Source organism: Macaca nemestrina, chromosome 1, assembly GCF_043159975.1.
Source record: "Macaca nemestrina isolate mMacNem1 chromosome 1, mMacNem.hap1, whole genome shotgun sequence".
Lineage (NCBI taxonomy): Eukaryota > Metazoa > Chordata > Mammalia > Primates > Cercopithecidae > Macaca > Macaca nemestrina.
Genome location: NC_092125.1, coordinates 195,321,556 through 195,393,644, shown reverse-complemented (window position 1 = coordinate 195,393,644; position 72,089 = coordinate 195,321,556). Strand labels below are relative to the sequence as shown.

Here is a 72,089-nt window from a genome sequence, read left to right as displayed (position 1 = left end):
CTGTAAGCCATGGGCAATGCTGAAGGGTTGTAGGTGGGAGAGAAATTGTCAGATAGATGATTTCAGGAGATCCCTCTGTGGGCCCTAGGGTGGGCGATTGTAGGGGGACAACACTAAGGATGCTGCAGCTCTAGGCTAGGAAGTAGTTGCTAGGAGGAAAAAATGAACTTGAGAGTTACCTAGCAGGTAGAATCAACAGGCTATGGAACCTAATCTAATTTGGGTGGTGGATGTAAGATAAAAGGAGATGAGACTGACCTCCAGTTACCTGAGTAGCTGAAGGAAGAATAGTGCCCCTTACTTGATAGGGTCTAGAAAAGGAGATTTGGGTTTGTGGGAGAAATGTAGTTTCTTGTGGCCTTGGTAAATCTGAGGCACCCATGGGTCTTGTTTAGAATGCAGTTAGTTCTGGAGTAAGATGAGAAGTACAGAGAAAAAGCCTTTCAGGCCATTAGAGGTTAAAAATCACAGGTGTGGATGAGGTGGCCAGGACAATGTGTTGTTCAAAGATAAACTGTATAGAGGCCATTTTCAAAAAATGTTTATTAAATGCTCACTGTGAACAGGACATTGAGCTAAGTTCCTTATATTCATTGTACCATTTAATTCTTATAGCAATTATTGTTACCCTTATTTTCGTGATCAAGAAACTGAACCTTTAAAAGTTTAAATAACTTTTCCAAAGTCTCGCCATTGATAAGAACTGGGTCTGGGCTGGGAATGGTGGCTCACACCTGTAATCCCAGCACTTTGGGAGGTTGAGGTTGGTGGATCACTTAAGTCCAAGAGTTCGAGATCAGCCTGGGTAACATGGCAAAACCTGATCTCTGCAAAAAATACAAAAATTAGCCATGCATGTTGGCACATGCCTGTAGTCCCAGCTACTTGGGAGGCTGGGGCAGGAGAATCATTTGAGCCCAGGATGCAGAGGTTGCAGTGAGCCAAGACCATACCATTGCACTCCAGCCTGGGTGACAGAACAAGAGCCTGTCTCAAAAAAAAAAAAAAAAAAAGAAAAAAAAAAGAAAAAGAAAGAAAGAAAAGTGGGTCTGTTTCAACACAATGTTCACACTCTTAACCCCTAGACTCCATTCTGCCAAAGACCGTATCCTCAAAGACCTACTCTGAACCCTGTTCCTGGCCTCCAGGTTCTATTTGTCTTGGCCCCCAGCAATGGATTAATTTCATACATTCATAGGTGAACTTCCAGCCCAGGGGAAGCGACTGTGCACACACACATACTTTTTAAAAACAACTAGAGACTCACAGTCTCAAAATGCCCCAAAAGTTCCTGTATCATCCTAATTAACTTCAGGAAGTTCTTATCAGCTCTCTGCCTCCTCAGCCTGAAGCAAGTCAAGCCTCCGAGGGCGTGCAGGCCACAACAGCTGGACGCTGGTGGGAAGGGAACAGATACTCCACTGGGTAACCCTTCTCTCCCAGTGACTTGCAGCTGCCTGCCTCAGAAATTTTACAAAATCACCCAAGAGCATGCAACCTACTCTCTTCTGCATAATAGTTAATAGATGCAAATCCATGATTAATATTTTCCTCCACTGATTCTGATTTCATTCTGTTAGTGATTATACTGATGGCAACAGTTGAGGGGATTAAAAATCCTGTTTAATTCGTGTTAGTTTTTTTTTTTTAACTTTGCTGATAAATGTTAAATGTCAAGTGCTTTGGTATCTTCCACAAGATGCAGAGGCCAAATGAGGAGGCCAACAGAAGTAGCAGGAGCTCAGAAACAGCTCAGAGAAAGTTGTAACTTAACCGGATGACCCATATTCCACACAGCTAATGAAAACGGAGCACATAGCTTGCCCAGTGGCTCCCGAAGTCCTAATATCAACTGCATCTTTTCCACTTAATGATCTTCAATAATGAAGGCACTGGGGAAACCTTGCAATTTAAAGAAACCCCTTAGGGAGCCCTGTTGTAAGGCAAATACTTGGTCCTTGGTTGATCTCTTTGTGAGTCTAGTGTGCATTTTTAAGCCTGAAAAAAGCAATGCAGATATATAGCATTCACAGTTTTCTCACTTCTATACCCCTTCCTTCCCACCCCAAGTCCTATTTTCTGTCCCTCAACACACAATGAAAGCTCCTTGAGAAGCCAGGTCAGCCGAATCCCGTATACACTTTCAAATTCCCCACTCTGGGGGTGGTGCTACTGAGGGTGGAAATGGCAAATGGGAACCTGAGAAATTAGGATTTTTGTTTGTGGTTTTTAGTTTGACCACGAATCCAGGGCACTGCTCCTATCAATCTCCCAGAGAAAAGATGAGTTAGCAGGAACGCATGCTCAGAAATTCAGCCTTGGTGGGAGTGGGAGTGGGGAGAGTAGATCTGAATGAGTGAAATCCCAATTCACTTTCCCTGTCTCCTGCCTGGTCCCCTCCTCCTGCCTCTGGCCCAGCCCTGCTAGTTTGCCAACTCTTTCTCTGTATCCATGGCTGGGGGAACACAGGCAGCCAGTCACTAATGACACAGCCAGTTGAGGGGTGAAGTGATTCCACCAGTTGTCATTAACAAAGCTCTGAGACTAAAATCCTGGTCATCAGGTCTTCACTCTTCCCAAGGTTGAGGATCTCCCCCTTCCCCGCACACCAGGAGCCCTTTGTCTGTAGCTCTCTCTCCCCCACCCCAGTATTAGCATGGATTTCTTTTCTTCGTATTTAGTATCACAATTAATTGTATACAACGTCTGGTCTGTACAGAGTCCCTAAAGCAAAAGAGTGTGCTTGCTCCTCTTGTCCCTCATTTCTTTTTCTTTTTCTTTTTCTTTTCTTTTCTTTTTTTTTTTTTTTTTTTTTGTGTAGAGGTCTTGCTCTGTCACCAGGCTGGAGTGCAGTGATGTGATCTCTGCTCACTGAAACTTCTGCCTCCTGGGTTCAGGCAATTCTCCTGCCTCAGCCTCCCAAGTAGCTGGGATTACAGGCACCCGCCACCACACCCAGCTAATTTTTGTATTTTTAGTAGAGACGGGGCTTCACCATGTTGGACAGGATGGTCTCGATCTACTGACCTCCCAAAGTGCTGGGATTACAGGCGTGAGCCACTGGGCCCTGCCTTTTGTCTCTAATTTCTATGCAACCCCATCATCACCTTTTGCCATTTGGACTGTTTGCAGTGCACAACACAATCACCTGAATAGATTAAACAAACAAACAAATATGATCGGACTTTATCCCAAGCAAGAATCTCCCCTGGTCAGACTAGGCACCATTCTTGCAGACACCTCCCAAGGTGATTCTGATGTAACCTCTAGATTAAGAACTTCTGCCATAGGAGTTTGTTGTGCTCAGAAACGGGGAGAGAAAAGGGAGCACAGAGATAAAAAAGAAGATGCATACAATTAACCAGACTGGCGTTACTCCATCTCCGCTTGCTCCTGACTTTAACTCATGTAGCTGTCCTTGATCAGGTACAAGATCTGCTTCCTCTCTTGCCCCTTGACCACTCGTCCTCTACAAAGCTCAGAGAATGCCTTTTAAAAGACACAAATTGGAATATGTCATTGCCCTGCTTAAACTCACGCAGTGGTTTCCATTGTATTTAGAATAAAATATTCCTGACCACAGCATGCAGTGCTCCTCTTAGCTCAAGCCTGCCTGTGTCTTCAACTTCTTTGCACACCTCTCTCTCCCTTTTCCTACTATGCTCCAGCCACACCAGCCTTGTGGTTGTGGAATCTGCTGTTCCTTATGATCCTAGAGCATTTGTCTTAGAAGGTTCTGCCCCAGTTATTCCCAGCATTGGTTCCTTCTTTTTTTTTTTTTTAAATTTGAGACAGGGTCTCTCTCTATTCCCTAGGCTGGAGTGCAGTGGTGCAATCTCGGCTCACTGCAACCTCCACTTCCTGGGTTCAGGCAATTTTCATGCCTCAGCCTCCCAAGTAACTGGGATTACAGGTGTGTGCCACCACACCTGGCTAATTTTTGTATTTTTAGTAGAGACGGGGTTTCACCATGTTGTCCAGGCTGCTCTCCAACTTCTGACCTCAGGTGATCCACCCACCTCGGCCTTCCAAAGTTCTAGGATTACAGATGTGAGCCACCACACCCAGCCGGTTCCTTCTTGTATTTCCCATATCAGGCCAAGTGTCACCTTCTCAAATAGACCCTCCTTGACCTACTAAGCTAAAGTAGCAAGCTCCTCATTCACACTGTCACATGACCCTGCTTTACCGCCTCCGCAGTACTTCTCACTATCTGAAATTATCTTATTCATTTACCTGTTACTTGTCTATTACTATCTCCCATCTGCTAAAAGGCAAGCTCTGGAGATCAGAGATCTTACTTGTCATGCCATTGTTCTATTGTATTTGGTGATTTGCAATGCCTGGCACATGGTAGGGGCTCAATAAAATATTTGGTAAATGAATGATTTATGTCATTCTTATTGGTGAATGTGCTTTACTTTCTAATAATTCATTCAATAATAGTTCTAGGAACTGGTAGCCAAAAGTAGACATTTTTCATATTTAAATTGCAAAAGAGAAGAAATGTAATTTTACTAATTTCAAGGATATGCTTTGTTAACCAAAATTTCTAAGTAGTTCTAACTATGTTACTTTAATTAGCAGACAAACCTATCTATAATTAGTACATCAATTATATGCAAATGAAACTACCAATATCCTTGAATGTGTTTTGTCCCCTTAAGTAGTTGCAACATTCTCCACCTTCATCATGTAATTTTGTTTACAAGACTATTTTGTTTACTAGTCTCTTAATTCATAAACAGTGTAAAAAATAAATATCAGTCTTGCACCAGCTGAATTATCACACATCTCAAATCACTGGAAACCCAGTTATTAAGTGGTGGAATCATCTCTGAATATATGACAAGTGTGGATAGATTAGTCACACGCCTGAACTACACTTGGGAAACATAAAGCTTTTGGGGGCCATTACTTTATTCTTGAAAATGTCCAGTACCTTCTTTATTTATTTTTATTCATTTATTTATTTATTTTTGAGACGGAGTCTCACTCTGTTGCCCAGGCTGGAGTGCAATGGTATAATCTTGGCTCACTGCAACCTCTGCCTCCCAGATTCAAGCGATTCTCCTGCCTCAGCTTCCCAAGTAGCTGGGATTTTAGGCGCGCACCACCACACCCAGCTAATTTTAGTATTTTTAGTAGAGATGGATTTTTGCCATGTTAGCCAGGCTGGTCTTGAACTTATGACCTCAGGTGATCCACCCGTCTCAGCCTCCCAAAGTGCTGGGATTACAGGCATGAGCCACCATGCCCGGCCCTAATTTTTGTATTTTTATTAGAGACAGAGTTTTACCATGTTGGCCAGACTGGTCTCGATCTCCTGACCTCAAGTAATCCACCTCCCTGGCCTCCCAAATGTGCTGGGATTACAGTTGTAAGCCACCGTGCCTGGCCCCAGCACCTTCTTTAGACATTGGTGATATCACTGAGAATGACTTCTTAAGCCACAGTCACTATAAAGGGTCAATCACCAAAGAGGAGATAACCTTTTGTCATTGTAGTTGAAGATCAGCTCTCACCAACTGGTACAAGGCTCCCAGCCCTTGAGAGCCAGGGATTAACTAAAGATAATCCTCAGAGCTTGCAGACTTTCCGACATACTGGAGTGAGCAGTGGACAATAGAAGAATATGATTTCCCAAAGAGGATCCAAATCACGGGGGTCATCAAAACATAAATATATCAAAGAGATATTTGTACACCCTCAGCAGCATTATTCACAATAGTCAAGAGGTGGAAGCAACTGAGGTGTCCATCCATGGATGAATGGATAAAAAAAAGTACGGTCTATGCATACAATTGAACATTATGCAGCCTTAAAAAGGGAAGAAATTCTGACACATGCTACATCATGGATGAACCCTGATGACATTATGTGAAGTGAAATAAGGCAGTCACATAAAGGCAAATGCTGTATAATTCCATTTATATGAGGTAGCTAAAGTAGTCAAATTCATGGCAACAGAAAGTAAAATGGTGGTTGCCAAGAGCTGGGTAAAAAGGGAAATGAGTTGTTTAAGAGTTTTAGTCTTATAAGATGAAAAATTTCTGGAGATCCACTGCCCAACAAGGTGAATATACTGAACACTACTAAACTTTGCACTTAGAAATGCACTTGTGTATACACACATAAATTTTATGTTATTAGAAATTTAAAATATTGAAAATAACTACGTGAGGAATAATTTTAAATATAAAGAAAGCCAACTGTAACCAAAATTAATAGGATTAGTACTACTGTGTCCTGTCATAAAACTATTCAGACTTTCCAACCCTCAAAAGAAATATTCACATATTTGATTCCTACCAATATTCTAGTTATGACAACTTTTCCCAACTTACTGGTTTGGTCACATAATTAATAGTGATTTTTCCCATTAGGGGTTCCAAAATGCTACTGGTTAAGCTTAGAAATATGCTGGTATTTAGTCTTTTGTCTCCAAGAAAATTCTTAATTTTAAAAAGCTCAACACTTTTAAATAAAAAGATAAAATGGAATAACATTAAAACTTATGAAAAGAAAAACTTACATGTCCATCATCTCTCTTATGATTTCCCATTTATATATTTACCATTCCAGTTCATTATTGTAGTCATTATATACATACAATTTTGCCTGTGTTTCTTTTTTCATTTGCTATTATACTACAGGTATTTTTCCACATTTTATGTTTTTGTCAAAATTATTATTTTTAATGGCTATATAATATTCCATTGAGTTGATGACCACGATGAGCTTAGCCATTGGCTTATTTTTGAAGAGCCATTTCTGTTCTTCTAATACAGATAAAATAGTTTTGGATATTTAAACCACTCCTGATATACTCAGTGTTTTTAATGATTACTATTAGAGACACTCATAGAGCTGAAAGGACTATGGGATCAATTACCCTTGTTCCTTAGTTGAGGAAGACTCTGAACCTATACACTGAACAGCACTCATCAGCCTAGTCAGATTTTCCTTGTGGCAAGTTTATGACCCCACGCAATGCTAAGTAGGCTATCGAAACGTGGATAGTTTTGCCTAAACCTTTTTGTGACAGTCATTCAAATGGCAGCAATGACATGTTTCTGTTGAAATCTCACATATAACAACATTTGAGTGCTTCAGTGAATAAATTCCTCAACTTTCCTGAGTTCTAGGTAATTTTTGGAACCAGAGGATGGATTTGAAGACCAATGCTTACTTGGCTATTTATTTGGTTTAACATTAAAATTAGATTTCATTCATCCGTTTTGAGGTTTTAGCTGTTGCTCTTCCTCTCTGCCTGGTACGCTTCCCTGCAGCCCCTTCACCAAGCCTGCTCCTACTCATCTTTTCCATCTTAGCTCAAATGTCACTCCTTTAGAAAAGCTGTCCCTGACACTTCCTCTCCAGCTAAGTCAGTTCCCTCATGATATGTTCTGATAGTTTCCTGAACTTTGCCTTCATTGCATGTATCAGTCCTTAATTATATATACTCATACAAGTATCTGACGTTTGTCTCTCCCTCTAGGTGTAACCTCCATGAGCCAGAGGCTGGGTCTGTTTTGCTCACTGTATCCCAGTCAGTATCTAGCAGATAGTATGTAATAATACCTGTTGACTGAATTAAATGTTATTAGGGACAGTCAGGAGCCAATAGGTTAAGAAAGGGGGAGAGGCAGAGCGCAGTGGCTCATACCTATAATCATAGCACTTCGGGAGGCTGAAGCGGGTGGATCACCTGAGGTCAGGAATTGGAGCCCAGCCTAGCAAACATGGTACACACACACATACACAAAAACGGGGCATGGTGGTGCGTGCCTGTAGTCCCAGCTACTTGGGAGGCTGAGGCAGGAGAATTGCTTGAACCTGGGAGGTAGAGGTTGCAGTGAGCCAAGATCGCACCACTGCACTCCAGCCTGGGTGACAGAGTGAGACTCTGTCTCAAAAAAAAAAAAAAAGGAAAAAATGATAGAAAAAAGAAAGGATGAGAAAAGAGCAACCAAAAGACAGAGATTGGCTATCTTAGCATAGTTCGCTTCTCCACATTCAGGAAAAACATTGTGACAGCTTTAACAATCCATAAATCAAAGATTCCACCATAACTTTTCTTTCTAAAAGTTGTCTCAAACTGTCTCCAGTTTCTCCTCCCTTCCCTTCTTTCATAATATGTAGGTGCATAAAGCACCTGTTCACTTCTGCTTTACATGTATTTGTTATGTCTTATCTTTTCTTATAAGATTGTACTTTTAGAAAACAAGGCTTACTTCTTCCTTACATCCTATTTGCATGGCCAGCACTTAGGAGATCATATATAGTCAGTAAATGTTAGTTCTTCTTTCCTAAAATTCTTGTGGAATGTCAAGAGACCCCAAATAACGAAAACAATCTTGGAAAAGAAGAACAAACTTGGAGATCTCACACTTCCTGACTTCAAAACTTACTGCAGAGCTACAGTTCAAAATAATGTGGTACTGGCATAAAGTTAGACATATTAGCCCAGGGAATAGACAGCCCAAAAATAAACCCTCACATATATTGTCAAATGATTTTCAACAAGGGCATCAAGACCATTCAATGGGAAAAGAACAGTTTTTTCAACAAATGATTATGAGTATCTTGCATTGGATATCTGCATACAAGAAAATGAGGTTGGACCCTTTACATCATATACAAAAATTAACTCAGAATGGACCCAAAACCTAAATGTAAAAGCTAAAACTATGAAACTCTTAGAAAGAAACACAAGGGAAAAGCGTTATGACATAAGCTATGGCAATTATTTCTTCACTATGATGCCAAAGCACAGGCAACAAAAGAAACATAAATAAATTGAACTTCATCAAAATGTAAAACTCCTGTGCATCAAAGGACACAACCAATAGAGTAAAAAGATAGCACACAGAATGAGAAAAAATACTTGCACATTATATCTCTAAGGAGTTAATATCCAGAATATATAACTAAACCACAACAAAAAACCCAACCTGATTAAAAAATGGGCAAAGGACTTGACTAAACATTTTCTAAAGAAGATACACAAATGGCCAATAAGCACATGAAAGGATGCTCAACATCACTAGTCATTGGAGAGATGCAAATCAAAATCACACTAAGATACCACCTCACACACATTAGAATAGTGACTGTCGCCGGGCGCGGTGGCTCAAGCCTGTAATCCCAGCACTTTGGGAGGCCGAGACGGGCGGATCACGAGGTCAGGAGATCGAGACCATCCTGGCTAACACAATGAAACCCCGTCTCCACTAAAAATACAAAAAAATTAGCCGGGCGTGGTGGCGGCGCCTGTAGTCCCAGCTACTCCGGAGGCTGAGGCAGGAGAATGGCGGGAACCCGGGAGGCGGAGCTTGCAGTGAACCGAGATCGCGCCACTGCACTCCAGCCTGGGCGACAGAGCGAGACTCCGCCTCAAAAAAAAAAAAAAAAAAAGAATAGTGACTGTCAAAAAATTCCAGAAAATAACAAGTGTTGGTGAGAATGTAGAGAGAATTTGCACTGTTGGTGGAAATGTAAAATGATGAAGCTCCTATAGAAAACAATATACTGGTTCCTCAGAAAATTTAACAGGAATTATCATGTGATCAGTAATTCCACTTCTGGGTACATACACAAAAGAACAGAAAGCAGGGTCTTGCCCATATATATCTGCACATCCATATTCACAACAGCCTGATTCTCGGTAGCCAAAAAGTAGAAGCAACGCAAGTGTCCATTGACAGATGAGTGGATAAGCAACATGTAGTATATATACATACAATGGAACAAGAATTAGTCTTAAAAAGGAAGGCAATTCTACATGCTACAACATGGATGAACCTTGAGGGCATTTACTAAGTCAAATAAGGCAGTCACAGAAGGACAAATACTGTATAATTCCTCATATTCCACTTATATGAGGCACCTAGAGTAGTCAAATTTATAGACAGAAAATAGAATGGTAGTTGCCAGGAGCTGAGGATGGGGAGAAATGGGAAGGTGTTTAATGGATACAGAGTTTCAGTTTTGCAAGATGAAAGGAGTTCTATGGGTAGTGGTGATGTTTGCACAACAATGTGAACATAATACCACTGAACTGTATATTTAAAATGGTTAAGATGATAAATTTTGTTATGTGTATTTTATCCCAATCTAAAAAAAAATTAGTTCCTTCTCTATTAATTTCTATGATGAAACCTCTCAGAGCCTGGAACGGCACCTTGTATCTAGCATGCATCAATAAATGTGTAAGCAAATAGATGACCACATCCAGAGTTGCAAGCTACCTTTGGTGAAACCCTCCACCCAGCCTGAATCCTTCCAGGTTGTAGGACACTCACTATCTCTTAAAGCATGTCATTTCTTCTTCGTTAGAAAATTCTTCTTCACGCCACCTTTAAGCTGAAATATGACTTCCCTATAATATTTCCCTTTCCTCAGTGATCATAACTCTGCCTTCCCGGCCCAGAGAGAACAGGTCAAATTTCTACCTCATCTGACCACCTTCGTGCAATAAAAGACAGAGCTCTGTGCACTGGGAGGGTTAAAGCCTCACCCCAAATGCATCTTCTCCTGCAGAGAGACAGTCCTTTTGCAGTTAAATCACACTAAAAATCCTCAAGAGGAATATCTGTTCCTGGTTTATTCCAAAGATGCACTAAATGGCAAGAACATGGAGGCAACACATGGACCCGAAGGAGTCTCCTTGTGGGAGGGGACTCCATCTCTGAAGAACAAGAACTATTTATCTTGGAGTAGAGAAATCTCTGAATGAGACACCACCTGTCTTGAAGACGATTCTGTGGCAGAGGAAGCCTTATTCTGGGTCTAAGTCCATAGGATATAAGTTACAGCAAAGCAGATTTCAACTCAATTATTTAAAAAAGACTCTAAAACTGCAAGTACCTAAAAACTCACAGAACAGTAGTAACTGTAGGAATCATTACTATTAGGCCCCAGCTTGAACTTCATTGCCCTTTTGAATTCAGAAAATAAATACACACATGTACACATACACACACCCCATATGTCACACCAGACATTGTGGCACCGTCCATGCCTGACGTAAAACATTCTAGAAGTATTTCTGTTTTAATGCAGATACACATAGCACAGCTAGTTTCAAAATTAAACAACAATGAAAACTGTCACTACTGACAAGGAACTATGCAAAGACCTTCGGTCTCAGGCCCTTGCTCACTCAGGAGTACCTTGAGACCTGTTTCTTCCTGCTCAGCTGCAGTCACGGTTCTAACCTGGTTCTTCTCACGGCTGGTATCCTCTGACCTTTTATGTCCTGGCAATGACTTCTATGTATTTTGGCAGTAACTGTCTGAATCTCTGATTCAACCCTGATCGCAGCCTCTCGGTCTTTCTCTCTCCTTTAATTCTTTCCTCGGATGGCCGTGGCTTCTGCCGCCTCTACCCTTCCTGGAGCAACCCGTGCTTTTGAAAAATGGCCATGCCGAAGGGGAACTAACACTCCCAGCCTGGAGCAGGTCTTGTCAATCTGATTTTTAAATGATGGAGGAGGAGATTTGAGGACAAAGCTCATGGTGGCATTACCGCTATCAGGGACGCTGCAAAGACCAAGTGAAAAGGGGGAAAGGCTCTTCTGAATGTGAGCACATTCACAGACTCTGAGGACAGAGAGGTATTTAAAGTGAACTGGAACAAACCTGCAACATCCGGTGCGTTCTGCCTTCAAAAATAGCTGCCAGTTAGAAAGGGTTATTTACATATTGATTTCATGCTAACTTTGTAATGGAATGTGCTGCCTGCCTGCCTGCCTGAGACCTAACAACTGTCATCATAATTTTTTCTAAAAATACAGTCAGAGAAAAACACTCATTGAACCCTCCACTGGAAAGTGACTGCAAAAGACCCCCATCCCAAACCTGCTTGACAGACCACCGCCAAGGGCAGGGACACTCAACCACTGTAACCGAGAAACATCTCACAGCGGCAGCTGGCCCCTCCCTTCTTCCCACCAGCCAATATTTTTTGTCTTTCTAGAAAACCTGTCTTGTTCAAAGGTAAGAGTGCTGGGGAGTGGGGGGATGCCTCCCTGGAGCAGAGCAGCCTTTGTAGAAACTCCAGCCGGCCTCTCTTCAGAAATAATGAATGAGAAAGGGGCCCGAGTGGCCTACCAGCCCCAGCGCTCCATCCTGGGAGCATTTCTGCCACGGTTTCTCTTGGCATCTCTCTACCAAGGATCCCCACTTCTCGCGCCTCCTAATAGCCAGTTTCTAGAGATTCTCACTTGGGCTGTTTCCGAACCCCTCCCCAACTCACCCCACCCCCACCCCAGGTTTGTCTCTGTGGATCCTACAGAGCTGAGCCCAGGCAGTTCTGTCGTCGCTTCCGAGTGCAATATTAGCAATTTAAATGCATCTTTGCCAGGCCTGATGGAGCTGATTCGGTTGTGATCCTGGGCATATGGATGGCATATTTGCTGCGAGCTAGGTGAGACGCGTCCCAGAAGGACCGCTGCCAGCCCCCGCAGCCGCCTTCTCCTGCTCCCGGGCGGCTGGGGCTGGCCGCGGAGCCGAGAAACCGGCCGGATCCAGGCTAACTGCGGCCCACTTTGTTTCCAGCCGGCCCCCGCTGCTGGGGACAAATCTTTCTTTCATGAACAGGGGCTTGTTAGGCCAACTCCGGACTCTAAAGCCACTTAATTAAATTGTGGAAAGTTGCTTGGTCTTGGTGGGAAATTTGCACACAAAGACCCGGGGTCCTCGCTCCCTCCAACCGGGAGCGCCGCCACAAAACCCGGCCCGGCCTCCCCCCGGGCCCGCGCCCCTGCCCCGCCGCTCCCCGCGCCCCCTCCACCGCCGCCGCGGCAGCGAAAGCGGCGCCCCCTCATTAGAGGGCGTTTGTTAGGGAATGTTTTCCCAGCGATTCACTGACGGGCCTTTCATTCCTCCCTCCGCAATCAAGGGCGGCAAGTGCAGCCTGAGAGCCCTCCACGGCCTGATTGCTGAAAGAATTTCCAAAAGGAAAGAGTGTAAATAGGTACATTGAAAAAGCCTCTTTTCAACAATTATGTAAACATTCCAAACACTATTTGAAAACTTTCACAGTGGAACTGTCAAGTCGGAGCATTCTTGTTTAATTGCACGGGCACAATGGTGGCTCTGGGGCTACCCCAGCTTCCCCCAGACCCTGCAGAGCTTAGCGGGACGTAGGGGGCTTGAAGATAAAGAAGTCACAGGGAGACAAGTGCGCTTCACTCTCCGGCCCACGGCATCTTCCCTGTGTGTTCTTGCTCCCTTGGCCTCCAGAAGAACACCCTGGAAACAGGGAGGCGCCTTCTTTCTCTTGGCTGGATTTCTCCAGGACCTGGGCCCCTGGTCTGCACAGAGGGTCGGTTGATAATCAGGATGCAACTAGATGGAAACTTCTGTGTCATGTAAGCGTTTCTCCAAAGCACCAAATGACCATTCTGACATACCAGGCAAAATTGTTGGCAACGTTTTCCCTCCCGGTTAGAATGTTACTCACTGGCCTCTCCGGCCTCTCCTTTTCTGACTCTAGTTTGCTACTGGCCAAAAGTTTCCTCCTTTTCTATGCAGCTCAGAGTCTCCTGATTCACTAACTTAACTACCAATGACCCTGATTACTTTACTAGGAGTTGGAAGAGTTTAGGCCACACATGCAAACCGCTTAATCTCGTATTTCATGGAGACACCGAGGTCTCAGTTCACTTTTATACATATTTTTCTCAGAATCTGTTTAGCCAGTCTCCAGTCATTTGGGGTCTGGTCAGCCTGTAACCACCAAGGCTTGCAGGTTGTATCTGAATAGGAACCGTGGTTGCGACAAGTGGGATGTGATTTGTTTCCATTTTTGTTTTTTAAAAACTCTCTTAAAAGCTGGGGAGGGGGCAGTCTAAATATTCAACAGGAAGGGATTGGCATATCAACACAATGAAGTCTTACAAATGTGTAATATGAAGGCCATGTAAAGATATGGAAAATATTTATAAAACAATGTAAAAAAGGAAGCCACAAAATCATATTTGCACTGTACTGGCAAATGCAAGAAAACATGTCTGTATGTGGCAAAGGACTAGAAAGGACATGCCAGAATGAAAACACGTGTTCTGGGGAATGGAAGTACCAGCACGTTTTACTTCCCAAGCATATATCTTTAATGTTGTCACATTGTTTTGTCAAGGCAAGGTCTGGGAATGCTGGAAAGCACCCATGTACATACAGGGTTGCACATAAAAGGCCACCCCAGTAGCCCGCAGGGAGAAATACACACCAGCCCACAGCACTCTGCATCCCTACCAAGGATGTAGATCAGAGCTTCCAGGTAAATTCCTCAGGTCTAAAGAGGAGCTAAGGCTTGCTTGCTTGCTGAGTCCCCAGGAGGCAGACACAGAATCAAAACTACAAGATAAATCAGATATATGTTTTGTAGAAATGGTTATGCTCAACAGGGTTACTGGCAGAGCAGGGGCCAGAGAGAAAATAATTTATCTCCATCCCAGGGGGTCCGCTGAACACAGCAGAGGCTCAAAGAGTGAATGTGTCTATTTCCTAGGCTTATTCCATTTGACTAAAGTCAGCACTTATTATGCATCTACTCTGTGCCAGAGTCTGTTCTACATGCTGGCCCTGTGAAGCCATAGAGTAATTTTAATCCCAAAAAGTTAATTCATAATGAAGTGTAGAACCAACATCTTTAAAAATGTGTGTGAGTTAACTGAATTTTTACAAGGGTGCCGAGACAACTCAATGGGGGAAAGAATAGACTTTTTAACAAATGACACTGGGATAACTGGATAGCCATATAGAAAGGAATGCTTTGGACCCCTACCTCACACCATATACAAAATTGCCTCAAAATGGATCAAAGGCATAAATGTAAGAGCTAAAACTACAAAACTCTAAGAAGAAAACAGACACAAACCTTTATGACCTTAGAGTAGGGAATGGTTTATTAGATAAGACACCACAAAGCATAAACAACAAAAGAAAAAATAGGTAAATCAGACTTGATCAAAATTTGAAATTTTGTACTTCAAAGGACACTATCAAGAAAGTAAAAAGACAACTCATGGAATAGGCAAAACTATTTGCAAATCATACATCTGATAAGATTATTCAGGATATATAAAGAACTCTTACAATGCAACAATAAAAGACAAATAACCCAATTAAATAATGAGCAAATAATCTGAATAGGTATTTATTCAATGGAGATAACAAATTAAACAAATGCACAATAATCAAATAAAGGGATGCTCAACATAATTAGTTATTAAAGAAAGGCAACTAAAAACCACAGTGAGATACTACTTCACACCCACCAGTATAGCTATAATCAAAAAGATAGACAATGAGAAATGTTGGTGAGGATATGGAGAAACTGGAACTCTCATTGCTGATGGAGATGTAAAATGATATAGCCATTATGGAAAACTGTTCAACAGTTTCTCAAAAAGTTAAACACACAGTTAGCCTATGACCTGGCAATTGCAACCAAGATAATTGAAAACATATGTCCACACAAAAACTTGTACATAAATGTTCACAGTGGCATTATTCATAATAGCCAAGAATTATAAACAACCTAAATGTTCATCAACTAATCAACTGACAAACAAATTGTGTCATGTCCATACAATGGAACATTATTCAGCCATTAAAAGGAGTGAAGTACTGATTCATGCTGTAAGCAGGACACACAAAAAAAGCCACACATTGTAGCATTTTATTTCTATGAAATATCCAGAATGCAAATCCATACAGACAAAGTAGATTAGTGGTTGCCAGGGGCTGAGGAGAAGTGGAAAAGGAAAGTGACTACAAAAGGGTACAGGGTTCCTTTTGTGAGTGGGAAGAATACTCTGAAATTAGATAGTAGTGATGGTTGTACAACCCTGTGACTACACCTAAAACCACTCAATTGTACATTTCAAAAGGTACATTAGTCTGTTTTTACACTGCTGATAAAGACATACCTGAGACTGGGAAATTGACAAAAGAAAGAGGTTTAACTGACTTACAGTTTCACGTGGCTGAGGAGGGCTCACAATCAGAAAGTAAGGAGGAGCAAGTTACATCTTACATGGATGGCAGCAGGCAAAGAGAGAGCTTGTGCAGATAAACTCCCATTTCTAAAACCATCAGATCTCATGAGACTCATTCACTATCATGAAGACAGCATGGGAAAGACCTGCCCCCAAGATTCAGTGATTCATTCATCTCCCACCAGGTCCCTCCCACAACATGTGGGAGTTATGGGAGCTACAAGATGAGATTTGGATAAGGACACAGAGCCAAACCATATCAAAAGGATACATTTTATGGTATGGGATATACCTCAGTTTTGTTTTGAAAGGTCTGCAAACTATAAAGCACCACCCACAACAAAATTTCTGTAGCAGAGCAAGGGGTATTACACGAAGTCCAGAATGCTCATCTGCCTAATTAATTCCCGAGACCCTTCTCAGTCTTCATGGCAGTAGGTCACCAGGATAAGCTGGCCATGGTGGGTGGTCTGTGCCAGGCCTCGGGAGCCTAACTGGGGCTTCTGTGTGCCCCTGGTCCTCCAGAAGGAATTGGGGCACATGTATTCTGGATCTGCTGAGCCCTACTAGGACGGGAGAATGAAGACATTACAAATAATCCTGCCTGGAAAAGCCCACACAGACTGGAAGGCTGAAGACATGGAGTCCAAAGCAGAGGGCTTGGGCTAGAATTCCAGGAACAGAGACTCAGCAAGTGATCCTGAGCAGACACCACCCCTCCTTTAGTTCCCCTAATTTCTTTCATCAGGTTAGGCCAGATTGTGTCATGAGACTCTTTTTTTTTTTTTTTTTTTTTTGAAACAGAGCCTTGCTCTGTTACCCAGGCTGGAGTGCAGTGGCACAGTCTTGGCTCACTGCAACCTCTGCCTCCTGGATTCAAACGATTCTCAGTGCCTCAGCCTCTCGCGTAACTGGGATTACAGGCACCCGCCCCCACATCTGGTTGATTTCTGTATTTTCAATAGAGACGGGGTTTCACCATATTGCCCGGCTGGTCTTGAAGCCTGACCTCAAGTGATTCACCTGCCTCAGCCTCCCAAAGTGCTGGGATTACAGGCGTGAGCCACTGTGCCTGGCCTGTGCCTTGAGGTTCTAATGAGAGGCTCTTCCTCTCATTCTGTGGCTCTGCAATAGCAACCAAAGCGGGTAGGGTCCCTAGACTCCAAGCACAGCCCTGCTAGAGGAGAGGCCCTTTGCTTCCCTGGGACAGGCCTGCTGCAGTGACTGGTTTGGGGCCCCAGGAGCTGCCCTGGTTTCAGACTGCTTCCAGGCCGTGGGTCCACCCACACCCTACTGGCTTCCCGAGCCACATCCTTGGATTCTACCTCAGGTTTTGAACCTGGTTCTCTACATGAGCCTGATTTTGAACCTCTGGTTCTCTGTATGAACTGCTTACTGTGGCTGCAACCAGAATCCAGCCTACACTTCAGATCACCGCAGAAGTCCCATCTGTTTTTGGCCATAGTCTTCTGAACTCTGACCTAGCCTGACCAGAGTGGCTGGTACTTAGTGCTCAGAAGGAGCCTGGGCTCCAGCTCATCCGTACATGAAGGTAACCTGAGCTAGCATCTATGTCAACTGACCTCAGGCTATGTCTCTGACCTCCTTCCCGGTATTCCCACCTTCCTTCATTCCACTCTGACCACACTGGCCTCCTTGTGTGTTCTTGAATAGGTCAAGCGGGTCCCATTTCAGGGCTGGAACAGTTCCCTCTCTAGTCCCATGGCTTCCTCACTTCATTCAGTTCTCTGCTCACATATAACCTTCTTGCAGTAGTTGTCTCTGACCACCCTTATAAAATAACGCCCCTGTCACATTCTGTCCCTGTATCCTGCTTTACTTTTCCTTCTTTACGTGCTTTTGGTCTGTAACCCTCCCAGAACGGAAGCTCCATAAGGACTGGACTTTGTTTTGTCCACTGCTGTATCCTGAGCACCTAAGAGTGCCTGGCACCTAGCTGACACTGGATACATATCTGCTAATAAATGAATGAATGATTGAGTAAATGAATGAACAAATGAATATTTTGTCCCACTGGAAGCTAACAACTAACAGTGAGAATAGCATATTATGGCCTTTCTCTGACTCTGAGAAATTGAAAGCACAAGAACAATAAATGACTTTTCTGTTTGCAAAGAGTTGGGGTGAAAAAAGAACTTGGAGAGGGTGGGCCTTGGTGCCCACTCCATGACTGGAAAGCCATCCTTTCTACTCTGTGTGAAATACCCTGTTTGGAGACATCCTGTATGAGTTACAGAAGAACAGCAGAGCCCATGAAGCCAGCCCAGGGCTGGAGCAGGAGCAGGATCTAAAGAGCTAACAGAGCTTCTACAGGGAGGAGCTCAGAAGTGTCTCAGCACCTGCTGTGCAAACGGCCCAGGGTATGCCTTCCATCAAGCAAGCCCTCAGAGAGAGACTGCTATGAATACACCTGGGACCATGCTCTACCTTGCTGGTCCTTGAGCAGGTCAAAGAGTCTTTGGAAATTCCAGAGCATGAATCCAGAATGCCTATGTCCTAGGTCTAGCCCCCACCACCCCTCACACTTAGGACAATAGGACAAGGATGTCTGTGCTGACTACCTTAGAAAGGGAACTAAAACACCTATGTAACGTGTTTCAAACAATAGGTCACACGGATGGGCCCCTGCCTTCATTTGGAGAGGTGAGGTGGGGCTGTGGAAATGTCACTGGGTTCGGAGATTTTTGTTGAAGTTCTGGTTCTCATTACTTACAAGCTCTGTGAGGGACAAGCCTCCTAACTCTTCTGAACCTTTATTTTCTCAACCATTATATTCTCAACTAATAAACCTCACCTCACAGGGATGCTGTGAGGATTTCAGGAACTGAAATTTCATAGTCAGCTGAAGGTCAATGTGATCTGTTGGAGTGTGATATGTTTTGTGCACCTGACGAGCTTAGGAATTCACATGAATAATAAAAGAAGAAGGAAACTAACCAATCAAAACTGAGAACACTCTCTGTGCCTCAATCTTCTCATCTGCAAAGTGGGAGTAATAGAGCCTATCACACAGGATAGTTGTAAAATGCAATATATATAAAGTGCATTATATATATATATGTGTATATATATGGTGCATGGTAAGCTCTTAGTAGAGGTTAACTATTACTGTTGTTGCTATTATTAGGACTGTCATGTACCAGCATTCTATTCTATAAACAATAAAATATCAACAATGAGATATTGACATATGAGTCTCTGCTCGGGCAATGTCGATTATCCATTCCCCATTTACTCTCCATCCCAGGGGGCCTGTCAGGAAGGAATGACTAATTCGACATTTTAGCTCCTTCCCTGAACATCTCAACCAAAAACTGGTTTCGGTTTCTATATGTAAAAAGCATTTAAGGACTAAAACATTATATTGCCTTTCCATGACAAGAAAAGTTTGCTGATTTACATCTCTGTGTGAATCAGTAAGGAAATAGGAAGCCGTGAAATAACTCGTTTAATAAAAGTTAACTGCTCATGAGGTGTCCAGCCTAGTAATGCCAATAATCTTTGGAGGAAAGGACAAATGCCTGCACCCACAGGTTGCTTTTAACTATAGAAGAAGGACAGATGCATTCTCTGTGCATCAGAAGACAAAGCTAGGGTCAGGCCTGCAGATTAAAAAAAAAAAAAAAAAAGCAGATTGCCATTCAATATTAAAAAGTACTTTCTACCAAAATAGCTGCCTGGAAATGTAATGGCCTGACTCAGGAGGCAGGGTGTTCCCTGTCACTGGATGTGATGAAGTGGAGACTTGTGCTGCGGAGGAGATGAATACATTGGATAAAGGTCTGAGTAACATTACTTTTAAGGTACCTTCCAATCCTAAGATTCTGTGGCTCTCTACATACATAAATTACCTACATAGGAGAGAAGAAAGCCACCCTGGTCCGAATCTCAGACCATGTTTATATGCACAGAAAACTAAAGGTGTTCATGGTTACTTTTGCCTACTTCCATTGCACCAGCCAAAGGAATATAAGGACCTCTTTCCTTCCCCCTCCAATTGAGGGATCAGAGTTTTGTCTCTCCCCTACAGGAGGCCTTCTGTCACCACATCCTCCCTGCAGGTGAGGAATACTTAGAAGGCCATGGTTCTGCTGCTCAGCCCAGCCCAGCTGGGTACCACTTCATTCATTCCACAAATGCTTCTTGAGCATCTATTTTTGTTTTTGTTTTTGGTTGTCATTGTTGTTGTTTTTCCAGAAACTATGCTGGGTGCTGGGGATACTGAGTCAAATAAGATATGATCCCTGCCCTCAGAAAACCTATAGAATGATGGGACATCCATGAAAGTCAATTGGATGTCATAGTACAGTGTAATTGAGGCAGATAAAAGGTGCTCTGAGGAGGGATGTCTAACCTGGACTGGAAAGGCTTCCTGGATGAGGTGACTCAGGCTGAATTTCAGAGGTACCATAAGAGTTAGCTAGACGAGTGCTGTCCAGTAGAATCTTCTGTAGTGATGGCAATGTTCTATGATCTACTTTTACAGTACCTACTAGCCAGGTGAGGTAACTGAGCACTTGAAATGTGGCTCATGCAACTGGGGAACTGAACTGTTCATTTTATTAAAGTTAAAATGTGTCTATATTGGCCAGAATAGATAGGCAAAGGGTGAGCGAAGGCTGTTACAGATAAAGGACAGAGAATGGAAGTGTGCAAGGGCACAGCACCTGGAAGGCATGAGGAGGCAGCCAGTGAGGGGCCAGAGGAAGGGGCCTGTGGGCCTGTGGTGGGGGATGGGATAGAGACGGGTCAGCAGCCAGCTCCTGAAAGTCCTGGTGTGTGAAGCTAAAGACTTTGAACTTCCCATTTTTCCTGAACTTCTTTTTTTTTTTTTCTTTAGTGATGGAGTCTTGCTCTGTCATCCAGGCTGGAGTATAGTGGTGCAATCACAGCTCACTGCAGCCTCAAACTCCTGGGCTCATGAAACCTGCCCGCCTCAGCCTCCCAAAGTGCTGGGATTACAGGTGTGAGCCACCAAGCCTGGCCCTAAGGTTTTAAGTAGAGAATTATAAAGTTACATTTGTGTTTTAGAAATATCACTGCAACAACAGTGTGGAGAATGGATTGTGGGAGAGACCGCGGGCCAGGGGAACAGCTTGAGGAGGCTGCTGAGAGCCGGAGCTGCTGAATGGCTGACAACAGAGCTAAGCAGGGGCAGTGGGAAAGAAAAGGTTGAGGGTCCCACTCTGATCTGACTCAGGACTTCTATTGCTGATCAGACCTACTGATGGGGGGAGAACACAGCTGGGACGAGACCCCACCCAGGTTCCTGGCCTAGAGGGCAGGTGGATGCCATGGCATGGAACTCCCAGGGAGGGGGATTGTGGGCAGAGTCACTAAGGGCATGTGTATTGAGTCATCAGAAGAGAGCACAGAATGGAGCCCTGGAGAAGGGAGACATTTAAAAGGTGGACCAAGAAAACAAGTCCACAAAGGATACAGAAAAAAAAAAAATCAGAGAGGCAAAAAGAAATCCAGAAGATGAGTGTCAGAGAGACAGGGTAGAGAGAGTTTCTAGGGAGGAGTAGTCAAGAGTGTCAAATGCCATATAAGCTTTAAAAGGGTGACAGTGAACTTAGCAATGAGGAGGCGAGGGTGGGGTGGGAACAAATTTAGTGGAGCACTGGGGGTCTTAACACGGATCTGGATTTGACAAATGAGACCTGTTTCTTCCTGAGATCATCTGCTCCCTGGAGACACAGGGCCCAGTGGCTTTGAAACATTTTTGAGTCACAAATGCCTATGACAGTCTAATGAAAGCTATGTCTCCTGTCTCCAGGAAACTTCACCCACAAATAAAATGTTGTGTTTCATTTCAAGGACCCCCTAAAGCTCATCCACGAACCCCCTGGTTTTAAAAAAGTCAAAATTACTTAGCTCCTACTTGCTGAGTTCTGGCTGCAGAGATCTGAATTCTAACCAAATCATCTGCTTCCTGGGAATCTAAATCTAGACAGAAATCTTCAATTCCTCCATCTCCTGGGGCCCTCTAGCCTCAGCTCCAGCCTGGTTCATTCACATTTCCAGGCTTATTGTCCTGCTTCCTGTCAATCAACTCTAAATCATTACACAAATTAACATCTCTAAAGCCCACCTCAGCAGCCTCTGCCTGGAGATGTGTAACTAGTGTTTCCCAGGGTCCTCAGCCTGGGGTACAAAGGGGTCACTACAGCAGTTATAGAACTGGGAGAACCACCTGCCACCCCTGCACAATGCCAGTGGGTGGAGCAGGGCTTTCCTCTGACATCTGAGGGCTTGTAGCCCAGGACCACGTGTCACTGTCCCTTCCCACCAAACATCTTGGTTCACAGACCTCTTTTGGCTCTTTCTTCTAGTTTTCGAACATACCTAGGTATAAATGAATTCGCTGAAGTTTCAAAGCTTGTTCCCATTTTAGGGGATACCCCCAGAAGAAAGGTAAAATCAATGTGTTTTTTCAGAAGAAAAGAGGGAGAATGGGTGGAGATACAGAAAGAAGGGAGGCAGACAGGCAGGCAGGAGGAAGGAAGGAAGGAAGGAAGGGAGGAAGGAAGGAAGGAAGGAAGGGAGGAAGGAAGGAAGGGAGGAAGGAAGGAAGGAAGGAAGGGAGGAAGGAAGGAAGGAAGGGAGGAAGGAAGGAAGGGAGGGAGGGAGGGAGGGAGGGAGGGAGGAGGGGTCATCTTGTTGCTAAATCTTGGATCTTAAATCAACCTTAGTTGTAAAACCTTTACAGAGTAAAGTTGCCAAAATCCCACTCACAATTCTGCTATTACCACAACTAATAATAATAATAACAGCCACAACCTCACATGTTACTGTTGTTTTTTTTTAAATAAAAAAAGCATACAGTTAAGGTGTACAATGAGATGTTTGATATACATACACATAGTGGAATGATTACTGCAGTCAAGCAAATTAACATATCCATCTCCTCACATAGTTATGGTGTGTGTGCATGCACACGCACATATGTGTGTGTGTGAGAGCACCTGAAATCTACTCTCAGCGAATTTCCAGTATCCAGCACAGTATTATTAAGTACAGTCATCATGCTGTGCATTAGCTCTCTAGACATTCGTCCTACATAACTACAACTTTGCACCCTTTGACCAATCTCTCCCCATTTCCCCACCTCCCTGCCCCTGGTAACCATGGTTCTCCTGCCTCCTGGACAGAGGAGAGTCCCCTAGCAGAACTAAAGTGAATGGCAATTCTAGCAAGCTTACACTTGGCTACTTTTCCTGAAAGCTTGGGAAAGCCAGCAAACTCCCCCATAAATCCACCCTAAACAAATTCACACATGAATTCCAGAATGCTATCTGTTACAACTTACAGTTGCGTCAATACAGGATGGAGCTCCCCAGACGGTGCTGGCTGTTGAGTGCTGCAGCGAGTGCGATATTGGCCCTTTAGATTTCACAGACACCCTCTCCAAGTACAAACACACACTCACACACACACAGACACATGCGCGCCTACTCCATCGCGGGCTGTGTGGTGTGTGCAGTCAGCAGCCGTGTGGAGAATGTGAAATCACACCTCGCTCTCCTTCCGAGGCAGTGAGATCTTTATTGGTTTGGGAACTGCAACAGTTTGCGTGCTGAGAGGGTGCAGGAGGTTTCCAAGCACCCCATGTGGAGTTTGGTGCTCTGGCACCGTTCACATGGTTCCCATTTTGCCAGATCCTTTCTAGAGGCTCCTTCCGCACAGCCTGGGGAAGGCCCTCAACAGAACATAATGTAAATCTGTGGCTCTTGTTAGTGTTCTTAAAGATAATACATAGGTTCGTTCAACATTTGACAGTTCACACAGATTATTTCTATTTCTTACCCTGTTTGCTACTCAAGAGGCACTAGGAGGGATCCCACACGGGAATTATTGACCCTGGTTTGTAGGGGAGGAAAGTAAAGTGCAGAGAAGTCAAATAACTTGCTCAAGGTCAAGTGCAAAGAAGTCAAATGACTTGCCCAAGGTATTAAGTGGCAAAGCTGAAACCAGAATCCGGGCTTCGAGATCAGGGGCCTTTCCCCTGACTCGCCCTTATCATAATCATAATCTTAAGCTATCTTTACATTTATTGGTAACTTTACAGCACAAAAAGTCACCTACAGAATTCCATATGGTGTTTCATTCTGCTCCTTGAATTAACACTAAGACTATGTAACATTTTCTATTTATTGCACACAGATCTTTATTGTCCTCTCAAGCCTAAGAATTAGGGAACTGTTAGCTAGAAATGAATTTGTGCTTTATGGCAACACTGATTGATAAAATACTGTTGGAGAGCAAGTGATGATGTCATCATGTGGCCTCAGGTTTCAGCTTCACTATTCTATTTGCATGACCTTGAGCAATTCTCTTTATATAAACAAGGGAAAAGTTACAATCAGTGGGCTCCAGAGACATGATCTTAGGTTAGAATTCCAGCTCCAACACTTACTAGCTGTGCCACCTTGGAGAAGATCCCCAACCACTCCTAGCCTCTATTTCCTCATTTGCGGAATGGGGATAATAGTAGTACTTTGTCATGGGGGGTGTGTATTAGTCTGCCAGGGTTGCCGTAACAAATACCATAACCTGGGCAACTTGAACAACAGGAATTGTCTCATAGTTCTGGAGGCTGGAAGACTAAGATCAAGGTGTCAGCAGGGTTGGTTCCTTCCAGGGACCTTCTCCTTGGCTTGCAGATGACCATGTTCTCACCATGTCCTTGTGGGGGCTTTCCAATGCATGCACATCCTCGGTGCCTGTGTGTGTGCAAATTTCCTCTTATAAACACCAGTTGGATTGGATTAGGACCCACCCTAAAGGCCTCAACTTAACTCAGTTACCTCCTTAAGGGCTCCCATCTCCAAATACAGCCACATTCTGGGGGTGCTGGGGGTTAGGGCTTCAACATATGAGTTTCCAGGGGCAGGGGAACATAATTTTGTCCATAGTAGACTATGAGAATTAAATGAAATATTTTGTTTAAGTCACATAGCACAGTGCTCTAGAGCCATCAGCTGCTATGACCTCTGATGCTTATCGGTGTAACGGAGATAATAATACCTCTCCCATGGGATTGTTATGACAATCGATGCCAATGTGCTTCATAACCTACACATCACCTTAACAGGATGAATACTAGGTGCTGGGGTGGGGGTGGTGAACTGAACTGGTCACTTGATCTGGGAATTACCAGGCTATTCTATGGGTGGCTTCAAGAGTATTCTTGCTGGGTTGCAGCTGCTCCCCAAGTCCCAGGTGAAGAGAGTTTGGGGCCAGGGTAACGGCTCTCTTGGTTCTGGGTGAAGTGGCATGGACAGTGGGTTAAGACTGGTTCAGATGGAAGGAAACACAATGATGCTCTCCATGCAGGGATCCTGAACTCAGGTGGAAGCACTCCAGACAGGAACCTGAATGTCTCCAGTTAGTTACCAGCTGGAAGCTGGTTATTCTAGAATAAAGCCCCAGGGTGCACAGAAAGGACATCATCGCCCCCTTGGGACTACAGGATTATTAGGTTAAACTACATGAACTTGCCAATATTTCCACAACTAGCAATTTCATGTGATTTAACTGAATATTAAGCTCCACTTCGTGAATTCATGCATCTGTGCCATTTTATTCTTTGACTGATCCCCATAATTCAGTGATTCACTGGTTCAGTCTTTCATTCTGCAAACATTTACTGTCGTCTGATACATGGGCTGTTGTGCTTTGAGTTAAGGAGCAAAGCCGCCCCTCTTCTTCCTGCTTAAGTTCCGGACGCTTTGAAAGAGACGTGAGGTCAGGCAGATGGAAGCGGAAATGCTGGCTTTGTTACCAATAAGATTGGCTCTGGAGAGCATGCGCAGACAATGGGCTTCTTGATGTTGACCACCAGGATTGGGCAGACCACCAGGATTGGGCAGACCCCCACCCAGCCACAAGGGGCGCTAGAAAGCTGCCGCCCCCGCCTTCACTGCCAGGGCCACCCAGGCACAGGTTCTCTGCTGAGACAGCTTCCAAAAAGAAGGGGGAAGAGTTTAAGCTACAAACCTGCTTTCTCTCCTAAATTGGGGTGCGGGGGGAGGGGCGGAAAGGGAGATCAGAGTGACTAGAGGCCAATTCAGGGCAAGAGTGTCCCTTGCCACCCTACCACTTGGAAACTAAACCAGAGAGAAAGAAGTTTCCCCACAAACAGTAATGGCAGCCGCCACCCCACCCCTCCCCGCACCAAATCCCACTTACTGAAAGTGGGTGTGTGCACGGGAGACTTTAGGAAAGGTTTTGGGGTAATGGAAATAGATTTACATTCCGGCAAAGCTAACACATTATAATTAGTTACTAGAAATCATTTTCTTAATAGGCTGGTGTGTAGCTCTGTTGTTCCTCGCTCCTTTCTCCCCCTTCCTCTGTATCTCCCTCTCTTCTCTCTTCTTTACCTCTTAAGGGCATCCTCACTCCCCATTTTACTATATAGAACACTCTGATTCTCTTCAAACTTACCCCTCAGTTTTAGTTGAGATATTTCTTTGCGTATTTCTTCTCCCTCCAGAGCACATATCTCTTTCTGTTATATAGAAGAAGCTACTTTAAGAGTACATAAATAATTCTTTAAATCCTCAAAACCCCAAACTTACTTATGATCTTATTATCCCATCCTTTCTGCCACAAAATAAAAACCTAAAGAATAAATCTCAGTTATGCTAATATTTGACAGACGTGGAATCTCCCCAAAAATGTCTTTTTCAAAATACAATTATTCTAAATACTAACCCAGTGAAGCTTAGTGTTCAAAAACACAGCACTAACAATCTCTGCTCTCCAAAATTAATGTTAATAAATTAAGCTTTGCAATATATAAATTAGTTCCAACCTGAGTCACTAATTTTCATTTTCCCTCTTCCACTCAAATTAAGAAAAAGTGAGAGAGAATTAAGAAATTAAAGAGAAATATCCAATACCTCTTTCTCCGGAAAGAATGAGTTCCTTTCTAGTAATCAGCTTTTAGGAATTACAGCTCCTTTCTCAGTGATTAATCATATACCTGACAAATCTAAAGAGAAATGTAAACTGGAGGAAAACTACATTTTGATACCAGTCTAAAGGGATATTTCAAACATGGGATCAATAACACATTTCTGCTAGATGACCATCTTTAATACTATCAGGACAATCAAATGTGAAACTGGGAGGTATTTTAGAAACCATCAGTTGCGCCCTCCTTGTTAAGCACTAGTTCAAATGGTTTTATGCAGGGAGTCCGAGTAGAGCAGGAACTAGAACCCAGGTCTCAGCTCCCAGCACTGTGTCTTCCCTTCTCATGCCTGCTGTCAGGTTCTACTTTAAACGTCACAAAAACATCAGAGCAGAAACTGGGGTTTTCATCTTCCTTATGACTGATAATAATGAAATTCTACCCAGTAAAACAAAAGGACAGTTAGGAAACAAAGTATTTGGAACGGATGAATTTGGAATCTTGATGCTATTCCTCCCACCTATCCTATCCAAGAAGCCACTAACTTTCCTCGCTAGAGTTCTCCCCAACATAGCCATCACGACCCTTCTGATGAACAGAGCGCCTCTGGACTGAGGGCCTCCTGCCTCCTATTAGTGCATCCTTCCAGCCGGCCCACCAGGCCACCTTGCTTAATGCATGACCAGATGTGCATCTGCTCTAGGGGAGCATGGTTTACACTTCTCTAGTGAAAGGTTCACACTTGCTTAACAAAGAGAAGGAACTCCACCCTCACTTTCGGCACTCTTGGCTAAGACAGGGGCTATTTCTGACCTTTGCACCAGAGATAATATGCTTACTTAACTCCTTACTGAAACATAAGAACGGGAATAAAAAGCATGATAGGGCATGCATGACCCAAACTTCTTTAGTTGTCTTAATTGATGTCCAATTCTAATGCCCTTAAAATCAACTTTAACTCATTCTATGAGCTCATTCATGTATTTGCAGTCAGAAGTATAACATGTATGGAGTGGAAATGAAACCCAATGACCACATTATGGGTTGATCTGCTAATAGCCTAAGTTATCCGAATGCCATTAGATGCATTCCATTCAACTAAGGAATCAGGGTCAGATGTTGTATTTTCTTTTCATGTTAGAGGGGGGAAATAAAAGCAGCATAAGGAAGGGTATTTTTCCAAGGCAACCCCCACAGAGCAGGAGCAGAAAAGTTCATGTGGGAACCCCAGAGTTCTGGTCCCAATCCAGTCTTCTTGAGCAAAGAGAATTTTCATTCCTACTGAGGGTCCCCAGACATTGGCTCTGCTCTTATCATGGCTAGGTAACGAGGGGCAAGGGGATGAAGGAGGATGTCACAGACAGTTGTCAAAGGCATAGGGAGTTATGCTTTGGGAGAAAACACCTTGTGATATGGTTTGGCTCTGTGTCCCCATGCAAATCTCATGTTGGATTGTAATCCCAATACTGGAAGAGGGAACTGGTGGGAGGTGACTGGATCATGGGCGTGGATTTCCCCCTTGCTGTTCTCGTGATAGTGAGTGAATTCTCACAAGATCTGGTTGTTTGAAAGTGTGCAGCACTTCCCCCTTGCTCTCTTTCTTCCTCCTGCTCCCACCATGTAAGACGAGTTTGCTTTCCCTTTGCTTTCCACAGTAAGTTTCCTGAGGCCTCCCCAGCCATGCTTCCTGTACAGCCTGTGGAACTGTGAGTCAATTAACTTAAATCTATTTTCTTTCTAAATTACCCAGTCTCAGGTAGTTCTCTTTTTTTTTTTTTTTTTTTTTTTTTTTTTTTTTTTTTGAGACAGAGTCTAGTTCTGTTGACCAGGCTGGAGTTCAGTGGCATAATCTAGGTTGACTGCAACGTCCGCCTTCCAGGGTCAAGCGATTCTCCTGCCTCAGCTTCCCAAGTAGATGGGATTATAGGCATTTGCCACCACACCTGGCTAATTTTTTTGTATTTTTAGTAGAGATGGGGTTTCACCATGTTGGCCAGGCTGATTTTGAACTCCTGACCTCAAGTGATCCACCCACCTCAGCTTCCCAAAGCGCTGGGATTACAGGCATGAGCCACCATGCCCAACCACCATGTAGTTTTTTTTTTTTTTTTTTTTTTTTTTGGGACGGAGTTTCGCTTTTGTTGCCCAGGCTGGAGTGCAATGGCACGACCTCAGCTCACCGAAACCTCCGCCTCCCAGGTTCAAACGATTCTCCTGCCTCAGCCTCCCTAGTAGCTGGGATTACAGGCACGTGCATCACGCCCGGCTAGTTTTGTATTTTTAGTAGAGATGGGGTTTCTCCATGTTGGTCAGGCTGGTCTCCAACTCCCAACCTCAGGTGATTCGCCCACCTTGGCCTCCCAAAGTGCTGGGATTACAGGCATGAGCCACCACGCCTGGCCTTTCGTAGTTCTTTATAGCCATGAGAAAACAGACTAATATACCTTGACTTCGCTGAGGCATAAACTTAACGGTAGGAAACCATTATTTCAGTGACAAAGCTTTGTTCAGTTGACTTTGTCTCTTAATTATCTGCATGCAAATGCATTTGTCAAGTTTCCTGAGGTGGGATTGATAACAATAAACTTGCATTTCTGCACATATTTTAATTCTGAAGGTAGAAGCAACACAAGGAAGGAACTGTAGGCAGCCCTGTGCTCATCCTGGCTGCTGCTCGTTGGGTGTGGATTTTGACTCCACATCTATGCAGAACCTGGAGGCTCACTCAGCCACATTGAGCTACCGGGCTGTACCAGGGCTCTGGGGCCCCAAGGTTCCATAGGCTAAGGCAGGGTTCCTGGAATGTCTTGGCCTAAATGCTCCACATCTTGGGAAGACACCCTTCATCATCATCTCCAAAAAGCAGAGTCAGTCTGATTTCCGCTCCCCTCCACAGGTGTTCCACACCCCCAAGCATGGGTGTAATCATGGGGTTTCTGCCTCCAAGCCACCTCCTGGCATACTTAGCAAGACACCAAAAATCCCTGGTCCTTGAGCCCCCATCTTTTCCCCCAAGTATGAGATGGCCCCAGCTCCTTCAGCAGCCACAAGGATTTTCTATCCATGTCACTCAGGCTGCCTTTCTTGTAGGAGATTTTCCAGGGCAGGATCCACCTATGCCCAGAGACAGGCCTGTGCTTCTGGGCTTGGATGAGCTAACCTCTACATAAACTCAGCTCCTTTTAGAACTCCCTAAGACATCTTCGATCCTTTCATTCTGTCAGGGAATTTAAAAGATGTTCTTCAAGAGACTGGGCTACATAATATTTCAAGGCCTCCACTACAAACTGGGGCTCTTTGGGGCTCACCTGCAAACTGTACTCTAGTAGTCTGCTCGGATATTCCAGAGTTTCCTGGTTGAATATACAGGATATTGCGATCCTTATTACAGGGAGCCAAGGACAGAACCTTAAGGAATACCAGCATTTAAAGGCTAGGCTAGGGCCAGGAATCCACACAGGAGACTGGGAAGAAACACCAGACAGAACACATTGTTTGTCTGTTCACATCTGCCCCTCCACACCAGGGTGAGAGAGCACCTCCCTAGGCGGACCAGGAAATTGACTAGAAAATTGTTACAGCAATGGCCTTCAACTTGTTAACTCTTCTCTGTATTCACACCCTTGGTTAGTTCCCTGCCACACTGACTTGAGGCTTGTCCATATGACTTGCTTTGGCCAAAGTTACAGTAAAGGAAAGATGTCCTGGCTAGCCTGCTGGATCATGAGAGGCACATGGTTCATTCTCCCCAACTGACAGTCAGTTGATCCCCTGAGATGTATGAACAAAGTCATTCTAGATCATCTAGACAACCTACCTTACCTGACTGCGGTTGCAGGAGTAAGCTCAGCCTAACAACTCAGACCAGAAGAACCACACAGAGCAACTTGCTTTGCATTGATAGATAATAACTCATATACTGACCAGGCAAAATTCAGATTAGGAAATCCTGAGTGTGATAGTTAATTTTATAAGTCAACTTGACTAGGCCATGGGGTGCCCAGACATTTGGTCAAACATTATTCTGGGTATGTGTGTGTGAGGGTGTTTCTGGAAGAGAGGAACATTTGAATCAGAGACTGAGTTAACCAGATTGCACCCCCTAATCTGGGTGGGCCTCATCCTATCCATTGAAGGCCGGAATAGAACAAAAAGGCCAAGTAAGAGGGAACTTCTGCCTGACTCCCTGAGTGGAACATTGGTCTTCTTCTTCCCCTCAGGCTGGAACTTACCATTGGCTCTCCTGGTCCTCAGGCCTTCGGAGTCAGATTGGAACCACACCATCGGCTTTCCAGGGTCCCCAGCTTGCCAACTGCAGACCTCAGGATCAGCCTCAAAATTGCATAAGCCAATTCCTTATCCAAATATTAGTATATACATATATGTATATATAATTTCTTACAATAAATTTAAGTAAACTTCACATGTATAATACTTCTGTCTTCTATTGGTTTTGTTTTTGTGGAGAACCCTGATGAATACACAAAGTTTCCTGATAATTGGCATTCTCTGCTCAGGGGCTGGTCCTCTGGTTTTCTGTAGTATGCCTAGCTCTTCCCCTCCCCTGAGACGGCTGAGACAGTCCGCAGGTGGGACTTGAGCCTTCCAGACTCCTTTGTCCTAATTGCAATCAGCAGTGACTTCTCACTCACTGGTACCACCCATTAGCCCCTCTGCTGCTTCTCCTCTGCTGTGGGAGCATAGCTGTCACTCTGGAAACACAGTCCCTGGGCTGCAGAGGGAAGAAGGCCCAAAGGAGGAAGGCTGGCTTTTATTTCTGCTGCATAGGACCATTCTTTTCTCTCTTCCCTCCCTCCCCTCGCCCCCAGAACTGAATCCAAAATAAATGAACAGACTCCCCGATTCCTGAGCTTTAATGGAACTAATGAGCTGATCACAGAGTCCCAATGCTGTGACTGCTTCCATTCTGGCTAGCGTTAGATTGCATTACTATTTTCATTTGTTTTCATTATTATTAGCTTTTAGCAATGAAATGGAGTTAAAATTATTACAGTTTGTAACATGCTTTTTGTACTAATAATTCAAGTACTTTTGAGTAGGAGCTGAGAGCATTAATTTGTCAATCACTCCTGCTTTGTATCTAGTCCTACTTTAAATAGACTAAACAAAAGAAATGAACACTATATATTTCCCCAAGGGATAGAACTTGTAAACATTCAGATATGTTAGGCTTTCATGAAATTATAAACCATAATTCCAAGGTATATTGCACAAATAATAGGGTATTTCAAAATCAGTGCAGCTGACACACAAAAGCTTCAACTCTGGTTCAGATAATAACATGGGGCAGCCATCTGTGCTCAGAGTTTACTTGCCTAGTCAGGAGCCAAGGTGAAGGTGAATAAATGCAAACATTTTTGGAGGTTGAGCAGAAGGTCCTCAAGAAGCCCTGAGTCAGAGGCCTATGTGTGCATTAAAGAAAACGAGAGCCTTTCCAGCTTCCAATCCCAGTCATTTGGAGGCAGCATTACAAAAACAACAACAAAATGAGGATAGCCTGAACTATCACTAAGAAATGTCACATTAATTCTGCTAGGAATGTTTACAACAAAGAGAAAAGGAAGAAAGATCCAGAGCTAGAAATAAATGCGATGTTGTAACTGCATATAAATGCGGTACAACCTCTCCATTAAACATGATGAAAAAGACCAGCTTATGTCAGTGGAATGTCTAGATTACAGGATGCTTTTTCAATAAAGAAATGCCATCTTATTGCCTGAAAATACGTATAGTACTCAGTCAGATTAGGACAATATTAGTCCTCAAGGACCTACTTTTAATGAATGACTAGAACTGATTTGTCATTATCAAATCAGTTGTCTCGGGTAACACGGTCTTCGGGTAGTCCTGTTAACAGTTAAAAAAAAAAAACAGTTAACAGTCCTAGTTAACAGGACTACCTAGCTAACAGTCCTAGTTAACAGTTAACAAGGTTAAGCATGAGCTCTCTCTCTCTGTCTCTCTCTGTGCAAATCTTGTGTGTATATTTGTTTCTCAAACCTTTTTTTCCCCCTAAAGCAAAAAATCTATAACTCAGTTCCATTGTTGATGGCTATGGGTCCTGGATTGGAAATGCCCTCACAGAATAGGGGCCTTGAGTGGGCCTGCTCTGGTCTCGGTGTTGTTTGGGAAGAAATACAACACATGGGGAACAGCGGAAAAGTCCATTTCTGCAGGTTTGACTCCTACTTCTCACTGTTCTTACCCCCATTTTTTCATCCCACCTTGAGAAAATCCAGAATGTTAAACTTGGCCCCTAAAATTAAATGCCTCCAAGAAAACACAGGACTCGGTATGTTACTGGGTTTCACTCCCACTGCTTAAGACTGTGATTTTGATAGTCTCATCTTTCTGACTAGGATGTATTTTGTCATTAGTAAGAGGCTGCACTGCACCTGTTCACTAAAGGAGGGAGGTTTTTCAAGTTTGGATTTTCCCTGGCAAAAGAGACCTTGGAAATTGACCAATTGGCTAATCCCATTGATCTCTGCGTCCCCTCCACGTGCCCTGCCCCCCACCCTCCACCTCTCAGGCTGCTCAAAAAATAGCTTTTGACTGTGGCCTTTAACAATATGATAATTTATTTAAAACAGATACAGTCCTGAAAGTGACCCACTTAAAATTATTAAAGAGATACTGTGTTTATTTTTGCTGTCCATAAAACAGAAAATGGTTTATGAATATGCAAACCGATCTGATGTAATTAGCATGATTGGCTCCTACTGCACTCCGTTTTATGTGGTTAGAAGAGTAGATGCAGAAACTAATGAGGTCATGTTAATGTGCCTGTGAAGAGAGCTTCAGCTGTCAGAACAACGAAGCGAATGTCTGGGAGAATCTTTTCTTTTCCACAAAATCACTGAAACTGGGCACGAATAGGGTGAGATCCCGCCTGTGTGCTGGGGAGCCACCAGGTCCAGAAGCCACTTTGCCTCCTGCATGCAAGGAGTTGAGATGAGAAATAAAAATCTATGTCCACTCGAAGCAATGATTAATGTGGTATTTAATTATCTAGAAAGTCTTCAACAAGTGCTAATAACTGAAACTCCTCGGGCAGTCAGCACATGCCACACAGTCCCATTAGACATGCTAACACCCTATCCCCTGGCCCTCCTTAATTAAAATAAGAGGCAAAAATGTTAATTGTGCACCGACCACCTCTGGGGATTAATCTGCCCTGATCATAGCACCCGAGGAAGCAGGTTGCTCACCGGAGCATGGACACTGACACACCAGGCTCCTCCTCTCTGAGCGCCGCCACCCACCTGGTAAATGCAGGCCCCTGCCCCTGCTAGGGGAAGGGAAGAGGAAGGGAGGCAGGCCGCGAGTGGGCAGGGGTGCTTTTTAATCTGAACGCCAGAAGGCATGTCTCAGAAATCTTCTTAGATATTGAACAGGACACACAGCCCGCCACTGAGCTTTTCCTCTTACATCTCTCCTAAAGCATAAACATATGAACTTGAAAACCTTATTTTCAATTTCTGCCAGTTCCTCTATGGTTCTAAAAATATACTTCTCTTCTTTGTACCCCCTCCCTCCAACACACACACACACACACACACACATTTTGCAACAGAAACAAAGAACGTCTTGAGAGCTCAAATGTTAAAAGGGAGGAGACCAGTCGAAAGTGAAAAATGAGGCTTTGGTGCTAATCAAAGACTCAGCTGAGTTCAATGTAAAGAGACCTCACGGGAAAGACATTGAATTTGCTCATTCTAAAGACACTTAAACTAAAAGAAAAGGAAATGGTGTTCTTCAGCCTGCACCTGGTAGCAACCTTGACTCCTGCCTTTGGAGAAACAGCTGGTCCATTTCTGATGGTCTCTGTAGTTACAGAATCTCAAAGAGGAATATTTATTGGGTGGCTACTACATGCCTGGCACTTTCCTGGGTTCTGCAGAGTAGGAATTTTTATCCCCATTATACAGAGGTGGAAACTGAGGCTGGGAGAGGATAAATAACTTGTCCATAACCAAACAGCTAGTAAATGGCAAAGGCAGGCTCTGAATCCAGGTCTGTCTTACTTAAAGTTTCATGTTCTTTCATTATATTATCTTAGGATGAAGGGCAAAAGGAGAGACATGGGTGTGGGTCCCACCCTGTGATGTCTTAAGTTTGGCTTGTTTAAGGAAAAGAACAACATTTGCCAAAAATATTTTTACAACTTTGAAAATGGGCAGGAACTCCACAGTGGAAAATGACAGCATATCTTGCCCTAGAAACCTCAAGGAAAGGAATTGACAGGAAGCATGGAAGCAGGGTCTTTTTCACCTTGGCCTCCCAACACCCACAACCCTGTACCCGGCATCCTGGCCACATGAAACTTACCTGCCACTTCCCAAGCACGTCACAATTGTGCACGTCTCCAGTCCTTTGCCCATGCTGTGTCCTCTGCCTGGATCTCCTTCTCTTTGCTTACTCCACTTCTCCTCATGAAAATCTGCCTCTCCTTCAAGGCAGTACCTGGATTTTCCTTCTTCTACAGGATGACATTCCTACAGATCAAGCACATTGAACCTACCTCTGTGTTATATCATTACCACACTAGATTATAGCTGCTTGTTCATATGTCTGCCTTTTTGGCTGGACTGGGTGTTCTTTGAGCTAAGGGAGCTGAATGTGTATCCAGAACCCTTAGCCAGTGCCAGATACCTCAAAGATGTTCCATAAATGTTTGTTGAATGCATCAGTGAATGAATAAAGGAATAAGTAAATTTTTAAGAAGTGTATGGCCCTTTTCTTAAGGATTTCCACTACTTTGGAGAACATACTTAGATCATTTCTTTCTTTGCTCACAGGGAGCCATGTCCATAGGCAGGGTGCAGTTACCATCCATAACAGCAGAGGCATGACTGCACAGATATCAGAAGGTCCCACCCTAATCTGAAATCTCCATCCAGTTTCTCAATTTCATCCTGATTTCATGGCACCATATACCTCTCTGTCATAAATCTTTATCACTGTTGTAATTTTACATCTAGTTAGGTGATTCTTTGATTAATAGCAAGAAGCGACCTCCTTCTCTGGGCTCTGGGCGCCATGAGGGCAGGTTTTGTTGGTCTTATCCTACCTTTAATCACTGCTGTGTATCCCACACCCAGCCCAGTGCCTGGCACGGAGTAGGTGCTCCATAAGTATCTGCTGAATGAATGAATGTGGGGTAAAGTGGTTTGACCTTAGCCAAGTCACTTCTTCTGAGCCTTTTTCTTTCCATCTCTGCTATCAGGGTTTCCTTCCATCTGCTATTCTGTGATGTTGGGAGAGCTCCTCACTTCCTGGAAGTGAAAGCTTTTAGTCTCTAGAAGGCCCAGGTAAAAATTCAAATCTATTACCCAAGCAAGAGTATACTAAAACAAGAGCAAACAATGGCATACAAACTGGCCAGCCACCAGGAAGCAAGGCCTTGACAATAAGCAAGCAGATATGTGTGGTTGTGGTGAGTCAGGGAGGGGCCCAGCTGGAGGGACCAGGCCCTGGCATGGCTGTCAGGGCCCAGAACCCCCGGGGCACAGTACCATGGCTCAACAGGGAGAGAAGAGGAAGGGAAAAGCAAGGAGCATGGTATCACTTCCTAGGGCTGCCATAACAAAGTACCACAAACTAGAGGGCTTAAAGCAACAGAAAGTTATTACCTCACAGTTCTGGAGACCAGAAGTCTGACATCAAGGCATTAGAAGGACCATGCTCCTTACCAAGCCTTTAGAGGAGGGTCCCTCCTTGCCACTTCCAGCTTCTCGTAGCTCCAGTCATTCTTTGGTTTGTGGCAGCATCACCTGAACCTCTTCCTCCATCTTCCCATGGCCAACTTCCCTTTGTATCTTCATAATATCCCCCTTCTGTGATCCATGTCTCCTCTTACAAGGATTAGGGCCCACCCTCCTCCAATTTGACTTCATCTTAAGAGGATTACATCTGCAAGGACCTTTTTTGCCAAATAAGGTCACATTCACAGGTACCAGGGGTTGGGATTTAAACGTATCTTTTGGGAGAACATAATTCAACCCATATCGGGGTCAAAAGCAGACTCTAGGTCAGCAAACTTTTGGCCACTGCTATGTTGCAGGCCTTGTGCAGGTCTAGATGAAGAAAAAAAAAATGAATCAGATATAAACAATAATACAAAGTACACAAAGGAGACATCACATCCTCAAAAGGGCATTTGATGCTGTGAGCATTGAATGAGAAGAAGGCAAGATAATGTTCAGTCATGGAAAAAATTCAAAGAGATGGTTGGGCTTCAGATACTTGTTGAAAATAGATCAGAGTTCAACAGACAAATATGGGGACAGCAAAAGGTGGTCCAGGAAAGGGAAGAGCATAAGCAGGTCATGCAGCACAGAACTGATGCTCTACCCTCTGATGGTGTACGGTTTTTAAGCAGAGAATCATAAAGTGATTCGATTTTGGTTTTCACAAAAACCCCAGCCAGCTCAGTAGGACATCAGAGGCCCTGACTGATCCAGTCCCTATCTAGTTACTGGTCCAGAGTAAAGTTTGTTCTGTGTGTGGTCTTAGAGGTGCCAGACATGCCAGGTCAGTACTCACTGGGTATGCGCTTGCCCTGCTGCCTAAAATCCTCCTTCCCTCCCTCTTCAGGCAAAACCCTACTTGACTCTTATAGGTCAACTCTGATGTCACCAGCTTGGTTTGTTGCGACTTGCAAAGCAGTGTCAGCTCACCTTTGCTACAGACTAAAGACACCATCTTGTCATTATCTGGCACAATCTACTTCCCCTACTAGATCAGGGGTGTCTAGGGCTCAGGTGCTGGGTCTAATTAATTCCTATGCCACTGGTAAGCAACACAACCCCTGACATGCAGCTGACGTTCAGTAAACGTCACTGACCACAGTACTAAGAAAGGACTGGAGGAGATGAAACTGGACTCAGGAAGGTCCATTTAGGTGACATCTACAATAGTACTTGCAAGAGATAATAAGGCTCCTAATACTGCATAAGGCAGAGACAAGGGGATGAAGAAGAAAGGCAGATTCCCCAGAAGCCTAGAAAGACACACTTTATAATTCTGCCCACTACACCCTGGACATCCCTTCCTCCCCCTCCCGCTCCACCCATGTGCACACTGGCGGACATCCCTTTCTAAAGCCTCAAGGACCTGACATGACCTGGAGCTTGTCTGCCCTAATTCTGGGCAGGAAGCAAAAGTGCTGCAACCCTTAGCCTGAGGCTCAGTCGGGGAAGTGTTGGGGGTTTGACCAGCCCTCTCCAAGGCCCCAGGGTAGCTCTCTACTGCTAGCCCTAGGTGCCTCTTAAAGTCATTTCTTAGAGCCCGAGAAGAGCCCTGCTATGGCCCTTTGTTGGGATAAGAGCGACCCCCAGTGCCCAGGAACTTGCCCAGGCAAGCTCTTCACCTACAGGTTCTGTTTAAAGGGGCAGTTCGAACCTGTGCTCAAGACCCTTGATAATTAGCCCTGTGTAGACCGGGAAAAGCCCAGTGAGTTCCTGGAAAGCAAGCCTTTCTCCATTCAATGGGACACAAGCTGAACCAGAATCATGTAAGAGCTGGTGCCTTCTGCCTCCTCCCTTGTAGGCTGGTGCAGCCATGTGCTACCTGTGGTGAATGAGAGCCTCCCATTAAGTACCACTGTTTTACCTTCCAAATAAGTAAGGCAGCCCCACTGCATGCAGGATGTGATGGACTTGGGCATAGAAGGCCAGCTTTGCAGAGGCTGCTGTGGAAGTCGTGTTGTCACAATTCCTACAGAACTCCAGGGAGTAGCCTATACCAACCTGACCAGCCAGGAGTAAGGAGCAGCTCATGCTCCTTCTTTCTTCCCTCTCACTCTTCCATCCCCTCCAGTGCTGGCCAGAGCTATTGCAGCTACCCAAAGGAAACAGGAAGGAGGAAGGAGGTGGTTATTGGGTGTCTCATCATTTCAATCTGCATTCACTCTGTAGGAACACAGCCACTCCTCCCACTGGAAGACCCTAATTAGGGAAGACAGACAAAGTCAAATCGTTAGCCCTATAACTTTATTGTACATTCTCTCTCCCCCACCTCTTTTCTCTCTGTCCCTCTCTCCTTCCTTTCCTAGTTTCCTTCCTTTCCTGGACTCAATCATCCTCATATTCTGTTGCCATTAGCTTTAGTCGTGGACTCCCTTTTTGCCTATTTGCAAAAACATTTTGGTATCTATTGATTGAAGGCAGGATTTTAGATACAAAGCCAAAAAGCTGTGATGAGCCTTCCCATTCTGACAATGCGATCAAGTTCTGAGTGTTGTAGAGTGAGAGAGGAAAGACAATTAGAAAACAATGCAAAGGATGGAGGGAGCATGCTCTGGTGTCACCGGCAAATCCTCAAAAGTCAAGCGGGAGGCTCCTTTGTGCTGCACAGATGTGGATACAAAACCATCCATGGACACAAGACAGATTCCTTCAGCACACATTAGCTGAGCAATTACTATGTGTGGGTCACCTTCACACCTGCACACCTTCCAGTTTATAAAGCACCCTCATGTCTCTTATTTCTTCTGGTTCTCACACCTACCTGTGAGGCACATGTGATCATCCTAACCTCTCTCATGAAGAGACTGGAGCCCAGAGAGGCCATGGGGAGTAGGAGGAGCCAGAGGAGAATCCAGATATGATTCCTGATCCAGGGTCTTTCCCCTGCACCAGCCACAGAGCATTGCTCTTGAAGTCACCAAATAAAATAGCCTTCAAAGTGCAGCACATCTAACCAGGCTCTGCAATCCTGAACAAGTCACCTCTTTTCAAGATGACCAGAAAGAATCTAGAGGAGGGTGACAATGACTTTGTGTTGAGGAAAGGAAGAGCAGGGACAGATTGCAATGACCTCTACTCAGCATGGTGAGAAAGTTTAGAAGTGGCAGGCTCCAAACCCACAGTCACTTTGGGGGCTTCCGTATTCAGCTCATCTTAGGTACTCAAGTTAGGGGTTTCCTTTGACATTTGGAGAAGTTCATTTAGAAACAACATAGAATTTGTTACCTTGTGCAGTGTTAGACTTTTGCAATTCATTTCTCTAAGTGGTCATGCTAAAAATATAGTCACAAAGAAGAAAGGAACTGAAGACATCAAATAATACCATCTCCTTCAATGCTAAAATGTTTCCAAATGATTTAGATGATGTTGTGGGTAGTAACTTACAAAATGATCTAGAATCTTCTGAGAACATCCTTAACCTTTGAGGTTGACAACAGGTCAGATAGTTATGCCATTTAATATAACATTCCTCAATGTCCTAATCAATGATAAATTCTGAGCCTAATGATCCAGGAAGGCATCTCTGACATTCTTAACTTACTCATTTCACAAAATTTTATTGAACACCTATTATATACAGGCCTTGGGCTGGTTGCTAGGGATACAATGGTGAACTAAGCAGACGCAGTTCCTGCCCTCAACCTGCAGCAGGGTGGGAGACAGAGACACCATAATTATCATACGAATGGATAAGCTTTGCCAAGGGAAAATAAAGAAATGCTACGAGAGCCCCAAGAGGGGCACCCAACTAAGCTCAGATAGTCCAGAAAAGTTTCTTGGAGTTGTTGACTTCTAAGCTGGGACCTGGAGGATGAACAGGAGTTAAAAAAGTAAAATAGTCAAAGGATAAAGAGGGGTGACAATGGAGGCAGTAGTGAGGAGGTTGAGTGCCAAGCAGAGAAAACAGCTTGTGCAAAGGACTAGAGTCTAGTGAGAGTATGAGGCACATGAGAAATGGAAAGCTGCTTAGAACAGCTTCAAAGTTGACCAAAAGAAGTGGAGAAAGGTTTTAAGACAGATGAAATTAGAGAGACAGGCAGGAGCCAGCTCATGAACAGCCTGATATATAATATTCAGGAATATGGACTTTAGCATGAAGGCAGATCCCTGACCAAACCAGAAAGTACCCTTAAGAGGGTACAGCTTAGGTTGGAGTCTGTCCTCAAATGCCCCCTGAACACCCTGCAAAAAGAAAATGTACAATATGAATGAACTGCCCAAGCTAAATGGCCTCAAATGCGAAAATACTTTTTTGAGGATTAGTGCCCAGAGCAGGCACAGACGTATGTCCCTGCACTGAGTTGTCTTTCTAAGAACAAAGTTGTAAAGTGTTTGAGGGTGTGGGCTGTGAAGTCAAAGTTACTTGTTCAAATGCTGGCTCTGCCAAGTAATGGCTTTCTGACTTTGGGAGTATCACCTAATGTTCCTTGGACTCAGTTTCCTCATCTGTAAAACCTGGATAACCACACCTACACACGTCCAGGACTGCTGCAAAAATAAGTAAAATAATGATTGTAAAATTCTTAGCACAGTGCCTGGCACGAATGTGCTCCATATAAGGTACTACCATTTTAAAAAGTGCGTTGTCCTGGACTGTGGGTGCTAAATCTGGTCATGTACCAATGAGATTTGATAAAGAGAGAGAGAGTCCAAGATGGCAGCTACAGAGGCCTCTCCAATCCTGCCTCATCTGCAGGCATTTATTTCTAGTTTTAATTGTATGTCAGAGTGACCTGACCTTGAAACTCTCTGAATTCCTGGGAAAGAGAACCTTCCTGGGAAGGTCACCTGGGGATCCAAATGCAGCACACACTGCAATATGACAAGCATAGATGTGAAACTAGGGAACCTCCAGCAATGGTTCCAGTTGCAGAGACAGAGAATGTCATCTTAAAAATGAGAGCCATGAACTGCCCTGGGAGGTTGTCGGACTGGTAGGTCATGGCACATGTATTCGTTTCCTAGCTGTTATAACAAATTACTACAACTTGCGGGTTTAAAACAACAGAAGTATATTCTTTGACAGTTCTAGAGTCCAGAAGTCCAAAGTCAAGATGTCAACTGGGCCATGCTCCTTCTGAAGACTCCAGAGGAGAACCCTTCCTTACCGCTTCTAGATTCTGACAGCTCCAGGCATACTTTGGCTTGTGGCTCCATCGCTCTGATCTCTGCCTCCTTCACGTGGCCTTCTCCTCTTCCCTTCCCATGTGTCTTTCCTCCCTATGACTCTTGTAAGATACTTGTCATTGGCTTTAGGGCATACTCAGATAACACAAGGTAATCTCATCTCAAGATCCTTAACTTAATTATATCTGCTAAGATCCTTTTCCCAAGTAAGGTCACATTCACAGATTCCAGAGACTAGGATGTGGATACATTTGGGAGCAGGGGGACCATTCAATCCCCTATAGTGCATGTGGAGGATGGGTCCCAGCTCCGTAAGATTTCTGTTCACTGATGGCTGTTTACCTCCAAATGTGTACAGGGGCATGTACAGCAAGAGACACAGGCAGAGACCCTGGCTGCCTCATTGCTCTGCTTCCCAGAGCTTCCCTTTGTCCAACGCCCTAGTGTCCATTTTTTGTCCCTCCTCTTGCAAGAAGCGTCTAGTTATGGGTTGCCAAGATGTCCATTTTACCACAGTCCTTGTCTATTCCACCTGAAATCGCATAAGCTACCTGCCCTGGACACATGTGCGACGTTGCAGGAAGCCATAGGAAGGCAGATCGTTTTATTTTTCCAAAGCCTTTCTCACCCAGAAGGGCAGACAGGGTCTCATTATTTGTGGGGATAAGAAAGATACATAGTAGAGGAAATATTAATTCAAGCAAAAGGTTCATTCTTTTTTATGTACAAAGTATGCAACATAATTGTTTTACCATGATTAATATTATTTCAGGGGCCTAACAAACACCATTTACAATGCAAATCTCCTCAAGGCTGCAGAAAGGTACCTGTAAGCAGGGAGGGTGTGATGGCTGCCCAGATGGAGTGAGGACAGGATGGAATGAGTGGGAAAGGGTCACATGGCTCATCTCTGAGTGCAGCATCGGAAAGGCCAAGTGGGCATGGTGGTCTCCCCTTTGCTGCACCCCGCAAAGGCTTCAGGAGAACTTTCTGCATCTGCCAAGCGTGCCCTCTGAGCTCTAAGCCAATGTCTCCATTTCTACCCTCCCTTCCCGAGGCTTCCCTTTAAAAAGTCACATGTCTTTACTCCTAACCAAGAGAAAGCCACATGACTAGGTGGTGGGAAGATGGGAAATTGGAAAATAACAACACGGGAAAATGTGTCAAAAGTACCCATCTGTTCTAATTCATCCCATCATTAATAACGTCTCCTCGCCCCCCCGTCCAGAAAGAAAAAGCAGGGGGCCTCCCACTGGGCTGTATCCCCATCTCCTGGTGCCATCGCAGGGGCTCACGTGATCTACCGCTTTGATGTGGTTTGATTCTCTAAACGTGTGATTAGCACACACTTTGCACCACACTCCCAGTTTTAGTCCTCTCTAGCACTCACAGGTTAGAAGCCCCCAAGCCCCACCACCAAATTGCCCTTGGGAGAGAGCTGCTCTCTCTAACTCAGCTTCCCCACACAGAGGAGCTCCTGATGCTGAATGAAAAATCACCTCCCTCTGCCTATGCTCAAACAGCACAAAACACATCCTGGGAAATATCCTCTGTCACTCCGGGATAAAATTTCTCCTTACCTCTTTATTCCCATTGCTTCCAGTGTCCTGTGTTATAAATGTATAAATTCAATAAGCGTGAAATTTTCAAGAGAGAGAGGGAAAAAATCATTATAGCATGGCATATATGTTGGTGAATTGTTAATTCGCTAGAGTAACAATATCACTGCAATGTTACAACTGGTTTCCTTAGTAACATGTTAAAGTATATAGGAAAACACTTTGGGGTAATAAAATGTTCCCATTTGAATTTTGAATAAACTTTCACAGGAGGTAAGGAAGTGGGATTCTAAAAATAACAGATTAGGTAATCAATTAACTTATTCAGTCATTCCATGGAATTTTAAAGTATGAAAATATTGCACTTACTGGAAATATGTCAGGTTACCAGAATTTTGTCTCGCTGTGCTGGTCAGTTAAATTTTGAAGAATTACTTAGAAAATTTTTCCTGTTTAACACTCAGCAATGTATGGAAACAGCTCACCTGGACATTCTGAAATGAAGAGAGTTTATTCTTAAGGGTCCAATAATCAAAAATAAATTTCTTTCCTGGTGCTGGAATCCAGCAGCCCAGACTTCCAAATCATAATCTTCTGGGGCAACGGTTTTCAAACTCCACCGTGCATTAGATTCCCCTGGAGCACTGGTTAAAACACAGATTGCTGGGCCCCGCTTCCCAGAGTTTGATTCAGGAGGGCTAAAGTGGAATCTGAGAATTTGCATTTCTAGCAAGTTCCCAAGAGGTGCTGATACATCTGGTTCAGGGACCATAGTTTGAAAGTCATGTTCTAGGGGAAGCCTAAAAATGATCACTGGCCCTACATATCTGAGCAATAAAAAGGGATTTCATAGCATCTTAAGACAATCTTAATCTTAAAGCAATAGCACAGGGATCTTCTTTCCTTATTCATCATTTATAAAAAGCGATGGCTCACGCCTGTAATCCCAGCACTCTGGAAGGCTGAGGTGGGTGGATCACCTGAGGTCAGGAGTTCAAGACCAGCCTGGCCAACATGGTGAAACCCTGTCTCTACTAAAAATACAAAAATTAGTCGGGTGTAGTGGCACGCGCCTGTAAACCCAGCTACTTGGGAGGCTGAGGCAGGAGAATTGCTTGAACCCAGGAGGTGGAGTTTGCAGTGAGCCAAGATCTCACCATTGCACTCCAACGTGGGCAACAAGAGTGAAACTCTGTCTCAAAATAATAATAATAACTAAGGAGATGGGTCCATTCTCCTGGGACATAGATGGGTCTAGAGGCTGCATGCCTTCCGAAGAGGATAAACAGGGAGTGGGGCCCTCACCTGGCATCAGACCAACATCATGCAGGATGAACCAGGGCCTCTATTTTTAACCAGCTCCATCGCCAGTGCTCAGCAGGCAGCCAGACACCAAGTAGCAGGTTGGCCAGATGCGCTTCCACTCAAGTTAAGAGTACAGTCAGTGAGAAGCTTGGTTTTGTTACAGGTTTTACTAAATGTATTCGCAAAGTCATTGATGACACGAAAATGCTTAAATCGCAGTCCTTGCCCTTTAGCTCCTGATATGATAATCCAGGTCTCCAGGTATACAGTCAGCATATAAAGTAGAAAGTGCCCTGGGCTGGAGTCAGGACATCTTGCTTCTGGTCCTGAATTTGCCGTGACTTGCCATTGACCTTGGGTTCTCTTGCCTTTCCAAGAGGGTCAGACCAGTGTTCTCCAAGAACCCCTTCCAGCCCTAGTATCATAGGAATTAACCTTAATCCTACACTCATTCACTGTTTTTTGTTGTGTCTTTTTACTATACCAAATCAATTTCAGTTTGCATAAAGGAAATTCCCCAATTACTGTTTTGTATCTTGCAGAAGATCACTTCCCACAGTTAATTTCTCAACTTCAGTTTCGTTGCTCCAGAAGCTTGCTGTGTCCACATTTCAATTAATTGCCTATTGGCACACACCCGACTCCAAATATTTGTGCAGTTCCCGAGAAAGCCTCATTCAGCTAAGTACCTGATCGCGTCAACCTGCTCTCTGGTTCCAACATCTCAGAATATCCAAGCGAGGAATATGCAAATGCTGAAGTCACCCAGAGAGAATTCATCAGGGGAGGCAGTCACTGGAGGCAGGGAGAGAGTCTCAGATGAAAGATATTATCACTTGCTGGAGACAAGGGAAATTGGGGTGGGGGAAGGGAAGAAGTAAAGAATCTAAGGACTGCAAGTGCTTGCACCTTACGGCACAGGATGCTGTTTCTTCAGAGAAAGACCAAGCAGATCAGCTGAGTTACAAATATGCTATGGAGGTACTTGCAGGGAGGCAGGGTTTGTTTTAGGAGCAGGCAGAAAAGGCAGTATTATTAGAGAGGCTACCCAGGTCTCTGTGCCAATAAATTCATTACTCCTACTTGTTGACAAACTCCTACTATTAGAATCACTCTTCAATGTGTTTTATAACATTGCAAAATGTTTGGGGTATACTGCTCAGTAACAAAAGGGGTATGCAAAATTATGTAAACATGGGAATCTCAAACACATGGAAAAGAAGACAAGAAAAATATGCCAATGCTGATTTGCCTCTGGGTGGTGAGATCATGGGAAACATTGTCTCTACTTTATATTTTTCTTTACTCTCCAGGTTTCCTACAATTATTAAGTACTGCTGTACTGCTTTTAAGGTTAAAAATTTTTTTTTGAACTTTTTTTTCCATACAAAAAGCATGCTTTGAAGGTAAGTCACTGTCTTCAAAAAGCTCCTGGTAAAATGCAAATCTGTTACCTAAAAAAGATTGTCCATGAACAGTAGTGCATAGTTTAGTTTGTCATCTTGGTTACTCTCATCTTAGACCCTGGGCCACGGATCTTGTTTCATTTATCTCTGCACCTGTAACCTTAGTCCTGACCTAGGCACAGGATGAGCATCAAATGTTTATTGAACTGTCCCCCAAACAGAGAAGACAACAGATCTCTGAAGAATGGAACCCAGGATAAGCTTTGAAAGAGCAAGGGTGGTTTGGAAAGGCTTGGGGCAGGCTGAAGCCCAGGGGATGATATACTGAGGGAGCCCAGTAGAGAAGAAAACAGCACAACGGCCTTCAGCACTGACTCCAGGAGGGGATAGAGTGGAACAAAACGGGGTAGGGATGGGGGCACATCTAAGGCTGAAGCTTCCTCACTGCAGTTTCGCCACTAGCCAGAGTACTAGCCTTTCAGCAGAGTACTTCAACGGCATTGGTAATGCTACTGCTGAGCTCTAGTTTCAAAGCTATTCCACTCATGGAGACACTGAAAGTGAGACGGAAGTTCAACTAAGGAAAACGTGAGGAGCTTCTTCTGGCAGGATCTGCCTCACCTGGACTAATGACGTTGTGCGGAACGCTAAAGGGAGCTCCAGGGAAAGGTCAGTAGCTTTCAAGTTTGAGCAGGATTTCACAACAAGACCGAGGAAGATATGGAAGAAACAAAGCCCAGATGGGAAATCTAAGGCACAGAATGGTAGAAGGACTTTGGCAAAACCTAGTGACATAAAGCTGTCTGCTTAATTGCCACCGTGCAGGTGCCCAAGGGAAATGGCTTATGTCAAGTCAATGGAAAAAAAGACTTCTTTGATTTTCTCATTTGAGGCAAGCTGCTTATACGTATAATTATACCTACTCATTTAATAAATATTTATTGAGTGCCTACCATGTGTCAGGAGCTGGAAATTGGTAATGAATAAAGCAATACTCCCTGCTCTTGAGGAATATGTGAGCTGGAAGGAACATCATTTACTATCTAGTTCAACAGCTGTATTTTACGGATCAGGAGATCACAGCCCACAAAAGGGAAGCCACATGACCCAGAGCACTCAGCTAGTGCTCTTTCACCATTTTCAATACCACGAGGTTGTATACCTCGTCACTTCCCAGGGTTTGCAATGTCCCTCCCCTACTCCATTGACAAAAATTCCACCTTCCCTCTAAGGCTTGTTAAAATGTCACGTAGTCTCTACGAAGTTTTTTTCTATGCCCTCCTTTGGTTTCCACAGCCCACTGTACCTCTATTACAGCATTTGTCTTGAACTTTAGTGAGTATAAGTCTGCCCTCTCCACTGGATTCCAAGCCCCCTGAGGGAAGAGATGGCCTCCCATTCATCACTATATTCTCAGCACCTCACACAGTTGGGGGGAATAACATTTATGGAGTAGCTACCAAAACCTGGATACTATGCTAAAGGCTTTATACACAGCCACATTTAATCTCATCCAAACTCTCTAAGGTGGCTCTTATTTTGCTTGATGTAAAGATGAGGAAACAGAGGCTCAGAGATGTTAAATAACTTTCCAAAAGTCACAAAGCCAAGTGGAGAATGAAGGTTGAGCCCATTCTATCTGGCTCTAAAGTCCATGCTCTTCCTCTTATAAATGATATGCTCCATGAGGTCAAGGATGATGTCTATCTTGTCCATCACTGCATCTGTAGCACCTGGCGCACTGTCTAATATGGTGGTGTTACACAGAGTGCAAACCACCAGGAGGTTGGAACCCTCAGGGGTCATCTTGGAGGCCATCTACCAGCAAAGGGTAAGGTGCAGAGACCGGCTCAGGTGCAGCGTCAACAGATCTGCCATTATAATAACCTAATCATGTTCAAGGGCAGAAATCAAAGTGAATACACAGTAATCTCAAAACAAAACAAAGTGAACCCTAGTTGTGTTATGTGTGCCAACAACACAAGTCCCTGGAGATAATGAATAAAGCAGAGCCACATAGGACAAGCAGCCCAGCCAGGTAGAGGCTGGGAAAATGGCGAGGTGAGCAAGATCCAGGGATGGGATGGTTGCAGGGTGCTAGGACCACGGTGGTAACAGAATGTGTAGAACATGCACCTTACAGGGAGACTGGCATGAGGCAAGGGGCTGAGGGGGGCTGCTAAGAGGAGTTTCAGCGATTTCAACACTCATTTCAACTCCTAATTTCTGAACCAAATCTCACAAGGAACTGGTTTCCCCACCAGGTTGCCGCCAGCTCCCATTTCCCACCTCCCACCAGCCCCCTACTTCCTGGCTTTGCCTCAGCGTCAAACACCAGATCCAGGTTTTCAGAAGTTCAGGAGCAAACCAGGGAAGGCTCAGTGGTTCCACATTTTTGTCTCCTTCATCCCCCTCCAGCCAATAAATGATTGCATGATTGCATGGAGAACATCTCTGAGAAATTGGTGAAAAAAAAAAAACAACAACAACAAAAAAAGAAAAACCCACAGAATTTTTTTTTTCCCACTGGGTCTCTTAAAACTCTCTTTTCTTTTCTTTTTTTTTTCTTTTCATATTTACAAGAGAAAACAGCTACCCCTCCACAGACTTGCTTTTTTTTTTATTGCATGCTGAGAACGAGATAACCCATGGGATTCCTTGGCGCAGTGGCTTCCAAGAAGCTCAGAATTAAATCCAGTGTTCATGTCTCACCCTAGGTTATAAGTTCCTTACAGGCAAGAAGACAGATGTGCTTTTCTTTTTGCTCCTACAGGGCCTAGCACCGTGTTCAGCAAAGGGACTCAACAAAGATGTGTGCAAGTTAAACATTTGAGCACAGTGCCCCACTCCCACCCCAAGTCTTCCCACCTCTCTTTTGAGTTTTTTTTAAACGGTCTTATTATATATGTGTTTTTATCATGACCTACCTCAAATCCTTTATGTAGGCAGGCAGGGAATAAATGAATAAGTAAACAAATAAATGAATAACGGACTCCCTCCTGCCTGAGGGTACTTGCACAGGGTTTTATCGGCTTTGCTTCCAGAAAATCCTCCCTAACTGATATTGAGCTGAGAAACAACAGTTTGGGAACTCAGCAAGTTCCTTTTTTCTTTTTTTTAAACCTAGATAAGCTTCGGTGCCTCAAGTAAATTCCCCTTTGATTGGTATGTTTCATCAGTTGAACTCTAATTGGTGCAAACAGGTAATTTGGAGATTACAAGATTTATTCTTCTATAACAGTGATTACTGATTGCTAATGATAGTGCTGATTTTTAGGTGTTTAAAATCTTGACAGTTACAATACTCATGTGATTTACCACAGTGTCTTAGAGACAGCCTTCTCTGGATCTCTGAGGACAGAGGCCGTGTCCTCCATGAACACTGCCCAGTGCCCCATGGGGGTGTGTGTATGAAGAAATGCTTATTAATTTTAATAATAATCATCACAAAATGATAAAGCATTCACTCAGAATACTGAGTCATGCAATCTGCTTGCAATTTCATGGATTTTTGAAATGCGTACCTTCTCTTACCAATGCCTAATTATACGGGGCATTAGGATTATTAACTCTAGAAATAATTGGCCTTAAAAGCATATCATAAAAGGAAAAAATCATAAACTCTCCTCCCTGACATTTGGAGAGACTCTGGTTTAGAAGCACTCAGAGAAGCTAGAACTACTAAGTAGCTGCCTTCCTGCCACCCCAGGGAAAGGAGCTAAACAAGGCTGCCCTGGCCTGGTGCCAGCTCAGAAGCCAGGCACCGCCTTTGGGCGCTTTCCCTCATTATCCCGTGTTAACAGGCCAGGCACTAACATGTCAAAACACCGGTGTGTGAAGTGAGTGGAGAGGGGCAGTGCCCAGACAGGAAAGTTGCCTCCACCCAGGGAGCCAGCACACAGGGCGTGGGCATCCAGTCTTACCAGGATGAAGCTTGGCACACAAGTGCACTTGCCAATAAGGAAGGCGCAAGTGATGAACTTGGGCCAGTTAATTCAGAAATGAGCAGCAATCACCACTGGGTCCGGTACTGTACTCAGAACACAACGGCAACTCCCCAACCTTAGCACCTATTTACATGTTTTTTTGTTAAGACTTTAAGTGAATAATAACAGAATACGACATTTCCGATTTCCTGCCTCCAAGCCTTTGCACAGGCAGCTCCCTTTGTAAGTGGCGCTGCACCTGCAGGACCTTCTTATCAGGCAAGGGCCAGGTCAGTGCCGCTTCTTTCCCTGGTTCTACCTCTCTTCTTTCTTCCGTGCTGAGTAATTAATGCCTCCCTCCTCTCAACTCCCATGCAATTCTGTTAGCACTCTAAAGTGGTGGGTGCACTTTCTCTGAGCAGTGCCAGTTCTCTGGGCATGGGTGTTCACTAGTGTGTGAGCTCAAGTCCAAGAAAACCAAAGCCTTCGGTGTCCTCCCATGCTCAACACACTTCCCTGCATGTAACCTATGTTCAATAAAGCTAGTTTGACATAATCAAAAAAGCTTTCCTCTAGGTTTGTAGAATCATATGACTTAAGAACTGAAACGGACCATTGAGGAAATCTCTTTGACCCTTTCATTCCAGGGATGGAGACACAATGGCGCTAATGGGTGGAATGAGTTACCCAAGGACTCTCAGTGAGTGGCAGTGTCAGATGGAAGACTTTAGCTACAAGGGTCTAAAAAAGAAGTATCCCAAGTCACCTACAAGTAATACCTTTTGCTCTTAGAAAAGAGCAGATCTTTGATTAAACTCAATGCTCATGGCCACCCAGGTTTCTTGGCAGTTTGGGGTGTGTCCATAACCACTGTCCTTCTGCATCCCATACTCAGGGCCACAATGGGAATTAGGACACTCAAGCCTTCTGTAGCACTTTATATTTTCAGAGTGCTTTCAAATGTGTAATTTGATCCTTATGACAATTTTTAGTGGAGTTATTATTCCAATTTTACCTAGCAGGGAACTTGGGTAAAAAGACTTGCCCAGGATCACACAGCTAGGGCTCGTTTTGTTTATTTGTTTGGTTTTAAGTTTACTGTGAATTCACTTTGATTTCTGCCCTCTAACAGCTAGTGCAGTAGAGCTGAGCCTTGAAGCTAGGACTTTTATTCTTTTCTTTCTTTCTTTCTTTCTTTTTTTTTTTTTTTTTTTTTTTTTTTTGAGATAGGGTCTTGCTCTGTCACCCAGGCTGGAGTGCAGTGGCACAATCTTGGCTCACTGCAACCTCTACCTCCAAGGCTCAAGTGATCCTCCTACCTCAGCCTCCTGAGTAACTGGAACTACAGGTGTGCACCACATGCTTGGCCAATTTTTGTATTTTTTGTAGAGACAGGGTTTCGTCATGTCGCCCAGGCTGGTCTCAAACTCCTAGGCTCAAGCAGTCCACCTACCTCGGCCTCCCAGAGTGCTGGGATTGCAGATGTGAGCCAACATGCCCAGACTTGAATCTAGGGCTTTTGATTTCAAGCCTGGTATCTGTGCTCTTTGTCTCAAAGCTGCCCCTCTCAACTCTGCTCCATAGAGACAACATCCTAGGACCTCCCCTTGGCCTGTGGCTTCTGGAGTCAGGCACTTTTGAGCAGGTTTCATCCTTTACTCTCCCCATGTAATCCTAGACATGCCCATCAGATTGTTCCTATCCTGCCTTTAAATGATTAAAAAAGGCTGATGTGTGAGGCTTTCTGGAGAAATAGAGGCCTAGCTCTGGTTTGGCCTGCATAGCACCAATCCCCAGCCCCCTTAGATTGAATCTACTCTGCCACAGTATATTTTTTTCCTGAAAAATTGGAAAAAGTTTGCATTTCCTAGGAGAGCGTCTTCCTATCACCATTAAAGTGAAGTTACAGCATAATTCATCTCCCTTTGTGATAGAGGAGAAACGCAGAAACATTTGACCCACATCTCACACCTGACCCATGCCTTTCCCTTGTAGGAGAAAGGAATGAGGCTACAGATGGAACTCTTTGACTCTCATTGACTCCCTCAGCTTTTACTGCAAGGGGTGCCTGATTTTTTTCCATAAGTTATTGGGGTACAGGTGGTTTTTGGTTAAATAAGTTCTTTAGTGGTGATTTGTGAGATTTTGGTGCACCCATCACCCGACCAATATACACTGCACCCTTTGGAGTCTTTGGTCCCTTGTCCCACCCCAAGTCCCCAAAGTACCTTGTATCATTCTTATGCCTTTGTGTCCTCATAGCTTAGCTCTCACGTATCAGTGAGAACATAGGATGTTTGGTTTTCCATTCCTGAGTTACTTCACTCAGAATAATAGTCTCCAGTCTCATCCAGGCCACTACAAATGCTGTCAATTCATTCCTTTTTATGGCTGAGTAGTATTCCATCATATATATATATATGACCTGTCTAGTGCTGTCAGTGGAGTGTGTGTGTGTGTGTGTGTGTGTGTATATATATGTATATATATATACATATATATATATATATAATCACAGTTTCTTTATCCACTTACCAATTGATAGGCATTTAGGTTGGTTCCACAATTTTGCAATTGTGAATTGTGCTGCTATAAAATGCGTGTGCAAGTATCTTTTTCGAATAATGACTTATTTTCTTCTGGGTAGATATCAGTAGTGGGATTGCTGGATCAAATGGTAGCTCTACTTTTAGTTCTTTAAGGAATCATCACACTATTTTCCATAGTGGCTGTACTAGTTTACATTCCCACCAGCAGTGTAGAAGTGTTGCCTGTTCACTGCATCCATGCCAACATCTAGTTTTTTGATTTTTTGATACAGTCATTCTTGCAGGAGTGAAGTAGTATCACATTGCGGTTTTGATTTGCATTTCCCTGATCACTAGTGATGTTGAGCTTTTTTCATACGTTTGTTGGCCATTTGTATATCTTCTTTTGAGAATTGCCTATTCATGTCCTTAGCCTACTTTTTGATGGGACTGTTTCGATTTTTTTTCTTACTGATTTGTTTGAGTTCATTGTAGATTTTGAATATTAGTCCTTTGTCAGATGTATAGATTGTGAAGATTTTCTCCCACTCTGTGGGTTGTCTGTTTACTCTGCTGACTGTTCCTTCCTTTTGCTGTGCAAAAGCTCTTTAGTTTAATTAGGTTCCAGCTATTTATCTTTGTTTTTATTGCATTTGCTTTTGGGTTCTTGGTCATGAAATCCTTGCCTAAGCCAATGTCTAGAAGGGTTTTTCCAGTGTTATCTCCTAGAATTTTTAGAGTTTCAGGTCTTAGATTTAAATCCTTAATCCGTCTTGAGTTGATTTTTATATAAGGGGAGAGATGAGGATCCAGTTTTATTATCCTACATGTGACTAGCTCTGGGATACAGCTAAGGTTTTGATAGGTTGTGTCATTATCGTCATTCAGTTGGAAGAACTTTTTAAATTTCCATCTTGATTTTGTTTTTGACCCAATGCTCATATAGGAGGAGGTTATTTAATTTCCATGTATTTGCATGGTTTTGAAAGTTCCTTTTCTAGTGGATTTCCAGTTTTATTCCACTGTGGTCTGAGAGAGCGCTTGATATAATTTCAATTTTCTTAAATTTATTGAGGCTCATTTTATGACCTGTCACAAGGTCTATCTTGGAGAAAGTTCCATGCACTGTTGGATAGAATGTGTATTCTGTGGTTGTTGGATGAAATGTCCTGTATATATCTGTTAAGTCCATTTGTTCCAAGGTATAGTTTAAATCCATTGTTTCTTTGTTGATTTTCTCTCCTGATGACCTGTCTAGTACTATCAGTGGAGTATTGAAGTTCCCCACTATTATTGTGCTGTTGTCTACCTAATTTCTTAGGTCTATTAGTAATTGTTTTGTAAATTTGGGAGCTCCACTGTTAGGTGCATATATGTTTAGCATTGTAATATTTTCCTTTTGGACAAGGCCTTTTCTCATTATATAATGTCCCTCTTTGTCTCTTTTAACTCCTGTTGCTTTAAAGTTTGTTTAAGTTACAACATAATTCATCTCCCTTTGAGATAGAGGAGAAACGCAGAAACATTTGACCCACATCTCACACCTGACCCATGCCTTTTCCTTGAAGGAGAAAGGAATGAGGCCACAGATGGAAGTCTTTGACTCTCATTGACTCCCTCAGCTTTTACTGCAAGGGATGCCGTCATTTTGGAGCAAAAAAAAAAAAAAAAAAAAAGAAAGAAGAAGTAAATCCAGCTGTCATCAGTTGGAGTGGCTCTTAGTACAAAAGAACACTGCTGGTATCATGAAACTTCTCAAACAGGTCAACACAGTCACTCACTGGAGTTTTCTCACTAGGATCAGATAGACATTTGACAAGGTGCTAACCCCACAGAGCAGGGGAAGAGGCAGGGAAGGAGACAAGGCCAAATGTTGCCCCCTTCTTTCTCTTCTTCATAGGAGCTCTGCTCCCTTGTTTCCTGTTGACTCTGGCAACTTCATCATGCTACATTTGATCATTACATAAGGATAAGGTCAGTCTCTACACTTTCTCTCCCTAAAGAACTTTTAAAACAACAAAGTATTTTCCGGAATGTATGAAGGCAAAGTCAACAATGGCCATAGATCACTCTTTAGAAAGTTTCCTAGGTGATGGGTTCCTTAGTGTATTAACATTTGCAGCATTACATTTTGTCTTCCCCTGCCTCCCCCAGAGGCTCTGATATAATCAGCAGCACCCCCAACACAACTTGGAGCAATTCGCCTTCACACGCACACCCAGAGTCTTGCCTAAATATAACATGAATCATCTTTTCACATTCATTATCAGCCGTCTCCAATTATCCCAAGAGAAGCTGAGGCTGTGGTCTGATGGTGAAAGACTAATATAGTCTTTAAGGTGAGGAGACTGGGTTTGCTGATTGTGTGAGAGCCCAGTAGATCATCCCAGGTGAGCAGACAGGCATTGGCCCGATGAGCATATCCCCTGACTTTGCCGCTGTGTGGCCTTGGGTATTCAAGGGCACAGCTGCCAGGAACAGGTTCCAATCTCCACCATCCTGGTGGCATTGAAGACGGCACTGGGCCAGATGACTTCATGGGTCTCCTCCACCCCTCCAGTGACTGCTCCTTTCTGTGACATCATAACAATGGAAGTGGGTGGCCCCTGGAGCTGATTCCAATTTGAGGAAAGACTCTCAGCTCTGTGTCCTCCTATTCTCCTTCTCTTCTTCTTTCTTATTCTCTAACACCCACAGGGCAGGGCTGGACAACGACACCTACCCAGATACCATTTTCCCCAGAGAGAACAGGCAAGGGGCCAGTGGTCCACAAGGGCAACTTGAGGAGTGGAGTAGTTCTTTCTCACATCAGGGAAGAAGAGCAGCTCTGGTGAGGACATGCCTTGGCAGAGAAGAGGCACTCGCATCATAGATGCAGTATCTCTTTCAGTATCAAACGGCACTGGCAGGCATAGACCCAAATCTCCAGACTCCACTAATAACTGAGCCAACTCCCTCGAGGCCATGACAAACCCTCCCAAGGCTCAGTGAGCTCATAAGCTAAAGTTGCCAATGAAACTATCCAGAGAGCCTATCCTGAGGACGCTGGAGCCCAGGTGGAAAGTTCCGGCTCTCTACACCCTTACTGCAGAGTACTTCTCTTAAGACCATGGAAGAAGATGGGGCACGCTCCTGGGGCCAACCAGAGACCCTCCTGGTCGGTCTTCTGAGCAGACCACAAATCCTCCACAGAATTAAAATCTGCAACGGGGTTTAGAGAGGCACAGGAGGGCACTGGATGCCTTCACATCCTAGTTCCACCTCTTTCCACCTCTTTCACTCATCCGGTTGTTTGGCTTCAGTAGGAAGGTTCTGTTAAACCAGGTGTCATGCAGGTAGCGAGGAGAAAGTCACTATATTCATTTCCTAGGGCTGCCAAAACAAATTATCAACAACTGGATGACTTAAAACAACAGAAATTTATTCTCTCTCCTTTCTGGAAGAAATCTGCAATCAAGGTTCAGTAGGCCATGCTTTGTCTGAGGGCTCTGTGAAAGAACCCTTCCTTGTGTGTTCCCAGGTGCTGGCGGCTCCTGGCAATTTCTGGTGTTCCTTGGCTTGTAGCTGCATCATTCCAGTCTCTGCTGCCATGGTCACTTGGCCTTGATCCCTGTGTGTGCTCACATGGCTTCCTTATAAGGACACCAGTCTTTGGATTTAGGGCCCACCCTAATCCAGTATGACCTCATATTAACTTAAAATTACATCTACAAAGACTCTGTAAGGTCACATTCTGAAGTTGGAGGTGGACATGAATTTTGGAGGGACACTATTTAACCCACTACAGCTAACCTAGCTTGAGGAGCCTAAGTCAACTGCTGGTCTGTGTGCTTCATGCACCAAACCCAGCACTTCCAGCCTCCCAGAAGACAGAGTGAGAGCCCCAGAGTGAGATACAGAAACATGGCGATCCCAAACAGACCTGGAACTAAAAACATACCTAGCAGGCAGACAACCATATGGTCTCAGAAATAACATCATCATTTCAAAACACTGTAATCCTCCTCTTGTTTGATTTTCCCAACACCTCAGTGAGGTAGGCAGAGCAAGTAATGCTAACTACACAATACAGAAGAACCAGCTGAATTTCACAAAGATGAAATAACTTACCCCAGGCCATCTTGCTGGTTAGAAACAGAATTGGGATTAGGATCAGGGCATCCCCATGCTCAGTCCAGTGTACGCTCCCCCATCCCCCCAACTTACAATCATACAAATGCTTAAATAAGATCGAGGAGAAGACATCACCAAAAAGAAAAGCATCACTGTGGACCGAGAGTTTCAAATGTCCAACCTAGTCATTAAATACTCAATACTGAATCCATTTGTATAGTAGACATGGAAGAAACAAGAATTAATGAGATACAGCCTCTGTTCTCAAGGAGTTTGCAGTGTGGTGAGGAAGACTAAAACACCTAAACAGACACACATAATAAAATATTATACACACTGTGATGGAAGACTGGAGTGGTAAAGTGAACACAGGAAGGAGTGGTCAGTGCCAACAGGCAAAAGGGAAATTAAAAAAAAACTTCAAGGAGCAAATAGCATTTGGAGATGGTCTTTACAAGTAAATTGGTGGTCCTGGGTCAGAAAAAATTGCTATAAAGAACGGTATGCAGACAATTGAAAATATGAACATGAACTCTCTATTAGATAATAAATTGTTTTCAATGGTAAATATCCTGAATTTGATCATGTGTCATGGATATGTAAAAAAGTCGTCCAGGAAATCTCCTACTGAAGTCTTTAGGGGTAAAGGGTACTGGTGTATACAATTACTCTCAAATGGTTAAGCAAATATTAATAGCAATATGAATGTGTGTGTGTGCGTATCTGTGTGTATAAAAACACATCCACACACATATGTAAAGAGACAAGGAGAAAAAGATAGAGGTGAATGTGGCAAAGTGTTAATAATTGGTGGAGGCAGCTGAATTGTACAGGAAGGTTTACTGTTATTGCAACTTTCCTGCACATTTGAAATTTTTCTAAAATGAAAAGTTAAAATAGACCAGGACTGAGTAAGGAGAGGAGCGAGTCATTTAAGAAATAAATAGAACTGAACAAATTATTGGATTATGATGTGACTAACTATCCTTGCTACCCAGCAAGAAAGGAAGAAGGGATTGATGGAGCATGCAGGTGGCAGTTACTGGGAAAAATAAAACTGTTTCACCTAAAAAAATCATTTGGAGTGCAAGATGCAGGCTGAAGGGAGAGGAGAAGGGAAGGGGCAGTGATGGGCAGAAGGAACAGCATGAGCAAATGCCCAGAAGCCTAGCTAGCCTGGGTGGGTATGGTTTGCACATGGTGAATTGGGGCAAGAGCTGAAGCTGGGAAGGTTAACCAGGACCAGATCACGCAGAACTTGCCAGCCATGCTAAGGAGCTGAAACCCGTCTGAGAGCCAATCTGGAGGCACTGAAGTGTGTCAAGCAGGAGAGTGACTGAGATTCCCACGTGCAGAAGGCAGCAACAAGTGTGGACGAGAGTGGGTTAGAGCAGAGTTGGGATGATCTGGGAGATGTGTTGCAAGCCTTTTGTCACACATAATAGATAAAATACCAGAGAGGATATACTTATTTTAATACATTAGAGTGGATTCAAGGTTATGCTTACAATAGCACTACACTCATTCACTTGCATTCTAATGGTTTTATTGTACATTAGGAATTTACACACAACAGGAAGTGCACCCAGCATGTGAACATCAGCCTTCCTGTACATCCCAGCTAAGAAAAGGCTAAGAACCACTGGATTCCGTGGGTGAAAGAACAGGGAAGTATGGTTTGCTGGAGCCCTGCAAAAAATCCAGGAAAGAAATGCTAAGGATTTAAGACCAGTGGTTTTCAAATGTTTAACCACTGGATGCTCTTCAAGCAATATGCAAAAACAGATAAACATGAAGTTGCTCTGGTTGAGTCAGGGACAGGATGCCCATAATCTGGCCTGCTTAACACCTCCTTCCACTCCGACCTCAGAAGCCACTGAAAGGACTCCAGTAAAACACTTTGAAAGGCACTGGCCTAGACTAAGAGGGAGAAGGTAGCGATGAGAATTTTGAGAGGAGGTGAAATATGCAGAAAGTTAAGAATCAACTTCTCAATTACGGGATGAGGGTGGGGGAAAAGTAATGTAAGTAATGGGGTTACTAGACCACTTGCTAGAGTTCCAGGCTTCTGATTGGGATGGGGAAGGTGATGATCAAGATGGCAGGTTTCAGAAAAGGATGAAGATTTTTACATGTTCAATTGGAGGTCTAGGTGGGACATATTTTCAGTAGGCAGTGGAATAACATTTAGAGCTCAGGAGAGAAGTCCCACACAGAGAAATAAATTGAGAATTCATCAGCAATTGGTGGTAACTGAAGACCATGAGGAAGAAAAAACCATGCAGGAAAAAAAAAAGCCTGTAATCCCAGCACTTTGGGAGGCCTAGGCGGGCAGATCACGAGGTCAGGAGATCGAGACCATCCTGGCTAACACGATGAAACCCCATGTCTACTAAAAATACAAAAAAATTAGCTGGGTGTGGTGGCGGGTGCCTGTAGTCCCAGCTACTCAGGAGGCTGAGGCAGGAGAATGACGTGAACCCAGGAGGCAGAGGTTGCAGTGAGCCGAGATCGCGCCATTGCAATCCAGCCTGGGTGACAGTGTGAGATACCGTCTCAAAAAAAAAAAAAAAGAAAAAAAAGACCCATATGGTATGATGAGAGGCAAGAACCTGGGACCAAGTCCTGGTTAATGCTGCCAACATTTAGTGGTTGGTCAGAGAGGCAGAAAGAGAAGCAGGTTCATGATTATCTCAGAACCTAAAGGAGAAAGAGAGAAAAGGAATAATCATTACATATGCTCTGTGTTCCTAAGACTCTGTGATTATACTCATAGTCTAAGAACTATGCAATTATGTGTAGAGAGCTGAGAACCTACCTATTTCTTCATTTCAACTGAACTCAGGGATAGGGATTTTCTCATTCATAAATATGTCCTGTGCTTAACAGAGGCTCTGGAATATAAGTGCTTTATACATATTTGTGGAATGAGTGAATTAATTAATGATCTTTAAGATTTATTTGGAGAAAGCATTATGCTAGCTTTAAGAGCTGAGCAGAACAATGGAAAGGATCAAGATAAACTGGAGGACCATCTGAAACTTTCCCCAGAGGAGAAAATCTACTGAACGATGTGCTGACTCCCAGAAGACCCAACAGCCCTGTCATGGCCCACATGGGGCAGGACTTAGGAGGAGCAGTAGAGGCCAAAGGAAGCCGGCCCAAGTAGGTATCATGACTCAGGTGCACAGCTAGACAAAACCGCATGGAACAAAGCCAAAGAGCCAAGAGAACATGGAAATTACTGGCTGTAATTTCCCAAGAGGACCTAAAGTCATCAAAATAGAAATTCCGAGCTGGGTATTCACTTCACTCTTGAAACTGTATTTGAGAAGCGAGACAGGCAGCCCTGTAGGGGCTGAATACTGCAAAACGCCAAATTGGCACCACAGCCACCTTGCCCGTAGAAACCAGGCTTCCTTTCAGTCCTTCTCTGACCCCATAAGCCAAATCTCAGCTTCGGTAACGTTTCCTTCTTCCAAGCAACCACAGGTAGCAGGAGAGACTGAGACCACGGTGGGCAAAGCTCCTGAAGGGGATGTCCTTCCAAAGCCTGCCTTGGCAGAATCTCTCGTGCTCAAGGGTAGGAAGAGCGCCCCCTCCTGAACAGGAGACGACTCGCTCCATAAGAAGGAAAAGGAAGCCATCAATTCACCTTCTTTTTTTTTTTTTTTTTTCTTAAGACGGAGTCTTGCCCTGTCGCCCAAGCTGGAGTGCAGTGGCACGATCTCGGCTCACTGCGACCTCCGCCTCCCGGGTTCAAGCAATTCTCCTGCCTCAGCCTCCCGAGTAACTGGGATTACAGGCACACGCCACCATGCCTGGCTAATTTTTGTATTTTTAGTAGAGACAGGTTTCACCATGTTGGCCAGGCTGGTCTTCAACTCCTGATCTCGTGATTCACCTGCCTCGGCCTCCCAAAGTGCTGGGATTACAGGTGTGAGTCACTGCATCTGGCCTTTTTTTTTTTTTTTTAAAGATGGAGTCTTGCTATATTGCCCAGCCTGGAACGCCTGGGCTTAAGCCATCCTCCCACCTCAGACTCTCAAAGTGCTGGGATTACAAGCGTGAGCCACCACATGTGGCCTCAATTCACTGTTTATATTATTACAGATAAAGAATAATAGAAATGCACCCCATGATTAGCTGGATAATAATTAAAATAATAATTATATGTAATAATTATGCATAATATGAGGGATGAAGGTAAAGCTACAGCAGGCTCCTGTTTGAGCAGACATGGAACTCCAATTTCCACAAGTAAGTTATATGTAGACCAAGAACGCAGCTAAGCAGTTGTTGCCCCTGCCCTATAGCCCATTAAAGAGGCTAGAATGAAGGACTAATAGCAGCTACAACAAAATTATTATTTGTTCTCTGACATGGATTAAATTGAACACTGCAGATCATTTCTTTGGCCACATGTCTTCAGACTTCTGGGAGCAGCGTGCCGAAAGTTGTCCCTTCCAACGCAACTTCCAAATGGTCTCAGCAGGAATCTGAGCATTCTGATCACACATTTCTTGGCTTCTTTTCAGTGTTTTATCACTTCGCTTAGTTTTAGAAAGTGTTTCCCCCCATTAGATGGGTAAGACTAAACTCTGGTATAGATGAGAACTCACACACACACAAAAGGTGACCTCAACGTTCCTGAAGAATGGAGGGCTGTAGAACTGAATCAAAAGGGAAAAAAGAGAAGGAGCAAAATGAAACAGGAGAGAGAGAGACACACACACACAGTCTGGAAGGACACTAAGGTTTTAAATGTAGCTATCTCTAGGATAATGAATGTTTTATTTTTCCCCTTTTGGTCTGTCTGCATTTCTACTTTTTCTTCAATGAAATGTTATTTTTAAATAGGGAAAAACATAATCAAAATTATTTTTAATGAGACAAGTCAAATTAACAAGACAATTCTAAATATTCTAAGGTAGGATTTCTTACATGCTTAAACATTTTTTCCTGTTGTGGTTAAATACATATAACATAAATTTCACCATTTTAACCACTTTTAAGCGTACAATTCAGTGGCATTAAGCACATTCACAATGTTGGGCAACCATCACCACCATCCATTTCCAGAAATGTTTTATCATTCAAAACAGAAACTCTACCCATTAGATAAGAACTTTCCATTCCACTCTTCTCTCATCCTTTGGTAATCTGTATTCTACTCTCTTTCTCTGTGAATTTGCCTAATCTAAGTACCTCATCCAAGTGGGATCATACAATATTTGTGCTTTGTGTCTGGCTTATTTCACTTAGCATAATGTTTCCAAGGTTCGCCCATGTTGTAGCATGTATCAGTGTATCAGAATGTCATTTCTTTTTTAAGCTGAATAATATTCCATTGTGTGTGTGTGATATATATATAGATATATATATATCACATTTTGTTTAGCCATTCATCTGTTGGTGGACATTTGGGTTTCTTCTACCTTTTGGCTATAGTGAATACCACCACTATGAACACTGAAGTGCAAGTATCTGTGTGAGTTCCTGCTTTCAATTCTTTCGGGCATATACCTAGAGGTGGAATTGCTGGATCATACAGTAATTCTACGCTTCACTTTTTGAGAAGCCTCCTTCTGCTTTCCACAGGGGCTGCACCATTTTACATTCCCACAAGAAATGCACCAGGATTCCAATTTCTCCACATCCTTGTCAACACTTGTTATTTTCCATTTTTTTGATAGTAGCATCCTAATGAGTGTGAAGTGGCATCTTGTTGTGCTTTTGATTTGCATCTCCCGAACGAATCATGATGTTGGGCATCTTTTCACGTACATTTTGGCCATCTGTATATCTGTTTTGGAGAAATGCCTATGTAAGTCCTCTGCCCATTTTGGAATTTTTGTTTCTTTGTTTGCTTGTTTGTTTTTAAGTTGTTGGAGTTCTTTACATATTTTGAACATTAATCCCTTATCAGGTACATGATTTGCAAATATTTTCTCCCATTCTGTCAGTTGTTTTTTCACTCTCTTGATAGTGTCCCCTGATGCATAAAGCTTTTTAATTTTCATGAGGTCCGGTTTATCTAATTTTTCTTCTGATGCTGTGCCTTTAGTGTTGTATCCAAGAAATCATCATCAAATCCAGTGTCATGGAGGTTTTCCTCTGTGTTTCTTCAAAGAATTTTATTCTTTTAATTCTTATGTTTAGGTCTTTGACCCACTTCGAGTTAACCTTTTATGTGGTATAAAGTAGGGGTCCAACTTCATTCTTTTTCATGTGGATATTCAGTTTTCCCAGCACGGTTAATTGAAAAGACTCCTTTCCCAGGCGGGGTGCGGTGGCTCATGCCTATAATCCCAGCACCTTGGGAGGCCAAGGCAGGCGGATCACGAGGTCAAGAGATTGAGACCTTCATGGCCAACACAGTGAAACCCCATCTGTACTAAAAATACAAAAATGAGCCAGGTGTGGTGGCGCTTCCCTGTAGTCCCACACTGGCAAGGTTTGGGAGGCTGAGGCAGGAGAATCACTTGAACCCAAGAGGCAGAGGTTGCAGTGAGCCAAGATCACGCCACTGCACTCCAGCCTTGCTCCAGAGCAAGACTCTGTCAAAAAAAAAAGAAAAAAGAAAGAGAAAGAAAGAAAGAAAGAAAGAAAGAAAGAAAGAAAGAAAGAAAGAAAGAAAGAAAGAAAGAAAGAAAGAAAGAAAGAAAACGAAAGAACGAACTGTCCTTTCCCAATTGAATGGTCTTGGACACCCATGTTGAAAATCTTACACGCTTGTTACATTGTGAATGGCCACAGATTTCAATGTTCTCTGTAGCTAAATGTGAAAAATAAAATAGCAACACCTTGCATTCGTATAAAGTGAAGGAAAGGTAATATAATTGTGTATTTATATAGTGTCTTACAATGTGCAGTAGCTTTGTGTAGATAAGACAATTCATGGATTTGGGAGTCGGGCTGTCTGGGTTTGAATTCTAGCTTCCTAACTTCCTAGCTGAATAACCTCAGGCAAGCCACTTAACCTTTCTAGGCCTCAGCTTCCTCATCTGTAAAATGGGCATATCCTATCCACTTCATAGTATTGTTATGAGGATTAAATTAGATAATTCACAGACAGCACTTAATACATTTCCCAACACATAGTAACTGCGTGGTACAGGATAGCTATTGCAATTATTATTGTCATCATTAACATCGTATTGTAGACTGGCTTATATTCATTATTTCCTGTGGTTCCCACATTTACCCTGTAAGGTAAGCAGGATAATAACAGTAGTGTCATTATAGAAACAGGTAAGATTGAGCTCAAAAGGTACCTTGCTAGACCAAGGCCCTGTGGCAAGGAGGTGGCAGGACAAAGTATGTGTTTTGACCACCAGTCATAAAAGGGACACTATCAGAAATAAAGCAGGTTTTACACAGAGGTCTGGTTCCTGGGCCAATGTTCCTTTTACTGAGAAACTTGTCTGTCATCACTCTTTTTAAGACAGAGATGGTTTACTGTTTTCTACCTTTAACAACAACAACAAAAGAAGCTATGGCACTGTGAGGGTCAGGGTCCTGTGTATGGCAGATCCAGAAATCAGGACAAGACAGGAACAGATAACAGATGTCCCCTGTAGAGCTGACTTTCACAGAATCAGAATAAACTGCCGTGGGCTCATCAGAAAATTCCTCCAGTAATTATAAAAGTCTTAAACGTGCAATAACAAATTCATGCAACACCACCTCCTGGCCACACAGACCGAATGAACCACTGTAGGTACGAACTGCTACAAGTGTGGGAGCTTTCTGTCACTCCACACTTCAGAAAAGATAAAAGACTGAACTAAAATGAATATAAAGATGGCTGTTTAAATTCATTAAAGAGATAGTTACACATGCTCTGAAAAGAGAGTTGTTAGGCACCTACCATGGGCAAGATGTGTCAGAGATGTCTGGATACAAAGATAACAATCTTTGAGAAGTTTCAAAACAGAGGGGAAAAAATGCAAATACAAAAGAACTTCAGGCCGAGCACAGTGGCTCACGCCTGTAATCCCAACACTTTGGGAGGCTGAGGCGGGCTGATCACCTGAGGCCAGTAGTTCAAGACCAGCCTGGCCAACATGGTGAAACCCTGTCTCTACTAAAAATAAAAAAAATTAGTTGGGCGTGGTGGTACATGCCTGAATCTATTCGGGAGGCTGAGGCAGGAGAATCGCTTGAACACTTGAACCTGGGAGGTAGAAGTTGCAGTGAGCCGAGGTCGCACCACTGCACACCAGTCTATGCGACAGAGCAAGACTCTATCTCAGAAAAAAGAAAAGAAAAAGAAAGAAAGAACTTCAATTTAAAGCAGCAAATATTAAGTGCCTTAACAGTTTCTTTTGGAACTTCTTTTTTTTTTTTTTTTTTTCATTGAAATTTCTTCTTTATTGGTCATCAGTAATAATCCAAATTTCATATGCAACTTTTTTTGTCTTTATCCTTTTGACAGAATCTCTCTTTTACTCTCTCAAATTATTCTTATTTATCTGTCAATACAGGACATATATCTGATTTTTCTCCTAGTCTTTTATATTTTCTTTGGTGCCAGCACTTATTTTCCCTTCCCTCTTTTGGAACTTCTATCAAGCAATTTCTATCAGCTAAGGCAAAAGTCTGAAATTCCTCCAAACCAATGTTCTCTTGGTTACTTTCAACCAAAAAAACTGCCAGGTGGGTTCAACCTCTCTGGAGGCCGTCAGTAGGCAAAACCTCTTCAATATCTTCAAGCAGTAAAGAGAAACACAGCCATCCTGATGTAATAATGGGATGGATGGGGAAGCTATAAATTTCTTTGGATTTACGATTTGGCTGTCTCCCTCACCTCCGTCTGTGCCAAACCATACGGGGACGCTCCAGATTAATCATCTGTGGAAAAAGTACATTACTGCAAGGTGCATGTTCTCACTCAAGTGCTTTCAACCAGACCCTGGGAAGCTGGCGAGAGGCTTTCGGGACAGGAGCTTCACAGAGGACATCACGTATTTGGCCTCCCCTGTACCTCACTGCTGTCTAAACCTGGGATGGAAAGAAATGCTTTCAGGATCAGGGAGAATAGAAAAGTGACGCAGGCTTGAGTGTAAACCTCAGTGTGAGGCTGGGCAGCTGCCAAGCAAGCCACCTGAATAAGTGACTCGGGGGTGACACCTCATCTGGTCTGTCCTGAGAGACTTTAGCCACCAGGGGCAGGCTGATGTCGTGGAAAGAGGCGGGCTTTGGAGGAACGCTGGTTCACATTCTGGTTCTGCCACTTGGTGTGTGAACCTCAGCAAGGTTTCAGTTTCCTTTTCTAAAAAGGACAGAACCCCTATTCTAGAGAGTGGTTGTCGTGGTGAGCTTCTAAATTGGCTCCCATCCTAGGATTCATGCCCTTATATAATCTCTGCCCCTTGGGTGTGAGCTGGACCTAGTGACTCACCTCTGATAAAAAGAATATGGCAACTATGATGGGATGTCACTTCTAAGACTTAGACATAAGAGTATGACCTCCATCTTGCTTGCATTCTCTCTTGGCCCTTTCCCCATGCTGCTGCCTTGCTGTGAGCTGTCCAGTGGAGAGGACCATGTGGCAAAGAACTAAGTACCGCCTCCAGCCAGCAGCCCACAAGGAGCTGAATCCTCCCAACAACCCCATGAAGGAACTCAGAAACAGATCCTCCCCCAAGATGATATAGCCCAGGCAACACTTTGATTGTAGCTTACGAGAGACCGAGACAGAGGATCCAACTATGCTACATGCAAATTCCTGAGTCAGAGAAACTGTGAGATAATAAGTGGCTATTGTTTGAAACCACTAAGTTTGGGGATAATTTGTTATGCAGCAATAGATAACTAATACAGTAACACTGAGAATTTAATAAGGTACCATATGCCATAGCTAGTCCATACATGGTAGCTGTTATCATAAGCGGGAGATGGACCCACTGCCTTCCAATTCATTTGTAGAAAGATGGTGGCATGGAGGCTGGGAAAGGAAAGGAGATGGCATTTTCCAGGAAATCATGAACTAAGCAGAAACTCAAAAGAGAAATACAACCAAGTGCCAACTATTTTTTGACAGGTGATCATCTCCCTTCTCCATAGTCCCAAAGTATTTCTTTTGTGCCATGATTATAGAACCAGCAAGGCTGGCCAGATGCTGTGCCATTGTCCCTTTCCCCCTTCTCCTGTCCTCAAAGGTAGGGGTCATGCCTTCATTTCCTGACTCCATCACAGTGTCAAACACCATCCTTTGCTGATGAGAATAGTGTGTAATTGTTCTTTTTCCCATTATAAAAAATTTGACAAATTTTTTCTTCCATTTTATTTCCTTTTGGGATTCTCGTCTTCTCAAAGTCCAGTTCACAGGCATCCTTCTCTCCACAGTCTCCCCAACCTGTAGCTCTCTTTCAAGATTATTTACTCCTTCTATGCTTCTCTGCAGAGCAACACTGCTGTTATCCAGCTCTTTATTAGAATTAGTGAATTAGTGTGTTGTAGTCATCTCTCCCTATAGCTGACAGCCTCCAGAACAGCAGGGGCAATCTGTCTTATTCATTCTTGGGAGCTACAGTGGCCACTCCAAGTTTGAAGTAGATTCTCAGAACCAGTGACTGGAGGAATATATTATTTCAAACCATTCTCTGAGATTTGAATAAACAAACCTCTGAGGACAAAATGAGGGGGAAAAGCTCAGAGGACACATCACAAATTGCAACAGACTTTTTCAAACCCACTAGGGGCCATCAAGTCCCTTCCAAGCCAACCAAGTTTAAGAACTTGTGGGATCTTGCAGGTTTCTTTTCTAAGCATGTTGTAGATCCCTGCTGGCACCATTCCCAGGGCAAAGAAAATGGAGCTGTTAACATTGCACCCACAATGAAAGGAAGACCAGGTTAGCGAACACAAGCATACATTGTTAGAAACATAATTCAAGTGGGTACAACGAATAAGAACTTCTGGAATTCACTACCAAAGTCAAAGCCCAACCCATGTTCCCCTGACCCCTTCCCTGGCTCCGGTACACAATTAATCAGAACCCTAGTCCCACAGGAATTGCACCTCCACACAGAACATGGTTTTGTGTTAAGAAGAGCAAAGCCTCTGGTAATTTCATGGTTCTCCCAACTTCCTTCTTTTGCAACAGACAGGGGCAGCCAAAGATGCCATAAACCAGTGGGGAGGGGGAGTGCCAGGGATGAGGCTTGACAGCATTACAGCCATTAATGAAGATGAAGTGGGGCAATAACTCCTGAGAACTTGCTCACCAGAATGCCTGCTGCCTTGGCAACTCCTCCTTCCTGAGGGTCATCTGAACTTACAGCTGGCCTAGCCCGGGGCTGAGGGAGGACTCTGTGACTCAGTTCCTGGACATAGGATGTAGGCACTGGAGCCACCAAGTAAACCACAGATAGGCCTGAGCCCGGGCCTCGCTGCTTTAGATGCCCTCATTTTGAAGCATTGGTCAGCATCCACCTGGTGGCAATTGGTAAGAATAACCCACTCAAGCTGGTGACTGGTCATCACCTGCCTGCTTGGCAGTGGTGACTCAGCACCAACCTGCTTGATGGTGGTTGGTCAACATTTGTCTGCCTGGTGGTGATTGGTCAGGACTTAATTTCTTGGTTAGGACCTACCTACTGGGCAGTGGTTAGTCAGTACCTACCTACTTGGCAGTGGCTCATCAGTACCCATGCCTACTTGGTAGTGGTCAGTACCTGCCTGCCTGGTGGTGGGTGGTCAGCTCCTGCCTGCCTGGTGGTGGGTGGTCTGCACCTGACTGCCTGGTGGTGCTTGGTCAGCGCCTGCGTGCCTGGTGGTGCTTGGTCAGCTTCTGCCTGCCTGGTGGTGGTTTGGGAGTACCTGCCTGCCTGGCAGTGCTTGGTCAGCACCTGCCTGCCTGGTGGTGCTTGGTCAGCGCCTGCTGCCTGGTGATGCTTGGTCAGCTCCTGCCTGCCTGGTGGTGCTTGGTCAGTACCTGCCTGCCTGGTGGTGCTTAGTCAGTACCTGCCTGCCTGGTGGTGGTTGGTCAGCACCTGCTGCCTGGTGGTGCTTGGTCAGCACCTTCCTGTTTGGTGCTCAGCACTTGTCTGGTGAACCCAGTTGGCCAGTGCTGTCCATGAGCAGGCCTATGAATTAAGTGAGGACACTTGTCAAGGAGATCTAGGTCTGGAAGAAGGGTGGGGCAAAAGAAGAAAGAAACATTCATTCCATACTTTACATTTCATGGGCATTTTATCACCTTTCTTTCTTTTGATCTTTACCAAAACTCTATCAAATACGTGCAGCCAACCCACATTTACAAAGGCATTCATTCATTTATTTAACAGATGTTTTAGAAGCACCTATTCTGGGCCCCACTCTTGGGAAGTTCTGGGGAGAGATGAATAAAATGCAACACGTGCTCTCAAAGTGCACAGACTCCAATAGAGACAAGGACATCATCGCACCTATCCTAATAACAGCTAACATTACTGTGCACTTCTACACACAGGGCACTGTTCTGAGCACTTCATGGCCAATAGTTCACTTAATCCTCACAACAACCCTTTCAGGTAAATATTATTATCTCCATTTTACAGATAAGAAAACTGAAACCCACAAAATTAAACTAAATTCTCCAGGTTCTCACAGCTAACAAATGGCAGTGGTAGAATTTGAACCCAGGAGGTCTGGCTCTAAAGCCTATACCCTTGGACCCTATATTCTAGCCATCTAGATAATCAAGGCCAATGTGACGTGTTGAGTATCAACTTAGAAATGTCCACCTTGCTATTGTGAAGAAGACTAGGTATGGCAGGAGAGAGGAGAATCGGGGAGAGGGGCTAATTTAAACAGATCCTCTCCGGAGCCCAAAAGACTCCTATCACTTCCATTTTTAAGGCTTTGGTATGTTAAAGTAAATATATAAAGTCAAATTTATACAATTTTGGTGTATATGTTTATATTTAACAAATGACTTTGATGCATATGTGATATAATGCAATTATATCACATAACTGATATATCACAAATGTGATATAATTACATATATCACATAATTGCATATATCACATAATTGATATATCACATAATGTGATGTAACTGCATTATATCAATATGTAATTGCATTTTATCACATAATTGCATAATTGTCACTGTGCTATTCACAAAAATATTTCGAGATTACAATAACATATTGATTCAGTGTGCAGTTGAGGTGTGATGGTCCTATAACAGAGAACAGACCACATTCCAAGAAAACATCATCCTCTTTCAGTCTTGTCAATGTACTTCTGTGACTGGGTGAAAGTTTTCACTTGGAGATAATGTCAAAAATTTACATTTCTTGTCCTCTGTGATTGATGGTCTGAGAGCTAAATGGCCTTCCAGGTCTCCTGTGACTGGCCTTGACTTTTAGCAATGTCATGAAGTCCAAGAGGCAATGCGGTGCACAGCAGCACTGCATGAATTCAATTCTCAGTTCTGTTGCTTACTAGCTGTGTGATCTTGGGTAGGTCATTTAAATAATCTTTGCCTCAGTTTCCCCATTAGTAAAACAGAAATAATATTATCTACCTCCTAGGTTTGCTGTGAGTATTAAATATGTGATTAGTATCGAAGGAGATGTATACACAAATGTATTCCTCAAACATCTATTATCCTGCCCTGAGCCATGTCCCATGCATGGCCTTAGGAGGTACAAAGATGAGTAGGACAAGATATCAGCTCTGGGGCAATGGTACAGCCCATAGGAAGTCAGGTTTGCTGTGAGTATTAAATATGTGATTAGTATAGAAGGAGATGTACACACAAATGTACTCCTCAAACATCTATTATCCTGCCCTGAGCCATGACCCATGCATGGCCTTAGGAGGTACAAAGATGAGTAGGACAAGATATCAGCTCTGGGGCAATGGTACAGCCCATAGGAAGTCAGGTTTGCTGTGAGTATTAAATATGTGATTAGTATAGAAGGAGATGTACACACAAATGTACTCCTCAAACATCTATTATCCTGCCCTGAGCCATGACCCATGCATGGCCTTAGGAGGTACAAAGATGAGTAGGACAAGAGATCAGCTCTGGGGCAGTGGTACAGCCTAGTAGGAAGTCAGACTCTGCAACGGGTTCCTTTGGAGCAGCTGATCCTAACCCTACCTGTGAGACTATCTGTTGGATGGCAGACTCTGAGCTCCAGTCTGGCTGCTCCTCAACTCAGAATGCGGTGAGTGGAAAAGAGTGGGAAGTCACCCTGTGAGTAGGGTCACGACATCACATAATATGCCACGTGACTCAGGACTCAGGCCATACTAGCGAGCTGCTCTGACACTTTCCAATTGCTTCAAAGGCCTGACACATTTGGCTTATAGACTGCTCTCACTCCTTAAAATTATATGCAATCCCATATTCTACCTTGGAATTAAATTTAAGTTAGAGAATTTTTTAAAGCCACACTTTTTATCAATTGCAGGAAATTTGGGGAGAAAAAAACCAAATGGAGAAAATCGAAATCACCCATCACCCCACCACCCAGAGGCAACCACTGTTCACTTCTTTCCAATCCTTTCCGTATACATTTTTAACACAGTTGAGATCATACTGTATAATCAATTTTGTATCTTGCTTTTCAGAAATGTGAATTTAAAAGTCAAGCACCCAAGAACCCCAGCTATCTCATCAACACTTCAGATGCCTCAGAAACACATTGGAATTTTTAAAAATTGATTCTACAAATCTCCCCCTTCCACTTCTCTTCTGACCACGTGGGGTTTGCAGCAGAATACACACGATATAGACACATTCCCTGAAGTGTAATAGATTTGAATTGCACACAAGTTGGAGAATGAATGTCTAAATAATTAGGAGGTTAATTAATCTAAAATATTGGAGGATGAAAGAAATTTGAAGCTACAGATTCGACAGAGGTCTTCACAGCTGTCTTGCTAGTGAAAATAGAGGAAAGTGGGAGACTGAGGAACTGAGGATGGTTCAGAGCCAGCTGGCCACAGCTGGCCACGCCCAATGTGCGTCCGGCTCTTTCCAACCTATTAACTTGACTATATGGTTCTTGGGGTCAAGAGGCCTCCTGGCGACCCGGCGTGGTGGCTCATGCCTGTAATCCCAGCACTTTGGGAGGCCGAGGTGGGCAGATTACCTGAAGTCAGGAGTTTGAGACCAGGCTGGCCAACATAGTGAAACTCTGTCTCCACTAAAAATACAAAAATAAATTATCCGGGCATGGTGGCGTGTGCCTATAATCCCATCTATTCAGGAGGCTGAGGCATTAGAGTCGCTGGAACCCAGGAGGCGGAGGTTGCAGTGAGCCAAGATCATTTCACTGTACTCCAGCCTGGGTGACAGAGCAAGACTATCTCAAAAATTAAATTAAATTAAAAAACTAGAGGACTCCCCGCTGGCATCTCATGCAGAAATGTTATGAAGGAGGCTTA

At 43.7% G+C, this 72,089-nt stretch overlaps 3 long non-coding RNA genes across 7 annotated transcripts; 2 read left to right on the top strand and 1 right to left on the bottom strand.

Annotated features, from left to right (window-relative positions):
• Positions 1-11,254: 11,254 nt before the first annotated feature.
• On the top strand, positions 11,255-12,660 carry LOC112429031 (uncharacterized). The gene is made up of 3 exons (XR_003021169.2): positions 11,255-12,002; positions 12,370-12,432; positions 12,564-12,660. It is a non-coding gene; the product is annotated as an uncharacterized lncRNA (long non-coding RNA).
• A 13,199-nt stretch (positions 12,661-25,859) lies between these two features.
• Positions 25,860-31,367, top strand: LOC139356855 (uncharacterized). Of its 2 annotated transcripts, none has more exons than XR_011609323.1 (3): positions 25,860-25,978; positions 28,610-28,660; positions 31,175-31,367. It is a non-coding gene; the product is annotated as an uncharacterized lncRNA (long non-coding RNA). The 2 variants fall into 2 exon arrangements; XR_011609322.1 differs by lacking the exon at positions 25,860-25,978 and adding an exon at positions 26,066-26,176.
• Positions 31,368-33,546: 2,179 nt separating this feature from the next.
• On the bottom strand, positions 33,547-57,060 carry LOC105494765 (uncharacterized). 4 transcript variants are annotated; one of them, XR_011622883.1, is made up of 5 exons: positions 52,586-57,060; positions 44,719-45,513; positions 43,783-43,907; positions 35,307-35,473; positions 33,547-33,910 (listed from the first exon to the last, which is right to left on the bottom strand). It is a non-coding gene; the product is annotated as an uncharacterized lncRNA (long non-coding RNA). The 4 variants fall into 4 exon arrangements; XR_011622886.1 differs by having other exon boundaries at positions 45,408-45,513; positions 52,586-57,045; XR_011622889.1 differs by lacking the exon at positions 52,586-57,060 and adding an exon at positions 52,279-52,456.
• Between the last annotated feature and the right edge of the window lie 15,029 nt (positions 57,061-72,089).